The sequence below is a fragment of the Pollicipes pollicipes genome, unplaced genomic scaffold (assembly GCF_011947565.3).
Source record: "Pollicipes pollicipes isolate AB1234 unplaced genomic scaffold, Ppol_2.1 Scaffold_2555;HRSCAF=2994_pilon_pilon_pilon, whole genome shotgun sequence".
Lineage (NCBI taxonomy): Eukaryota > Metazoa > Arthropoda > Thecostraca > Pollicipedomorpha > Pollicipedidae > Pollicipes > Pollicipes pollicipes.
In genome coordinates, this window is record NW_023596136.1 from 10,606,214 (window position 1) to 10,669,107 (window position 62,894).

Consider the following 62,894-nt stretch of genomic DNA (forward strand, 5'->3'; position numbering starts at 1 on the left):
GTGTCACCATAAAGGGGGCTTTTGTCAATCCAGTGTTCCTCTTAGCAAGGCCCTGGTTACCCCCTGCCTTCACACAAAAGTAAATCAAGCCATCTACTCCCAATAACGGGCAATGAAATGTTTGTTGGGCCAATTCATACCTAAAGTAGGGAGCTTCCCGTTGGCATTTTTCTGGGGTGGTGTGTTGTAAGGGAAGATAATTCGGAAAAAGGTCCGCTGCCCAACACATGTTTTACATCCCAATTAGCAGCAATGCTGATCCAGAAATGTGCAACAAGCAACCATATCATTAGTTCGCGGTCAGTCATTCGGAGACAGCCGGGGCAGGACAGTGGCCACCGACGGCGGACGGGAGCGGGGCCCAAACAAGCAATATATGACAGAACGGCCTTCATTCTGTGGCTTGGTTTCAAAGGACAATCTTCAGTTCTACGGTTTTTGTCACCCGGTTTTTGGCAGTTTGAAGCTTGCGAATTTGTTTCCGCCTAAAATGCCGCGACAAGTCTTGTCTCTTGAAAAGCATCCAGGGAAATGAAGGCGCATGCAAAATCGTTGTACTGTGAGCCATCGATTCACTTTTAAAATTCTCACCAGCCTATGCTCAGGCCATATTTTGGCATCTACCCTGCGGAGACTAATGCGTCCTCGATGACCCAAAATGCCCACCCGCTCGTGGAATTTCGGCCCCTCGGGAAAGACAACGTTAAAATGGACGAATAATCTGTGGGAAGTGGTAGCATTAATTCCAGAATGACTAAGAGCCAGATAGGCAACAGTGTGCACTATTGAGAACAGCTCTAGATGCGTATCCATAATAGCAGTCATTACATCTAAATAAAGAGCGATAATCTCCATCTTTCATCAACCGCATCCCTGTAAACAAGTAATCTATATCCGGGGATCTCCGATCACCGGAATTGTTTTCCAGAAAAAGTTCCTGAAGTACGCCCTGAGCTTGCCCCCCCCCCCACACTTTTTGATACGTTCCTACGCCAGCGGTGATGATGATGATTTGGGTTTTGGGGCGCACAACTACGTTAGCCATATGACTCCCATAACCTGCTTTTTATCAAACAGTTGCCTGAAAAGCGGGGAGATAAGGTTTCGTTCGATATGGCATGGATTTGTATGTCTTCAAGATAACTAAAAATGTGACCGTCATTTACTGAGCTGGAGTCATCTCCCAACATACCACAGAGCGTTTGACGCACGGACCCAGATCCAAAATGGCGCATACATTCCGAGGCGAGGTGGGCACAATCTGTCAAGACATGTCGTTCGGTGTAACCATCCCCGCAGCGAGGACGCCGCGGTTGGTCTTCCCCGCATAACAGGCATCGGTGAGTTGCGTATGCGTGTCCTATTCTCAGGCGGCATAGCGTCACTCCTTCCCGCCTCACCCTACGACAGCTGGACGCCCATGGTCCCAGCCGGGGCTTTATCTCCCTCAGTTTATTGGCAGCATGCACATCCCAATTCGCTTGCCACTGCTTCAACATAAAGGCAGATACCACTGCATATAGGTCGTCAGCGGGGAATGTCATAGTAAGGATGCCAGATGTGGCACACCTTGCTGCGGCATCAGCTACTTCACTATCCGATGTGCCAGCGTGGCTTGAAATCCAGCAGAATACCACCTGTTTCCCGGATCGCGACGGTGAAGTAAGAAGAGTTAAAATGTTATGAACGATGGAATATGATGAATCCAAGTCTTGCAGTGCCATCAGGCTACTAAGAGAGTCCGATAAAACTAAGTGTTGGTCGTCGCTGTCAAACTTCTAGAGTGTTTTAAGAATGGCTATTAGCTCGGATGTGAAGACCGACGCGTGACCAGGCAAAGCAAAGACCGTGTAACAGGACCTTAAACAAAAGCAACATCCAACACCGGCATCCGCTTCGAACCGTCCGTGTAAGTCTTCTTGCGATCCGGTATGACGCGATCAACTCCAAAGACCTCAGACGGAACTCATCCGGAGACACATGCCTCTTCTCGAAATGGGAAAGTGAGACATCTACCGATGGTGGATAGAGCTTCCGAGGAGGGGTCTCAGGAACTTCCCAACGAATCACATACCGTGTACCAAATGCTACACTCCAGTAAAAGTATGAAAATCCTCACACAGAAAGGTGCGGATCTGATGTACTCTCCCAGCCAGAAACATGCGTATTGTGCGGCGAGAGAAGACCCACTTGTATGCTGGGTGATCGGGGAACTGCGCCAACTTACAGGCGTATCTCATGCCCAGTACCTTTCTCTTAGTGGACAAAGGCGCTCGTGGGCCGCAACAAGGAGGCTCGCTGTCGGAGAGGTCCTGAATGCACCTGTTGCGATGCGTAAGGCAGTATGATATATCGTGTTTAAGGAGCGCTTTATTGACTCACAAGCGCCGTCATAAACAAAAGAAGCATAGTCGAGCTTGGACCTGATAAGAGAGCGATAGAAGAGCAAGATCGTTTTCCTGTCCGCACCATATGACGTGTGTGCAATGCACTTCAGGACATTCAGGGTTTTAAAACACCTGGTTCGCGACGCCTTTAAATGGTCTTTGTAAGTAAGGCGACGATCAAATTGCACGCCTAATAAACGGACCACGCCGCGATACAGCCGCCGCGATCGCCGCGATACAGTCGCCGCGATCGCCGCGATAGAGTCGGATCGCTACATGCGAGCACGACGGCGACAAAAGTGCACACCCGCCGTTTTCAATGTGGAGAAACGAAAACCATTCAGCGTGGCCCACCTCTCCAGACGTGCTACAGCTAGTTGCAACTGACGCTCCATCGCTGAGGTCAGAGAAGCGCTGCACCAGACTGCAAGATCGTCGACGAACAGCGAGCGACCGATGGACTGAGGCAATGCATCTCCGACGTCATTGATCATGAACGCGAAAAGCTCGACACTTAAAACGCCACCCTGGCGCACACCGCTCCGTTGCAAGAAACGATCAGAAAACTGATAACCAACACAGACGCGAAAAAACGTTCTGCTAAGAAGTTCTGTAAAAAAAGCCCAGGTTACCACGAATACCGCGCTTAAAAGCTTTCATAAGCATACCATGTTGTCATGTGGTATTGTAACCGCCCTCTATGTCAAAGAACACAGCTCCCCCATGGCGACGCTGTTAAAAAGTAGCGCGGACAACAGTTTCCAATGTAAAAAGATGGTCCAGTGTGTAAAGGTGTTTCCTAAAACCACACTGAGAATCAGTCAAAATGGGATGTTTCTCTGAAAACCACAAAAGACGACCATTGACGAGTCTCTCCATCAGCTTGCACAGTGAAGGCGTAAGAGAGATGGGCCTGTTGTGAAGCGGACCGTTGCCGCTCTTACCTGTCTTTAAAAGGGGCACCACAACAGCCTCTCGCCAAATGTTTGAAATTCATCTCGTCCCCAAAGACGATTAAAAATGGCCAAAAGAACGTTTAGTACGCAGATGGATAGATGTCGAATCATGTCGTTATGTATCTCGTCAGGACCCTCTGATACGCCCCGAAGCCTGCTAACAGCTGCCCTCAGTTCCACCATTGTAAGTGGTTCGTTGTAGGCAGGGTGTACAGAGGTGGAAAAGTCCACTGGACTGGCCTCACAACGCGCATTATGACGCAGGAACTGGGGATCAACGTTACCTGTCTCCAAAATATTCCGCAAGCGCACGACCGATCTCGTTAGCGACGTCAGCAGGCTGCAAAATGTTCCGCCCACCAATCTCAAGAAACCGGTGGAGGACCTGCGGAAAACTGGCCAGAGATATGCTCAATCTGCGACCATACTTGCGACATAGGATTGACACGATTTAGGCGTCCCACATATTCTTGCCAGGATACGCGCTTTGCCTCCCGGATGGTGCGCCGGGCCAAAGCACTCGCTTTCCTAAATGCGATTAAATCATCGGTTGCGGCGTGGCGGTCGAAGGCCCGAAAGGCCCCGCCTACCTGCCCGGATCACAGCTCGGCACTCTTCGGCCCACCACGGCACCGGGGTGCGACGAGGAGCCCCAGATGTCTTTGGGATGCTTGCGCTCGCTGCACGTCAAAGCGCGGGCGTGAAGCGTTCGATCGAGTAGTTTGCATCATCCACGGCCTGTGCACCAAAGCCCATCTCTAGCTGAGACTCAAACTCACTCCAATCTGCTTTTTTGAGATTCCATCGTCGTGGTCGGGGACCGAGAACCGCTCCGTCGTAGTACTCCAACCACACTGGGAAGTGGTCGCCTCCCATAGGGTCGTCGGCTATAGTCCGCGTAAAAAGCTGCGCGAGCTGTGGACCTCACAAGGCTTAGGTCCAAAACCGACGTCTGACCTGACGGTAACGTAAAATGCGCCCTAGATCCCGTATTCAATGCACAGAGCGACTCCTCGTGAGTAAATTACTCTAAAGAACGTCACCGCGCGTTGCTGTCATCACAACCCCAAACGGTATGGTGTGCGCTAAAATCTCCCAAGATAACCAAAGGCGGGGGGAGCTCTGCCATCAACTGTCTGAGCCCCAAGATAACCAAAGGCGGAGGGAGCTCTGCCATCAATTGCCTGAGCCCCAAGATAACCAAAGGCGGAGGGAGCTCTGCCATCAACTGTCTCAGCTGCACCAATGAAAAACTGAGCCCCGGGGTAAATACACTGCGCATAGGGTTACAAGGCGATTAAAATGTACACGTGCAGCAACAGCTTGGAGCGAGGTTTGCAACATCAGCTGCTGCGCAGGCACACTGTGGTGCACTGCTGACAGCACACCACCGTGCGCCACAGTGTCTGGTAGCACATTTTTTCCAAATATTGAGCAACCTTTGATGGTGCAGTGAGAATCCGGCGACAGCTTCGTCTCCCGGAGGCAGACCACAACCGGACAACGGTGACTAAGCACAGCGTGTAAGTCCTGGGCACTGATTCGTAAGCCTGTACAGTTCCATTGCAGAATAGCCTGCATAAAACCTGGTTAAAAATGAAGCTGAAAACTACGAAGCTAAGAACAAGATGGGCTGCGTTAAAAGGTGACATAAAACTGTTACGGATTGTAAAAAGGACTAAGCTGACTAGAAGTGTTCCGTTGCACCAGACGAAGGGCCCGGTCCCGTATCCTCCAGTCCGCCCCGGGGGCCCGGGGCGGAAGGAGGATATGACCGCCTCGGAGAAAACGGCGAGGTCGCCGTGGGGGGGGGGGGGGGGAGGGACTGAGCAGGCGCAGCGGAAGGCGGAGGAGGCGGCGGGGTACCCATTCGGGACGGAACAAGCGGCGGCCCAACGTGCTTGCTAGGCGTGGAAGCGCTCCCTCCCAAGGAGGACGGCACCCCATCAGCCACCGCAGAGGATGGCGCACCGCCAGCCACCGCCGGCACCGACGCCCCGGCGGACTCCAAGGGAGAAGACTTCTCGCCGTCCCCCACCGGGGCCGAGGAATCGGTAGTCCCGGGGACCGCCTGGCCACCCTCGCCTGCTCGACCAGACGCGCTCGCCTGGCCCCGCGGGCCCTTCTCACCACGTTCACGCAAGGCCTCCATCACTGTCTCGCTAGGTGAAGTTCGGTTCACAGTTGGGGGAGGCGCCGTGGTCGGCACAGTGGTCGGCGCCTATTTCCCAGAACGTGTCTGATTTGCTCGGGAGGGGCGCCCCTCCCGACCCCGACCAACCAGAGTCCACCCCTCGCCCTCCAGTGTCTTGCCGCAGCTACCGGCGGTGCGGTGGGCGCCGCGGACGCAGACGAAGCATGCGAACCCGTTGCCGGTCTGCAAGTCAACCCAAATGACTGGAGAAGTGCGATAAACTGCGTCAAGTTCATACGGTCCGAGCTGGCCTCACGATGAACCACGTTTGAGTGGGAGCTAGTCGCTACACTCGCGTAAGCTACTTTGGGATGCGAGCTATGGTAAATCTCCCTCTCTCTTCTCTCGGACAGAGATGCGCCGGGCGCACTTGATGGAGATAATCTCTTTCTTTCGAGAGTACGCCGAACAAGCACGGTCAAATGTCGTGCGCAGGATCTGGTTTCTGTCGCAATTCACACATTTCTGTCGCACAGCGCTGTAGTTCTCGCTAGTATGGTCAGTTTCAGCACACTTCCCATAAGACGGTTTGTTCCTGCAGTACTCTTGTATGGACAAAACGAAGACATCAAAAACAACGCATGGGGTTGGGAATGTACAGACGAATTTTCACTTTCACGTAACCGACGACTTTTTTGAAGGAAGATCCACGCGGTTGAAAGTCGGGATAATAGTGTTTGTTGGGACCAGGTGCTCCGCTCTCCTGACCTGGATCCGATGAGCTTCCACGACACCGAAACCAGACAGACCATTCATGATATCCTCCTCGCTGACACCCTCCAGGTCAACACAGTCAATGATCCCGCGAGAACAGCTTTTCGTTTTGTGAGCCGTCACCATGATGGGTAAAGTGACGTCTCGCCTTCCACCTTTATCTCTGACCGTGTATGTGAATGGCGTTGCCTTCATCGTCTTTTTGGCTTCCGCTGCATTCAAAAACTCCACTTCGATCGTTTCATTTCTAAGCTTGTCACAGCGCGTCAACTTGCCAAGCCGATCACATCCGCTACGCCGCTGAAAGGGCGACAGACTAGACAGATCCTTTTCACTACTGGCAAGCACAAGAACCCGGGAGCAAGACCGAGCAGTCTGCCCGGTAGTCCCCGGTACTCCCACTCTCCCACCTCTAGTCCGCTCCAACGGGGTGGAGCGGGAATCAGTCCGTGGCAGCGGTCTTTCACCCGTGCCGGAAAGACCGCTTCGCCCCTCCGCCGAAGGGGAGGAACGGTCGTCCATCGTCGTCAGCCGAGCCGTCTGAGATAAGGTGTCATTCCCATTGGGGTTGGTTGAATGAAAATGCATGCGAGTTTTTTGAAGCATACGGCACCGGGGCTCCCCACCCACCACGGAGCCCAATTGGGGGACGGTCCAACACTACCTCGGGAGGAGGTCATCGCCAGGGCTACCCCGGTGCTATACGGGGCGAACGACACCTCCCACACGGCCAGGTGTACCCGGGGAGACCCCTCCCCGCTCTGACCGTGGTCCAGCGCCGCCGCCCCCTGACCCCTTAAGCCGCTGAGCGCGGTCAGGCGCCTCAAGCGGAGACCCGCGAGGAGTTCCCAACCGCAACGCGAGCGACAAACCGCTAGACCCGTGTGGGGCCCCACGGCCCCCCCACACCCCCGGATATCCTGGCTGAAGTGGAGTGTTGGGACGCGCCGCGACTGACCCTCACGACGCGTCCCTCAGCCACCAGGATCCGATCAACCCGGGGTCGCGGGTGAGGGGGCACGGCGACCCCGATAAACGAGGGTTAGGAGTGACGAGTGGGCCGGATGCTGGAAAGCGGGTAATGGGGGGGGGGGGGGGGGGGGGGGAAGCAGGCGGGACAAGGAGCGGGGGCTCACGTACCGGCAGGGTCGCTACGCCCTGGGAGGAACAGCCTACGCTGTCCTACCGGATTCAGCGCTACCGGAGCTGGGACCCGAGGGGGCGCTAGTCCCCTACACCGACCGAAACCGGTGCCCCCGCGGGGCCTAATCCTGTGGGAACAGGTATCTTGATAAATTGTCAGCCAGTGCTGCAGTGTGGTTTCGATGAGATGGAGGGCATGACGAGTGCGTTTTTCTCACGCACACTGTAAAAAGGGACGGAACATCAATAGATGATTGTTAAATGGTCGGAAACGGGATAAGGAAGAACTCGCGCAACGCGCAAGAAGCGCACTTATCAGCTACGAAGTTGTGACATATGGTAGCGTTCTCTGAATATTAATGATGTCATTATTGCAGAGCGCCCCGAATATGGCTTAAATTGACAGTTTCATGACACAAAACCCACTTAGATTACCTTTTCGGGGTTTTGTTTTTTCATGATACTCCGTGTCTTGTCATGCAAGTACTTTATGCTTGTTGAATGGATTCACGGTAGCATCGACTCATTTTAAGAGCTGCCAATTTTTGCACGCTTTCCTGGCGCCTGAATGGTTTTGCAGAGGCCAGCCATCAATAAGTGGTGCCAGTGAATTAGTTAGGTTGCCTGCGGTCTTTAATTGATGTTGTCAGCGATTGATCAGCGGCGGTGCGCCCTTGTACTGAAGGGATAGTGTATACCGAGGTGAGTGGCAGGGAGCAAGAAAACCTTAAGGAACAAGCCGCCGGAGGAACAGTGGTTCCAGCTTGGAAGGTGGGCTGATGTAATATAGTTTTTTCGGTAACTTAAGGGGATTCTGACTGTCTTGGTCCCGCAATGTCCAGGCTGTGGTCATTTCCAATCATCGCTTGTACAAGTTGATACTCCTCAGGAACACTTCAACATTCACAGACAGCATAGCTAATGTGTATGAGACATTTGACAACTTTGACAACATTGAAAGTTTTTCAGCTGATAAGTCGAGGTCACTTGGCCATGCAGGTAAAATATTAGGCTGTTATTGCCCCTCCTGTTTTGCTTTGCTACTCTAAGGTGGCAGGTGGATGACTGGTTGCCTGTCACCTGGCAGTGGTGTTGTGAAGGAGGTGGGTTGTGTGACCTATGCCAGCCACGTGTTGGGTCCTTGCCTCTTCATTCTCAACTGAACAGCTTTCTCAGTTGTAGTTCAGAAATGACCACTGATCCCAGCAGAATGGTGTAGGAAGTTATTTCTGTGCAATAGACCAAATTATGGTTAGGTTTTGCATAACAGTAGTCTATTCTGCTTTTTAAAGTGAAGTACAGCATCACACTATTTACATCTCCTTCCTATCAGATATCCCACACATCCAGCTCATGCTTGATTGTCTTGTGTTGCACTCATTGTGGCATGCCTTTGGATGTGGTTGTCATTAATGGAAATGCACCAGGATCATGTTAAATTCCCTCTTACAATGGTTAGATATTTTACAGCAAGTACTCTATGTGCTGAGGGTACAACCATCATTAAGTGTGGGCCAAACTGTACTCATGGTGTGTTTTTGTTTCAGAGTTGCAGGCACATGCTTGTGTCATGTCGGGACGCAATGGGATTGCTGTACCACTGCATATACAAAGGCTGGAAAGAGCCCTAGATCTTACTGGGTTAATTGACCAGATCAGGAAATCTTCAGATAACCTTGGAAGGTAAGGGTAATTTCAGGTGCACAGAAGACATGCTGGTAATGTAACTTGTACCATGCAAGTACCCAAACAAGTACTGAAAATGGTTGGTACAACATGCTTATCCGTCTTGTTCATGAGCCCAGAATGGGGATCAATTCCCCTCCCTATCAGTAACGTATATTATCTAATAGTAATACAACTATTTCCAATGTATGTTCTTGAGCATTTACCTGCATTAGCTTTAACCTGAAAGGAGGTTGCACCAGATAACCTGAAGTAGTCTGGGCATGGTTGGTTATTCCAGGCCCTAGACCCTCCACTAGTTTGTGTCATGGCCTCAGCTCGGTTTTGGGCCAACTGGCAAAGATGTATCAACCCTCTGGCCAATGATAGTTGGCTTCCATGTGGCAATGGTCATTGCCTGGCACAGTTGTCAGCCCAAATTGTGTTTTCTTGACATATGATATTACGCTTAATAGGTGTGTGTATGTAAAGGTCCCATCAGACACAATAAAGCATTTGCTTCATCTTTGCACTTCTGCATTCTGTGTCTGTTGGCTTGAAGTTTGAAGTTGGCACATCTGCAACATGACTGCAGAATCCAGTGGTGTGAACTGTCTTGCTGTGAATGCTGCTGTATTTGGCCATCTTGTTTGATGGAATATGATTGCCTTGGTGAGTGTTAGTTGTTACATTGTTACTAGTGTTGCGGCTGGCTGGCTGGCAGTGTGACAGAATGGGAGCGGCTGCCGGACGGCCTGTCGGCCAGCCTGGCTGAGCTGGCCGAGCCGTCGGATGTGGAGACAGCCGACAGCGAGCCCGACCTGCCACCGCTGCCAGACTACGGTCGGTGGGGGTGCTTCAGTGGGGGGAGAGATGGCCTACGGTCGGTGCCGCCGCAGCGCCATTCCAGCGGGGGAACGCTAGCAGCAGAATGGCTCAGTAGTCATAACACTAAGCACTCCTCATCATGGCTACTCGCATCATGTTGATGCTTCGTCTAAATTGTTCTATAAAATGTTGATGGGCTGCCTCTCCGACACGTCCGCATAGGCGTGAGGTCGGCCGTGTGAGGCGTTGGTGACTTTGAGCAGGGCATTTTTATGCTCTCCTCTCCCTGCAGCAAGCACTGATCTTTCACGTATTGTCGCACTTTACTATCAGCGCCGACTGTTTATTTGAGTTGCTTGCCGTCGTGTGGCCATGGAGACTGGCTAATCGGACTGCCATCGGCCTGAATGGGGAGCAGGCTGTGGTAGGTGCTGTTGGTGACTGTCGGCCGTCAGCCCGGGCGGGCCGCGGTCGGCTGACCCGTCAGTGGGCCCTGCAGGCGGCTCGTGGCAGGACGGGGCCGAGCTGAGCCGCGCGCGCCGCCTGCTGGCCGCCGACCTGCTCGGCTCGTCCGAGGATGAGTGGCCGGACGAGGCGGCCGAGCTGGAGCGGCCGCTCAGTCAGCTGGACCTGGCGCGCATGTTACAGCAGCACCGCATGAAGAACAAGCTCAGCCGACAGTACCAGCTCAACCCGGTGGTGGGTGGTGCCGCGCCCTCCGGTGACGGCCGGGCAGGGTGGTGCCGGATCGCTGCCTGCCTGGCGGCGTGCGGCTGGTCATCGGCAGGGTTGGTGTGATGCGAGGGACCGCCACGTACCGACACTTTTAAAACGGAGAATAACGGATAGAACTCCATGTGGTGAGGCGTTTCTCGGCAGGAAGTGTCCTGTGTTGTCCAACGGATGAGCGACTGAGGCCTGTTGTAATTAGACGGCGGCTCACGCCGCCCATCTGGTGCCCAGTATTCGCCCTCTGTTGCCACGACGCTGCGCGACGCTTTACGCCACTGACATTCCTCGTCTGCGGACCGGCAGCCGAGCGGGCACATGTACTACTCGGCCGGCCTGCTGAGCGAGCTGGACCGACACCCGTCGGCTGGCGCGGCGGCGCCCGGACCCGGCGCCGCCGCCCGGCCCGACGAGGACGCCGACAACGAGGAGGTACGGCACGCTGCGACGCCGCCCATCCGGCCTCGAGCCGAGCTGCAGCGCTGGCGTCGGCGCCTCGTCGGTCGCGGCGTGTTTCACTCTTATAAGAATTGTTGTATGCGAGCTGTGGGCACAAACACGTATAACGTTGAATTGCGGGTGCCTTGTATAATCTTGCGGCTTTGTTGTCTCTGCAGTTTTTTGCCGTTCGCTATTTGTCTGTTTTTTGTTTTTGTTTTTCGCAATGCTACGGTTTTTACAAGTCCGATATTGTACAACGCTGTGTTGGACGGCGGTTACCTGCGGCGTGCGCGTGTATGCAGAGTTTCCTGTCGGTGGACGCTGGGTTGGACATGGAGCTCGGAGAACCGGACACCGACAGAGGGCCCCGCTACGGCGCCGCCAAGAAAGCTCGCGGAACCGCCGAAAAGCGCACCAAGAAGGCCATCAAACAGGAGAAGGACACACTCAAGGTGCCGTGCTGTGTGCCGATTGCGGCTGTATTTTTGAATGTCGAGTATGCCGGGGAACTGCTAAGTGCATCAGCGCTGCTGTTCGTCATCCATGACATTATTGGCACAGTTCTAGCTCCCGCAAGTACGTTGTTTGCCGTCATATGCTCCCGCCTCCCACCACTGCACTTGGCATACTTAGCTCACATAAACGCCATGCTCATCTGCTGGCTGTGCTCATGGCCGTGCTGATAGCCATACTTTCGGCTGGGTTGCCTTTTTTACCCTCCACGAGTCGACTGTAGAAGGCATGCCGCTGCTGTCTGCCTGGCAGCGGCCTGGCCGGCGCTGATGACCATGTCTCTCCGTCCGGCGGCAGGCTCTGGCCACGCAGCGCCGCAAGCTGTGGCTTTACATCAGCAAGAAGGAGATCGGCAAAGTGCAGCGCTCACTGGTCAACGGCCGCAAGGACAAGATGGTCATCCTGAAGCGGCTGGCCACCGGCTGTATGCGCGCCGCTCGTCAGAAGGCCGTCCTGGTACGTCGGGGGAAGGGGGTGAAGGACGAGCTGATGTTAGCGAGTGGGTTCTGCCTCCGCCGTCCGTCAGAAGGCCGTCCTGGTATGTCCGGGTGTGGGCGGGGCACCAGCTGATGTCGGCGGGCAGGGTCTGCCTCCGCCGTCCGCTGGAAGGCCGCACTGGTACGTCCGGGTCGGGACGAGCTGATGTCGGCGGGCCGTGGTGTCAGATAACGTGGCGTGATGCTGACGTCGACGTCGGTGGGTTTGGCCGTCGGTGCGCTGTCCGTTATGCCGATGGACACCATGACTTTACCGCTGGTAATTTAGAATCTGTGGCCAGCACACTGCCACATTTTCGCACGGCCAACCTAGTCAGCCTTGTGGTTTTCGGAGAATAGGTTGGCAGCAAAGAGGTGTATCTGCAAACGCGGTGCTGTTTCGTCTGTGTGTGATGCTAATAAGACGCCAAGTGCTGCGGCGCTTATGACCTATTGGTGTATGACTACTGTTTGTGCTGGTTCCAGTCCCAGAAGGCGGAGCGTGACGTACTGGGCCGGATGAAGCGGCTCACCCGAGAGATGCAGACGTACTGGAAACACTACAACCGGGTGGAGAAGGAGACGCGAAAGCGACTGGAGAAGGAAGAGATCGAGCAGAAGAAGATCAGCACCGAAATACTCGAGGTACGGCTGATCCAGTTATCCGTCTTTACATCAGGCTTAAGCTGAAACCCCTAAACGCTTGAGCGCATAAACTCGAGTTTGACGTTATGAGAACCGAGCCGTATTTTGAGCAAGCAGGTGAACTGGCATGTGTACAAAACTAGCTTCCCAGACCAGTTGCAATGCTGCAGTAAGCTACCCGCGACCTGGTACTCTCTTGTGAAGCGTACTGATAGGTGGATACTGATGGAGAGGGGGTCAGAACGCATGTATTGCCGGGTAGTCAGGCCCAGACATGTTCAAGCACAAATTAAAACTGCTCCAGCAATGCCGCAGTAACTGGCTGTTCGCCCCGGAACGACAAAGTGCCGGTAGGCGGCGGCTCCATCCCTGGCCTCGCTCCCGGGCATGTGTTCGGCCGGCGCGGTCTGCAGACGCCACAGTCCGTACGCCGAGCCGGCGCGGTCTGCAGACGCCACAGTCCGTGTGCCGAGCCGGCGCGGTCTGCAGACGCCACAGTCTGTGTGCCGGCGCGGTCTGCAGACGCCACAGTCCGTATGCCGAGCCGGCGCGGTCTGCAGACGCCGCGGTCCGTGTGCTGAGCCGGCGCGGTCTGCAGACGCCACAGTCCGTGTGCCGGGCCGGCGCGGTCTGCAGACGCCGCAGTCTGTGTGCCGGCGCGGTCTGCAGACGCCACAGTCCGTGTGCCGGCGCGGTCTGCAGACGCCACAGTCCGTGTGCCGGCGCGGTCTGCAGACGCCACAGACCGTGTGCCGAGCCGGCGCGGTCTGCAGACGCCACAGACCGTGTGCCGAGCCGGCGCGGTCTGCAGACGCCGCAGTCTGTGTGCCAGCGCGGTCTGCAGACGCCACAGTCCGTGTGCCGGCGCGGTCTGCAGACGCCACAGTCCGTGTGCCGAGCCGGCGCGGTCTGCAGACGCCACAGTCCGTGCGCCGAGCCGGCGCGGTCTGCAGACGCCACAGACCGTGTGCCGAGCCGGCGCGGTCTCTAGACGCCACAGACCGTGTGCCGAGCCGGTGCGGTCTGCAGACGCCACAGTCCGTGTGCCGAGCCGGCGCGGTCTGCAGACGCCACAAACCGTGTGCCGAGCCGGCGCGGTCTGCAGACGCCACAGTCCGTGTGCCGGCGCGGTCTGCAGACGCCGCAGTCCGTGTGCCGAGCCGGCGCAGTCTCTAGACGCCACAGACCGTGTGCCGAGCCGGTGTGGTCTGCAGACGCCACAGTCCGTGTGCCGAGCCGGTGCGGTCTGCAGACGCCACAGTCCGTGTGCCGGTGCGGTCTGCATACGCCACAGTCCGTGTGCCGGCGCGGTCTGCAGACGCCAAAGTCCGTGTGCCGGCACGGTCTCCAGACGCCTCCGTGTGCCGGCGCGGTCTGCAGACGCCACAGTCCGTGTGCCGGCACGGTCTCCAGACGCCTCCGTGTGCCGGCGCGGTCTGCAGACGCCACAGTCCGTGTGCCGGTGCGGTCTGCAGACGCCACAGTCCGTGTGCCGGCGTGGTCTGCAGACGCCGCAGTCCGTGTGCCGGCGGGGCCTGCAGACGCCACAGTCCGTGTGCCGGCGTGGTCTGCAGACGCCACAGTCCGTGTGCCGGCGCGGTCTGCAGACGCCACAGTCCGTGTGCCGGCGTGGTCTGCAGACGCCGCAGTCCGTGTGCCGGCGCGGTCTGCAGACGCCACAGACCGTGTGCCGGCGTGGTCTGCGGACGCCACAGTCCTTGTGCCGGCCGGCCGGTCGTGCCTAGCCGGCGCCTGACATCTCCCCGCCTCCCCGGCAGGCCAAGCGGCAGCAGCGCAAGCTCAACTTCCTGATCACCCAGACGGAGCTGTACGCGCACTTCATGGGCCCGAAGGCGGCCGGCCGACGCGAGGAGGCCATTCTGGGACATCTGGACGAGGCGGCCGCCGACGCGCGCATCGCCAGCATTGACGACTACGACAGGTGGGGGGCGGGCGGCGCCCCCGGCCGGGCGGCGCAGGCCTGGGTGGTGGTGCATGGCGCCGGACGCACCCGCCGCACAACCGTCGGCATGTTTGAAGCGTGGGGAAGTGCTTCAGGAATTGGCGCGGGTGTTGTCAGGATGTGAAGTGATATTGGCCCTTCTCTCTTGCTGAGCCAATTAGCGGTGGTTCAGCGCATTATCTCAGCAAGCGTCAAACCACCTGGGGTGCCGCGTGTGATACGTGGCTTCGTGTGACGAGACCCCACCGCGTGGTGACCTCGTGGTCCTGCCCCGGCAGTGAGGCGGCCAAGACTCTGGCGCTGGAGAACGCGCGCGCTGCCGTGGAGCGCAGCCGGCAACACATGGGGCTGTTCGACCGGAGCTCGGGCCATGCCTCCGCCGCCGCCGCCGCCCCCGATGAGGCGGCCCTGCGGCTGGATCAGCCGGAGGCGGCCCGCGAGTACCCGCAGCCGGCCCTCTTCCAGGGCGTGCTCAAGACGTACCAGCTTAAGGGCATGAACTGGATCGCCAACCTGTTCGACTCGGTCAGTGCATGACCGCAGGTCCCGGTGCCGGGGGGCAGGTAGGACAGGCGCAACCAGTTCGTCCACTCGAGTGCTATATAAGCCAGACCACGTCAGTCGTGGGTGAACTTGAACTGAAAGTTCAGGATTCATCGGTACCATCTCAGTCCTTCAGTGGTAATGAAGTCGTTGAAGTATTTCAGGGTACCATAACGATTCATGCCCGGAGCAGAAAGATACTCCCTGCTCGGGGTCGGCTGCTAATTACACAGTACGTCTCCCGACACCAACCGTGCGCCGCGTCCCGACAGGGCATTAACGGCATCCTGGCGGACGAGATGGGCCTGGGCAAGACGGTGCAGACGATCGCCTTCCTGGCCCACCTGGCCGAGCACTACGGCATCTGGGGGCCGTTCCTGGTGGTGTCGCCCGCCTCCACGCTGCACAACTGGCAGCAGGAGCTGGCTCGCTTCCTGCCGGTCTTCAAGGTCGTGCCGTACTGGGGCACCACCCAGGTGGGTGGCCGGCGCTCGGTTCCGGGCGGCCGGGCTGTGCGTCGGCTGAGCCGCCTTATGTGGGCTGCACGGGGCTGCATTGCCCACCGGTGCCCGGGGCCCAGTGTGCTCCTGTAGTCAGCCGACTTGTAAGGCGTATCGATGGCGTTTACAGGGAGCTTGATGTTTCGGGACTTTGTTACGATACTTCTGTTCCAAAAGAAATAAGTATGCACTTGTTTCTCAGCTGTAAGTATGCACTTGTTTCTCAGTCGAATTGTATGCCACAGCACAAAATACTGAGTAAAACTAACCCAGATCTCAAGCCTTGTGCCGGCACAGCGTCGTGGCGTCGTGGCGCGTGTTTGCTGCGCTCTGAACGCCAGCTAGCAGCCCAGTGTGGCCGGGGCTGAAGGCTGACCCTCTGTCCGCCGCGTGCCAGGACCGTAAGGTGCTGCGGACCTTCTGGGAGCCGACCAACATGCACACGAAAGAGGCCAGCTTCCACGTGGTGGTGACGTCGTACCAGCTGGTAGTGACCGACATCAAGTACTTCAGCCGCATCGACTGGCAGTGCATGGTGCTGGACGAGGCGCAGGCCATCAAGAGCACCAGCAGGTCAGACTGAGGCGGCGGCCGCCTGCCGTGTGATGCAGCACGGCACACTCAGGCAGATGGGCCGGTCAGCCCACCTGCTGGGGACTCAGGCAGTGGGGGTTGTCGGCGCCCGTCAGGGCTTGCAGATAGCTGAAAGTGGATGCGTCTGTGTGCCAGCCGGTCAGATGTATGACGGGACACCAGTCAGGCAGGGTACTCCCACATTGGCTGGGCCGGCTGGCTCGCTGTTATGGTGAGCTGGGAAGCTGTCATTCGCGGGCTCGGGTCTTCGTTGCTGACCGGTCGCTTCGGGTCCACCGATCCCTCGTGACGTGTCGGCCGGTGTGTTCGGCGCGGCGTGACGCTGCTCCCCCACGCGCAGTCAGCGCTGGAAGATGCTGCTCGGCTTCAAGTGCCGCAACAGGATCCTGCTGACGGGCACGCCCATCCAGAACTCGATGGCCGAGCTGTGGGCGCTGCTGCACTTCATCATGCCGTCCCTGTTCGACTCGCACCGCGAGTTCAACGACTGGTTCAGCCGCGACATCGAGAGTCACGCCGAGAACCGCGCCACCATGGACCAGAGTGAGTGGCGCCGGGCCGGCCTGGTCTGCCCGCCGCGGCGGGCGGACGTCGGCCGGTCCGTGACGGGCTAGCCACCATGCTCTCATTCTGGCCTGCGACCGCTGCTGGTGCCGCCAGCTGGCCTCCGTGGCTTTGTTGTGTGACGACGACTGCTTCCGGCGCTGCTGCGGCTGATTTTTCTTCAGCTTGGCGTTTCTGACTGTGTTCTGTAGAATGTTCACAGATTGGTGAGCGTGCGTGCACAGAGGTCTTGTCCTCCAAAGTGGAGTGCCGTGACTACCACGTCATGTTGTGATCTGGCTCTCTGGCGCCCGCCGGACCCTCGGCACGGCCAGTGCGGACAGCGGACCGTCGTTGACGTGCGCTTCTCTGCCGTGCTCTGTCTCAGCTCACCTGGGCCGGCTGCACATGATCCTGAAGCCGTTCATGCTGCGCCGCGTGAAGCGCGACGTCGAGAACGAGCTGACGGACAAGATCGAGATCATGGTCTGTTGTCCGCTCACCATCCGACAGCGGCTCCTCTACCAGGTGAGGTCGGCCGCTCGGGGGCTGACGGACAAGATCGAGATCATGGTCTGTTGTCCGCTCACCACCCGACAGCGGCTCCTCTACTAGGTGAGGTCGGCCGCTCGGGGGCTGACGGACAAGATCGAGATCATGGTCTGTTGTCCGCTCACCACCCGACAGCGGCTCCTCTACCAGGTGAGGTCGGCCGCTCGGGGGCTGACGGACAAGATCGAGATCATGGTCTGTTGTCCGCTCACTATCCGACAGCGGCTCCTCTACCAGGTGAGGTCGGCCGCTCCGGGGCTGGCGGCTGGCAGGTGAGGTCCGCCGTTCCGGGGCTGACGGCTGGTAAGTGAGGTCCGCCGCTCGGGGACTGACAACTGGTGAACTTCCAGAGCCGGCACGAGGGCGTTCGGCCGTAGTCTTCCGCTGGTGATCGGCGTTGCGCTCCTGGGTGCGTCGCGACGATGTGGCTTAAAGGTGCATTCCTGCGAGTTGTGTGTTGTAGCCTGAATGTCGCACCTTAGGTGTGAGACCATGGACGGCACCAGACTGGCAATAAGCTCCCTTTCAGCCTGTGGTTTCCAGCCGTCTAGCCTGTCTCTTATTCTGGGGCGATGCCGGATCTGGAGTGGGACTGGCATCCGGCGACGGCCACTAACCCGTGCTCTGCGCTGTCGCTCTGCAGGGTCTGAAGAAGAAGATCAGCATTGACGAGCTGCTGCGGAGCACGCAGGGCGGCGGCCAGCACAGCCAGGTCACCACCAGCCTGCTCAACCTGGTCATGCAGTTCAGGAAGGTCCGTCCGTCCGCTGCCTCGACCCAGCCTCGACTGTGCCGTCTCGGTCATGGGAGATCATCGCTCATAGATGTCCAGGACTCGGGAGGCCGTGAGCACCGTTTTCCACAGGCAGTGCGTTGTTGTGGGTCTTGGTGTTGAGACGAATGACCAGCCATGGTGGGAAAATGTGAAGGGATAATGCCGCAATAACGTCTGTCCGGCAGGTGTGTAACCACCCGGAGCTGTTCGAACGGCGCAACGTGTACTCGCCGTTCTTCGTCCGCCTGCCGCCGTACCAGCTGCCGCGCCTGCTGTTCCGGGACGGCCTCCTGCACCGGTCAGTCGCTCGCCCCCGCCGGCTGGGAGCCGCCCCGTGCCGCCCGTGTGGTGGTCATTATATGAAACCTGACGACGAAAGGGCTCCTTAGTGATGCCTTAACGCTGCCTTTAATCATGGCCCGTACACGTAATGTTTCTGTTGTGCACTGAGTCATGTAAAAAGTAGGCTGTCTGGACCAATGGACGCTCCCGAAGATGTTACCAATAAGACCTGCCTACCGCACGCGCTTGTTAGTCGTGGGTGACGCAGGCGTTTCGATGCGTCCGCTGGAATGTGCTGCCGCTGTGCCGACTTATGTAGTGCACCTGGTCAGGCAGCCGTCGCCTGGTCACGTGTGCATTTGGCCGCGGTGCTGCTGGCCGCCACCCCCCGACGCGTCGCAGTCCCGGCCCTGGCTGTGACCAGGTGCTGTGCCACCCCTGCCCGCCCGGTACCTGCCCGTCACGCCCGTCTGACGGGCGGGTACCGGGCCTGAGACGGCTTGACCCGCACGCCGTTGTCATGTCACCGCCACCTGTTGTGGGTTTGCTTGAGCGTCTTCAGTCACGACCAGGTTCTGCGGCTGCGGCAGCTCTTGATCTCAGATGGCAACTGAGTCGCCTGAGCGTTTCTGTGGGAGGGCAGTCCCTCTGACCCGGGCACCCCCTTCCTGCAGGCACCTCCCGAGTCTCCTGGGTGTCTCCCTGTGATGGGCGGCGGGGAGTGGCGAGAAAGCAGGTGCCATGACGTGAGCATCTGCTGCCACAGGTCCCTGCCCAGCCGGCATCATCTGCTGTACAATCGGCTGAGCGTCTTCAGTCCGGAGCACGTGCACCGCAGTTTCGACACCGTCACACTGGCAGATGGTACATCACCGCTCAGTGTGCCGACGGCGGCAGGGAACGCTGGTCTGATGGCCACCAATGGTGCCTCCAGCTGGCTTCGCATGTGGGGCCGCATTCGTGTATCGTTTACATTAGCGCCTGACATAGCATACCAGGTGTACAAACCCGATGAATTTGCCCTCATTTGTGATGTCATTGCATGAAATAGCTCCGTTCCATGTTAATATTTCGTAATGTTCAGCGTGCATCACGTTAAGGTTCGTGCTGTGTTCATGTTTGCCTCGCATAACCCGTGCTGAGGACCTCTCAAAAGATGTCGTGGCATCTGAAGTAGCCGCTGTCGTCTGTGCGCTCGGCTTGGCTGACGGACCCGCCTGACGTCGCGTCGCCCGGCAGGCCAGCAGCGCTGCCGGGGCGGCTTCTCGTTCCTGCGGTTCGTCGATCATTCTGCGGCCGAGTTTTGCTCGCTGGCGCACAGCCTGCTGGCCCGCTGGCTGCTGCTGCTGGTGGCGGCGGCGGCTGCCGCGCGGCGGCGCCACCTCCGCCGCGCCGGGCAGGCCGGCGGCGGGGCGGCGGCCAGTCGCGGCCTGGCACGGCACGCACTCATCATCGACGGCCGGTGCTCGGCGCTGGAGCGGCCCTGTCCACTTCTCTTCACCTCCTACACGTCGCGGGTACGGTGGGGTGCCGCTCCGGGCCGGGGCTGCCGGGGGGGTGGGGCGGCCGTTCGGTCCTGCGAGTTGGGTTCAGGCGTCGTGTTCGCCTTGGGAGTGGTCCTGAGGTGACTCGGTGCCCTGGCGTGGTGTCCAGTGTACTTAGAGCGGAGGGAATTAACGCGACTAGCTCAGATATGCATGCATTGACGGTAACAGCCATGCGGTACTGCGTGTGTGGTTACATGGCTTCCTGGCATTGCCTTTGCGATTCAGGAATACGCTACACAATGTCTGGTACCCTATGCCATGTTGCAATTACTAGTGCTTCCGTGAGGTAGACATACGACCTGTGCTTTTGAAGTGCGAGGCAAATGTGCTTCTGCTCACAACCCCTTCGCGTTCCGCCACGCGTGAGGCGCAGTTCCTCAGTGACACCGGGACCAGCCGATTGCCGGTGCACCAGTGGCTGGCTCGTGCTTGCCCATGTGGCTGGCCGCTCCGCCGGCGTGAACCTCTTGCCTCTCACGCCGCTGACCGGCGCGCGTGTGTCGGCCAGTTTTACGCGCACGTCACGCACCGGATCGAGTCGCGCTGCGAGACTCTGGACCATCGCATGCTGCGTACGAGGAAGACGGCGGCGGCGGCCGGGCCCGAGGGGCAGCGCGAGCTCGTCACCAGCCTGGTGCCGGTCGAGACGCGACCCGTCGCCGGTGGCAAGCTGCACGTGAGCAGGAGGGGGGCACGCTGGGAGCGGGACGGGAACCGTCTGCCGTCGCCAGCGAGACGCTGCACGATGCGATGGAGCTGCGCCTCTCGCTGGGCCTGGATGTGTTAGCTTCAAAGTTGCCCGAGGGCTTTCGATGTCTGCCGATTTCCAGACGGCTGTAGTGTGGATTCTATATAATTTTCCTGTTTTGTTACGCCTGTGACTGGTGCGCCATGATTTGATCACGCGAAGGGTGACTGGGACCGGCGCCAGCAAGAGAGGGCGACGCCGTTCCCAGCTACCGCCCCTGTCTGGTGGGGAGCCGGTCCCAGCTGCTGGTGACGCTGCCGCACGCGTCTGGCAGACGGTGGAGCAACGGCTGCAGCTGCTGCCAGAGTTCCCGCACCGGCCGCTGCCGGCCCAGGTGCTGCCGCTGCAGCCCACTGAGCTGCCCGCCTTCCTGCAGCAGACGCCGCGCAAGGTAGGCCGCTCCAGCGGACGTGCGGCAGCCAGCCGAACACCGGATGGGGCCTTGTAAGTGGCGGCGGTGGTCGACCAGGGCCGGCCTGTTCGCTGGACCGGCACACTGCCGGCGGTATCGGGCAGACACTGTAGTGGCTATCACCCGCGTGTGTGTGCGCGTTTTGGCGTGTGGTGCATAAGTTGAATATTGTGCTGCGCTTCGATTTGTGTTGAAGGACGACATTTTGATTGAGATTCTGCCGGCGCCGCCGAAGGGCCGGCCTGAGCTCCTACTCTGACGCGCCCGGTGATGTGCTGGCAGGCGACGGCCAGCGCCGCCGAGCTGTACTGCTCGGACCGCAGCGCCGCCTGGGCCTGGGCCGACCATCAGCACTGCGGCTCCCTGCTCGCCCGACAGTGCGTTCTGCACGGCTCGCCGGAGGTCAGCAGCGCCGGCCGACCCAGCCGGACACGTGTCCCTGTGTACTGCAGTCGATAGGAGGGGCGACACCTGGAGTCGTCGGCTTGTTGTCATGGTGTGGGTTAGGCAAACACCGCTGGCTGCTACGGATCACGCTCGCTTTGCAATTCCGATCCGAATTCGTCCTCACTTTTTCACATGATTGACTCTGCTTTGAATGACAAATGCTCACATGATTAATGCGGGTATGCGGGATAAACGTTCACATGAATGATTCGGCTGTGCAGGCGAACTATCAGTCGGTTGATGCGGCTGCGCTGGCACCGTAGTCCAATTGCGAGTGTTTGAAGCCTGTTCGAGCAGAGTCCGCTGGCTTGTTCAGTGGCATGCCGTGTTATGCAGGTGGGGCGCCCGGTCGGCCGCTGGCGGGCCCGTCTGTCTGACCCTGTCCTCTCCCCCTCCCCCCTCGCTCTCCACCCGCGTGTGACGCAGAGTGCGGAGCGCGAGCGGCGGCGGCGCTGGTGTCTGGCCCCGCCCGAGCCGGGCGGCCTCAGCGCTGTGCGGCCCCTGCACGGATGGTCCCACCTCATCATACCAGGTCAGCCGCGAGGGACGCGCGCAAACACTGCCCTGGTGCCGAAGGCTCGAGTGCAGCAGCCGACCCAGCTTAAGCCGTCATGTGGGCCGCAGCCGCCCCGGAGGCTTCTGCTCGTCACAAAAGCGCTTTTAAGAACAAACTGGGAGTCCTGCACTGACGAGGCAGCCTAAGCATACGCAGTGCGGCTCATCACAGCCATGGGAAAGCCCATCACTCAGCGTAACATGTAACTGATCCCTGGCGAACGTCAGCGTTAGGTGGATCTGGCCGGTATGCTGTAACTCGGTCCGAGCGACGGCAGCGTGAGGTGGATCTGGCCGGTATGCTGTAACTCGGTCCGAGCGACGGCAGCGTGAGGTGGATCTGGCCGGTATGCTGTAACTCGGTCCGAGCGACGGCAGCGTGAGGTGGATCTGGCCGGTATGCTGTAACTCGGTCCGAGCGACGGCAGCGTGAGGTGGATCTGGCCGGTATGCTGTAACTCGGTCCGAGCGACGGCAGCGTGAGGTGGATCTGGCCGGTGTGCTGTAACTCGGTCCGAGCGACGGCAGCGTGAGGTGGATCTGGCCGGTATGCTGTAACTCGGTCCGAGCGACGGCAGCGTGAGGTGGATCTGGCCGGTATGCTGTAACTCGGTCCGAGCGACGGCAGCGTTAGGTGGATCTGGCCGGTGTGCTGTAACTCGGTCCGAGCGACGGCAGCGTGAGGTGGATCTGGCCGGTATGCTGTAACTCGGTCCGAGCGACGGCAGCGTGAGGTGGATCTGGCCGGTATGCTGTAACTCGGTCCGAGCGACGGCAGCGTGAGGTGGATCTGGCCGGTATGCTGTAACTCGGTCCGAGCGACGGCAGCGTGAGGTGGATCTGGCCGGTGTGCTGTAACTCGGTCCGAGCGACGGCAGCGTGAGGTGGATCTGGCCGGTATGCTGTAACTCGGTCCGAGCGACGGCAGCGTGAGGTGGATCTGGCCGGTATGCTGTAACTCGGTCCGAGCGACGGCAGCGTGAGGTGGGTCTGGCCGGTGTGCTGTAACTCGGTCCGAGCGACGGCAGCGTGAGGTGGATCTGGCCGGTGTGCTGTAACTCGGTCCGAGCGACGGCAGCGTGAGGTGGATCTGGCCGGTATGCTGTAACTCGGTCCGAGCGACGGCAGCGTGAGGTGGATCTGGCCGGTATGCTGTAACTCGGTCCGAGCGACGGCAGCGTGAGGTGGATCTGGCCGGTGTGCTGTAACTCGGTCCGAGCGACGGCAGCGTGAGGTGGGTCTGGCCGGTATGCTGTAACTCGGTCCGAGCGACGGCAGCGTGAGGTGGGTCTGGCCGGTGTGCTGTAACTCGGTCCGAGCGACGGCAGCGTGAGGTGGATCTGGCCGGTGTGCTGTAACTCGGTCCGAGCGACGGCAGCGTGAGGTGGATCTGGCCGGTATGCTGTAACTCGGTCCGAGCGACGGCAGCGTGAGGTGGATCTGGCCGGTATGCTGTAACTCGGTCCGAGCGACGGCAGCGTGAGGTGGATCTGGCCGGTGTGCTGTAACTCGGTCCGAGCGACGGCAGCGTGAGGTGGGTCTGGCCGGTATGCTGTACGGTGTGCTGTAACTCGGTCCGAGCGACGGCAGCGTGAGGTGGATCTGGCTGGTGTGCTGTAACCCGCTCAGAGCGACTGACTGACTGTGCGTCGGCCACCAGACAAGCGCACGCTCATCACGGACGCCGGAAAACTGTACGTGCTGGACTCGCTGCTGAAGAAGCTGAAGGACGGCGGCCATCGTGTGCTCATCTACTCGCAGATGACGCGCATGATCGACCTGCTCGAGGTCAGGTCGGGTGGCGGCGCCGTCTGATGACATACGGATCACGTGGGGTGGCCCAGGGCACAGGCTCGCTGGAGCGCTGCTGCCGCCGGGCGGATATACATGCTATCTTGACTTGAAGTATAGGGTTCTGGCAACGGTTGTCTGACATGTAGCATATTGTGAATGATGTCCATGATGGTGTCCACCTTCGGAAGAAAGCATTTCAGCTCTGCTAGCTCGCGGCTTACACTGGCGCACAGCTTGTTTGTTTATTGGCAACGTGCACTCGGTGTACTTGACACCGGATGCCTGTGACTAATCTAGATTCACCCTGGACGCTACTTGCACTGGTATGCTCTTCGGCAGGAGTACATGTTCTACCGGCAACACAAGTACACGCGGCTGGACGGCTCGTCCAAGATTCACGAGCGCCGGGACATGGTGGAAGACTTTCAGACCAGGTGCGCGTCTCTGGCTGCGACCTCCGTCGCCTCGGGCCGGGGCGCTGCCGTCGGCGCGCTTCCGTTCGCCACAGCAGGGTCCGGGCTGTCGGGGGGGGGGACCCAGCGACCCCGCCGTGCTCGGATGGCGCTGTGTTCGGCGCGGTGTAGACCCGTTGTGGCTGGCTTTTGGGCCGATGTCTGTGCTGGTTTCATTTTTGCGCTTTCTATGTCTCGGAGACTTGCTGGCCGCTCGAGTGTTTGGGCGGTCATGACGTACCCTCTGTTTGTGCCTTTGTGTTCGTGATCTGTTCGTCGGTGAAGCGCAGCTGCTGACGCTCCGGCTACGTCGGCCAGGTCGGACATATTCGTCTTTCTGCTGAGCACCCGGGCTGGCGGTCTGGGCATCAACCTGACGGCCGCCGACACGGTACGTCCGCCGCACACGCCGCGCCGGAAGGGCCTGGTCGGCCCGCTGTTCGGGCCGTTTGCCTTTGACTGCGACTCTGCTGTTTGCCGCCGCTCATTTGTGTTGCAACAATCGTTAGGAGAACGGGGCGAGGCGGTTTGCACCTGGGGGCGGGGGGGGGGGGGGGGGTGCAATTATGCAATTAAGGCTTGAAGTTATTTTATTTGATCATTTTATCCTTCGTAACACGTAACCCACGTGCAATATGCCATGCGTCGAGACATTCGATGATGAAATTTGTCGAGCCCATTGGGGTCTTCCCAGCCCTGATCGTATCCACAATTGTGTCAGCGAAGATTCTCTGAATTTGTACAGCCCCGTACCTCTTCCGCGTCCGGCCCTGTCAGTTCGTACGTCCCTGCCTGCCTGCCTGCCTGCCTGACCGTCCGTCCGTCCGTCCGTCCGTTCTTGTCTGCCTCCCTGACCGCCCTCCCTGACCGGCCGGCCGTCCTGGTCTGCCTCCCTGACCGGCCGCCCGTCCCCGTCTGCGTTCCTGACCGGCCGTCCGTTCCCGGTCTGCCTCCCGGACCGACCGTCCACCCCGGACCTCTCCCTGACCGACCGCCCGTCCCCGTCTGCCTCCCTGACCGACCGTCCATCCCCGTCTGCCTCTCTGACCGACCTCCGTCCCGGTCTGCCTCCCTGACCGACCGCCCGTCCCCGGTCTGCCTCCCTGACCGGCCGTCCCATCCCCGTCTGCCATCCCTGACTGGCCGTCCGTCCCCGTCTGTCTCCCTGACCGGCCGCCGCCGCCCGCCAGGTGATCTTCTACGACAGTGACTGGAACCCGACAGTGGACCAACAGGCCATGGACCGCGCCCACCGGCTCGGCCAAACCAAGCAGTGTCACCGTCTACCGCCTCATCTGTAAGGGCACCATCGAAGAGCGCATACTGCAGCGGGCCAGGGAGAAGAACGAGGTACGGACGGGTCAGGGGTCCGAGGACGGGGTCAGGTCAGGCCGAGGTAGCGAACGGGTGCCGTTTGGCGGCCACGCGGCTGTCTGAATAACCAACAAACAGGATGAGAGGCTTGGGAGGATCGGCCCCAAAGGAACATTAGGCAGGATCAGGAGCCGAAGAGTGAAATGCGGTCAGCCAAGAACAGGACATAGTACACGTACATTCGGGAAGCGGCATGAACAACAATATTATAAATGTTACCATGGAGCGTCCGTCTGGAGAGATATTTTGCATGGTTGCACCAGATGGAGCGACCCGTTACCTTTCTCTCGCCTTTCTCCCCGAGTTTGTTGTTTCCGCCGTGGTTACTTCAGTTACGAGCTGTGCGCCAGCGGAATTGAAGATCGTCTTCCATCGAGTGCCCGCATACAGCTCGACCATAAATTAGCTTATCGCACTGGCCACAGCAGGGATAAGAATAGGGCCGGTTGTACTTTTCGTGGTGCGCGTGGCTCTTGCGGCGATGATTTCATCAGTATTGCTGCTGCTACGGGCTGGATAATGAAGCGTGTTATCTAAGAAACTCAAGTTCAGCAGCATAGTCCTGCCAATTACAATCTCAGCAACTTCATATCCTAAATTTATTTATTTATTTTCACTGGTAGTCATCTTACCTAGCGCAATGTGTGTCAAGCACCTGCTACTGTTTTGTCCTAGTGTTGTTGCCTCTACCGGGCTCCGAGGCAGGAATCATTAGTATCTTGCGCCAGTCTCCGAACCCAGCGGGTTTGTGTTTCGCTCAGATGGTGCTTCTCGACACCGGCCAGTTCTCCTTGAACCCTACTCTCAGAAGGAGGTAGTATTCTGGTCAGCTATGTGTGCGATGAAAGACAGCTGTGGTGTCTGCTCTGAGTGCGGTTCATTTGTTCCCCGCAAGTTTACGTGCTATGACAACGATCATGCGTCCATTTGGCAAGAACCGGCTGTTGTGATTCCCATCTCGGTCGTTTGTGTGAGAATGATTGCGGGAAAACCCAAGTAACGATCACGCTCCGCGAATCGATCGATGCATCATGCACATACCGCTATCATCGTGTGAAAAACGGCGGTGCCTGCTGGGTACTGGAAGGCGTGTATGCAGCTCGGTGTATGTTCCCACATCATGGTGTTCGTCAGAGTATGGTGAAGCATTATTGGTGCAAATATCCAGTGGACTGGCAGCCGCCACCGGCATGCCAGAGTACGTCATCATACTTCAGACGCCAGAGTGGCGTCGGAGAACCAACTCACATGCCAGAGCATGTCATCATACTTCAGACGTCAGAGTGGCGTCGGAGAACCAACTCACATGCCAGAGCATGTCATCATACTTCAGACGTCAGAGTGGCGTCGGAGAGCAAACTCACATGCCAGAGCATGTCATCACACTTCAGACGTCGGAGTGGCGTCGGAGAACAAACTCACTAAACTTTTCAAATAACTTGATACCGCACAACGTGCAGGGCTCTTGCGGTAAATGCTGCTGGGCACTCCTTCGAATCTTGCCTGTGTATAATTTCTTTCTTGTGTCCAGTCGAGATCAACAAGAACAATGGGACGGCAGCGCGGCGGTGCTGTCCGCTCGTTAAAAAGCTGCACACGCCTCGCCGACAAGCTCCGGTCGTCTGGAGCCGGGCGGACACGGAGCGAGGTGGGCGGCCCTCTGTGGTGTGGTGTGGCCGCCCGGATGTGGTTTTGCCGCCCTCTCAGCTTCCAGCATTTACGGACCAATAACAGCGGCCTCTATGTCGCGAGAGCCCCGCGGTACCGAGGCGACTCTGTTCACTATGGGACGCTGCGACGCGTGAGTCTGTGTCCGGAGCGGGGACGGTTTGGTGACGAGTGTACCCGCTGAACCAGCGCGGCGCTGGGAGAACACCGCTGCGACTGCCGCACGCTCGCCGCCGGTGTAGGGCGTAGGGCGGGCAGTGTCCGACCTCCGCGGGCGAGTACACTGCCGGCGTGGGCGCTGCGGCAGAGCTACGGCCGCGGCGGGCTGCGGGCGTGTGCTCCTCATTGCGTCTGAACAGCCATACCTGGTGTTCAGACGGGATGCTGCTACGGCCGCGGCGGGCTGCGGGCGTGTGCTCTTCACTGCGTCTCGACAGCCATACCCGGTGTTCAGACTGGGTGTTGTTTGCCGTGGCCCCTGCTAACCAATGTACTGTGCGGTGCATGTCAGGCGATCCTTACTGGGGGAATGGGGGACGGGTCGGAGGCAGAATGGATGGTGTTTTGGCAGTGGCCTTGGCCCATGTACTAAAAGGAAAGCTAACGGTAAATGCGTGCCTGGGGGTTGGAGAAGACACACCTTGATAAGTGATTGGTCAAGTGTTCATGTGCCCGGCAGGAAAACGGGCATACTAACGTTCAAGGAACATACGTGTAATGTGCTGTTTGCCGCACTTCGTTCAGACATATGTGGGGCCATGTTTTTAGTGGCGGTCTGAACCTTGGCGGGCTCCTTCAGCTGTGAGGCGTCTGGGACGCGTGTTGGCTGGCGGATCGCTGGTCACGTGTGCCTCCGGACCAGTCAGTCACGTCTGGCTCGGGACCAGCCGGTCACGTCTGGTTCCGAACCAGCCGGTCACGGCTGGCTCCGGATCAGCCGGTCACGGCTGGCTCCGGATCAGCCGATCACGTCTGGCTCCGGATCAGCCGGTCACGTCTGGCTCCGGATCAGCCGGTCACGGCTGGCTCCGGATCAGCCGATCACGTCTGGCTCCGGATCAGCCGGTCACGTCTGGCTCCGGATCAGCCGGTCACGTCTGGCTCCGGATCAGCCGATCACGGCTGGCTCCGGACCAGCCGGTCACGTCTGGCTTCAGATCAGTGGGTCACGTCTGGCTCCGGACCAGCCGGAATGCTCGCGACCGTAGCGGCAGACCGCCGCCTACGCACGGGTGATGGTGCTCCCAAGGGACGCGCGTGCGTTTCCTGTACCATCTGCTTGTCCGTCGGCGAATCCTGGGTTCTGTCCGTTGCCTTCTGACTGCTTGTCCGTCGTTTGTCGGCCACCGGTTTGCCGTCTACTGGTTACTTGTCGCGGCTGCGGGCTTTCCGTGTGGCCAGCTAATTGTTACGATTTCCAGCCTACGCCACTGATATCTCGTCCACCTTGCACCATTTATTGTACCTATGGGGCATATGTAGTGCCCCACACATTGTTCCCCGGCGCCAGTCAGTTTGACACCAGGGTGAACTCACCGGATGTGTGAAGCGCGCCGGCAGTCTTACACGCGGGCAGACGTGGGATGATGTGCAGACAATCGGCGGACGCCGTCAGACAATCACGAACGGGCCGTGCCATTGCGTAACAGCGGGAGCATTAGACCAGTTCATGGGCACAAGCCGAACGGTCCATAAACTGCAAGCGTTATCATGGCCGTGTGCTATTCACTTTCTTTCCTTTGCATCTGAAATGAATCAGCCGCTGTGCCAGCAGCCTGGTGCTAACAACTGCGCCGGAGAAAGTGCCGCCGGCCGGCCTGACCTGCACACACCTGCCGCCGGGTCACGGGTCAACCGGCGCGCCGACGTGGGCCGCATGGCGCGTCGTTTCATCACGGGCTATCACAATAAAGCGCCGACGCTGTGCTCTTTGGGCCGCGGGATGAGCGGGGGCACATTGTGCCTGCATAATGCCTGGTTGTACGGGGCTCGGTCTGGCCGCTCGTGCGGTCCCCGCGCGGTCTGCTGGCTATCATGCGCCCACCGGTCAGTGAAGGTCGGAGGAGAATACCACTGGTACGGTACCCGCGCGGTGTGTTGGCTTTCGCGTGCCACCGGCACGTGGAGATCGGAGAATACCATTGGTACGGTACCTGCGCGGTCTGTTGGCTATCATGTACACACTGGTACGTGAAGGTCGGAGGAGAATACCACCTGGCACGGTACCTGCGCGGTCTGCTGGCTATCATGTACACGCTGGTACATGAAGGTCGGAGGAGAATACCACCTGGCACGGTACCCGCGCGGTCTGCTGGCTATCATGTACACGCTGGTACATGAAGGTCGGAGGAGAATACCACCTGGCACGGTACCCGCGCGGTCTGCTGGCTAGCATGTACACGCTGGTACGTGAAGGTGGGGAGATGAGGGGGGTCAGTGGGTATGAAGGTGGGGAGATGAGGGGGGCCAGTGGGTGCAGGGGAAGGGCGATGTCACAGGGCACGCGTGTCCCAGCTGCGGTGACCTGCTCCGGTCACCGACCTGTTCCCTTCTCGTCCCGACTTTTCCTGCAGCTTCGGCATTCTGAGGCCCTCCGGATCCTGAATGTTGAATACATGACGAATATAAGTTATGTTACTGTTTTTGGAGACATGTTAATACGAGTGGCGTCATGTTCAGTCTGTCAGTATAAGTTTTGCAGAGTCGTTTCTCACCTGTCAACCTTTTTCACCCGAAGGCCACGGGTTACTCGAGTTGCACTGCGCATCAGTTGGTTTTGATTTAAATTTAAGACGACGGAATGCATTCAACGTGATATCTTATATGATGACCAGCTGGCAACAGGCCGAATTGCATGTTGAAGTAGGGTGAGCGTGTCGTGGAACGTCATAGCACGCTGAGCTGCGGCAGCGCTGTCCGTTGGCCCGGGGTTACACGACTTCAGTGGTGGGGGCAGGGCCTTCGCGACAAGGCTAGCAAGCTCACCAATCGGCCTAGCAAGGAGAGTGGTTGCAAAACAATTCCAGCAAATCATTTGATCGGATTCGTTTTACAAGGTTGTTCCTGTATTCGACGGACGCGCCTTTCACGTACCTTTGATTTAAACGGAAGGCCACAGGCCTCATGAAGGTCGCAAACGTCTTCATTTCGTGTCATTCTCCCTCAGGGCATACGTTCATGTGAGGAGGGATTCTGATCGCGTCAGCCAATCATCTTCCCAACTGTAGCACTGCACCGTGCGCTCTGAGTTAAAATGTTATAGGGGTTGAACGTTGTTTTAATGGCACGCGCTAATATTTGCTTAGGGATCCAACATTGCAAAATAGGAGAGAGCAGCAGCAAATGATCCGTGGACTTGGGATGCGGGACTTCTCTTGTATGTAACGTCTTGCCTAGTGATGGATAGGCTATTTGCGTGAGCTCTAGGCGTGTTTAACGGAGTTTTAACGTGCTAAGGAGTCATGCCGTATGTTTAAATGACGGGTACGGCCAGTAATGAACTCTTACTGAGGTGATAGAATAAAGAATAAGTGCTACTCTGGACAGAGGAGTCATGGCTGTCGGCTCGCTAATTCTGGACGAATTGCTGTTGAACTATTTGGAGGTCCCCGCTTGCGGAGCACTTTTGATTTAATTATTTGTCGCTACTAAATATAGACCCGGGGTACCAGTATGAGGCCAAGATTGTGTTCAATGTGAACAAGCCCCGAAATGTGCTTAAATCACAGTAGCTTATCTTTTGAAACTCCGATTTGCCGTGTCTGATGTGCCGTGACACGATCAGGTCGGTCCTGGCATCACTTGATCTGATCCCATCAGAACGTGAGCGACCTGACCTGATCCCAATGGACCTGGCACCACCTGACTTCATCCCATCGGACCTGACTTCACCTGACCCCTCCCCCCCCCTGGCCCCATCTGACATCTGAAGCCACTCGATCTCCCAGCACCCGACCTGACCTTGTTCGCCCCGACTCCACCTAACCCGCCCGCCCTCACCCGTCCCACCTGACACCGGTCTGACCTCACGTGACCTGACCTGGCCCGCATACCCAGAGGATGGTCATCAGTGGCGGCAACTTCCTTGTTCGCCCCGACTCTACCTAACCCGCCCGCCCTCACCCGTCCCACCTGACACCGGTCTGACGTCACGTGACCTGACCTGACCCGCAGATCCAGAGGATGGTCATCAGCGGCGGCAACTTCCGGCCGGACCAGCTCAAGGCCAAGGAGGTCGTCTCGCTGCTGCTGGACGACGACGTCATCGAGAGGAAATGTAGGTCGCCGTTAGTGTCGACGGCACCGGCTCTGCCGTCTTCCTGTGAACGTCCCAGCGCCTGTCCCTTCTCGTTTCGACTTACACGTTGAGCGTTGGGATATGAGCAGTTGACACTGGCCTGTGCCGTCTGGATGTGAACAGTTGTCACTGGTCTGTGCTGTCTGAATGTGACCAGTTAACACTGGTCTGTGCTGTCTGGATATGAGCATTTAACACTGGTCTGTACTGTCTGGATGTGACCAGTTGACACTGGTCTGTGCCGTCTGGATGTGACCAGTTAACACTGGTCTGTGCTGTCTGGATGTGAGCGGTTGGCACTGGTCTGTACTGTCTGGATGTGACCAGTTGGCACTGGTCTGTGCCGTCTGGATGTGAGCAGTTGTCACTGGCCTGTATCGTCTGGATGTGACCAGTTGGCAATGGTCTGTGCCGTTGAGATAGCCTGTGCGGTGCCGACTGCAGCGGTGTTTGTCGGTCCGCCACCGGTGACGGCAGCGCTGACACCGCCTCCCTCCGCCGTAGACCGGGCCCGGCAGGCCGAAACCCAGGGCGAGCGAAGACGCCGCGCCGACCAGGTCAGTCGACCCGGAGCCCTGGCCAGGGGCCTGGCCCAGGCGACACGGCCTTCTGGCCCGTCCATCCCGGCTCCGGGGTCGGACGCAGGGCCGGGCAGAGCCGGATGGTCTCACGCCGAGCCCCATGGTCTGACACGGCCTGTGACCGAATGCGACGGCCTGGTGCAGTGTCTGAGCAAACCCGATGACCTGATGACGTGTCTGACGGAACGCCAAGGTCGGGTGCAGGTGTCCCACCGGACCTGGTGACCTGGCAGTGTCCGATCGAGGCTAGTGACCTGTGGAGGCGTCTGGCCGAGACTATTGACCTGTGGAGGCGTCTGACCGAGACTATTGACCTGTGGAGGCGTGTGACCGGGACTATTGACCTGTGGAGGCGTGTGACCGAGACTAGTGACCTGTGGAGGCGTGTGACCGAGACTAGTGGCCTGTGGAGGCGTGTGACCGAGACTAGTGACCTGTGGAGGCGTCTGACCGAGACTATTGACCTGTGGAGGCTTCTGACCGAGACTAGTGACCTGTGGAGGTGTCTGACCGAGACTAGTGACCTGTGGAGGCGTCTGACCGAGACTATTGACCTGTGGAAGCTTGTGACCGAGACTATTGACCTGTGGAGGCGTGTGACCGGGACTATCGACCTGTGGAGGCTTCTGACCGAGACTAGTGACCTGTGGAGGCTTCTGACCGAGACTAGTGACCTGTGGAGGCGTGTGACCGGGACTATCGACCTGTGGAGGCTTCTGACCGAGACTAGTGACCTGTGGAGGCGTCTGACCGAGACTAGTGACCTGTGGAGGCGTCTGACCGGGACTATTGACCTGTGGAGGCTTCTGACCGAGACCAGTGACCTGTGGAGGCGTGTGACTGGGACTAGTGGCCTGTGGAGGCGTGTGACCGAGACTAGTGGCCTGTGGAGACGTCTGGCCGAGCCTAGTGACCTGTGGAGGCGACAGGCCGAGACTGTTGATCTGTGGAGGCGACTGGCCGAGACTAGTGACCTGTGGAGGCGTCTGACCGAGACTAGTGACCTGTGGAGGCGTCTGACCGAGACTAGTGACCTGTGGAGGCGTGTGACCGGGACTATCGACCTGTGGAGGCTTCTGACCGAGACTAGTGACCTGTGGAGGCGTCTGACCGAGACTAGTGACCTGTGGAGGCGTCTGACCGGGACTATTGACCTGTGGAGGCTTCTGACCGAGACCAGTGACCTGTGGAGGCGTGTGACTGGGACTAGTGGCCTGTGGAGGCGTGTGACCGAGACTAGTGGCCTGTGGAGACGTCTGGCCGAGCCTAGTGACCTGTGGAGGCGACAGGCCGAGACTGTTGATCTGTGGAGGCGACTGGCCGAGACTAGTGACCTGTGGAGGCGACTGGCCGAGACCGATGACCTGTGGAGACGTCTGCCCGTCTCCTGATGTGACATGATGGACTCCCTGTCGCGTGATCTGACCGAGCGCCGTGTGGCGCAGGGTGGCGGCGGGGATGAGAAGCGGGCCCGGGCCGATGCGGACGACCTGTCCCAGCTGTCGTCTCCTCTCGGCTCGCGGCCGCCCAGCCGGGCCAGCGAGGTGGGTCTCGTGGCAGCCTGCTGGCCTGAGCGGGCCGCCCTGCCTGGAACCAGCGGCCCGCTGCCAGCCACTCTGTTAGCGTAGGTCATCAGCGTTAGTCAAACTTTTCCTCAGAGGCACCCGCACGGTCAGGACAACCACTAGGCACGCCATTGGCCTTAAGGCGCAATTGTTTGGTACTGGTGTTGTCGCTTGAGAACAATTTCTGGAAACGCTGTGATTATTTAATGTCGAATACCGAATTTTGATGAGGCCGACCTACTCATGTTACGACTGGCGCCGTTGGATTCGTGGTCATTCCTCATATGAATCTATCAAACCCGATCCAAATGAGAGATCCTTGAGGAGTGAGGAATGAGCGGGAGAGATCCATATATCATACACAGACGTACGTCTTGGAAGGGCGTACAATAATACATTTGTGATACACATGTAATGCATATGCATTACACACAGGCATTGCACGACTTGGAATAGCATAGAATACAACCATTGAAAGCGCTATGGTACTGCAATCCGCGTTTCGTATGCTGTAGAAGGCATCGGAATTAATTGCAGGCAAGACAAATCATCGGCAGATGACCAGGACCGATCAGATCACATAGTTAGGCAAGTCTAGCGCTGCATGCAGCATGAAGTAAAGCCGATGAAATGATAATGGAGAAACCTTCGAACCAAGCGAATGGATTATGAATTTTCCGGCGTGCCGAGCAGGCCATTAATCAGTGGGTCCGTCCTGAGGCGCCCTGCTCCGCGTACCAATGGGAATGCGTTTGTACAGGCCGCGTGGTCCTGTGATCGCAGCGTGAGTGGTGACCGCTTCTTGGTGAGCTGCTGGCAGCTGTCCGTCTCGTGAGCTGTCTCTGGGGAGGGTGGCGTGGTCATGTGACCGCGGCGCGAGTGGTGACTGCTTCCCGGTGAGCTGCCGGCAGTTGTCCGTCTCGCGAGCTGTCTCTGGGGAGCGTGGCGTGGTCACGTGACCACAGCGTGAGTGGTGACCGCTTCCCGGTGAGCTGCCGGCAGTTGTCCGTTTCGCGAGCTGTCTCTGGGGAGGGTGGCGTGGTCACGTGACCACAGCGTGAGTGGCGGCCGCTTCCCGGTGAGCTGCCGGCAGTGGTCCGTCTCGCGAGCTGTCTCTGGGGAGGGTGGCGTGGTCACGCGACCACAGCGCTAGTGGCGACCGCTTCCCGGTGAGCTGCCGGCAGTCGTCCGTCTCGCGAGCTGTCTCTGGGGAGCGTGGCGTGGTCACGTGACCGTGGCGTGAGTGGTGACCGCTTCCCGGTGAGCTGCCGGCAGTTGTCCGTCTCGCGAGCTGTCTCTGGGGAGCGTGGCGTGGTCACGTGACCGTGGCGTGAGTGGCGACCGCTTCCCGGTGAGCTGCCGGCAGTCGTCCGTCTCGCGAGCTGTCTCTGGGGAGCGTGGCGTGGTCACGTGACCGTGGCGTGAGTGGTGACCGCTTCCCGGTGAGCTGCCGGCAGTCGTCCGTCTCGCGAGCTGTCTCTGGGGAGCGTGGCGTGGTCACGTGACCGTGGCGTGAGTGGCGACCGCTTCCCGGTGAGCTGCCGGCAGTCGTCCGTCTCGCGAGCTGTCTCTGGGGAGCGTGGCGTGGTCACGTGACCGTGGCGTGAGTGGCGACCGCTTCCCGGTGAGCTGCCGGCAGTCGTCCGTCTCGTGAGCTGTCTCTGGGGAGCGTGGCGTGGTCACGTGACCGTGGCGTGAGTGGTGACCGCTTCCCGGTGAGCTGCCGGCAGTCGTCCGTCTCGCGAGCTGTCTCTGGGGAGCGTGGCGTGGTCACGTGACCGTGGCGTGAGTGGTGACCGCTTCCCGGTGAGCTGCCGGCAGTCGTCCGTCTCGCGAGCTGTCTCTGGGGAGCGTGGCGTGGTCACGTGACCGTGGCGTGAGTGGTGACCGCTTCCCGGTGAGCTGCCGGCAGTTGTCCGTCTCGCGAGCTGTCTCTGGGGAGCGTGGCGGGTCCGGCGGCCTGGAGCGCCCGGCAGGCTGACATTTGAACCCCAGCGCTGATTTGTAGGCTGTTAAACAAGCCGGGAGACGTGCTATGCAGTGCATGCGGTCTTACCAACCATTATGACGATAGGGATCGCCGTATTTCACCACCGTGGTTGAACCATTAATTTTCATCATGATAGTATTAAGAAATTAAAAAGATGTTATTATATTTCATTGCTCAGGTTCACGGGTAATCGGCGATTAACTTCTGTGTACAATGTAAATGTGTGTGTGTGCAATGTGACGGGTTCTGCGATTTGCGCTTTTCTGTGAGGTTATTGGCCGCTGCAATTAACTTTCCGGGTCGTGTAGGCGCGTTCTTCTGAATCTGTCTGAACCATACCCTTTGCAGCGAACCTGAGCGGGGTATATGGTCCTTCTCTGATTGTGGCCGCTCTTTTGACGGCGCTGGCTGGAGAGTGGCAGTGTGGCCATGCTGGAGGTGTGGCCAGCCTCTGATTGTGGCCGCACTTTTGGCAGCGCTCGCTGGAGAGTGGCAGTGTGGCCGTGCCGGAGGTGTGACCAGCCTCTGACTGTGGCCGCTCTATTGACAGCGCTCGCTGGAGAGTGGCAGTGTGGCCGTGCCGGAGGTGTGGCCAGCCTCTGACTGTGGCCGCTCTGTTGACGGCGCTCGTTGGAGAGTGGCAGTGTGGCCATCCTCTGACTGTGGCCGCTCTGTTGACAGCGCTTGCTGGAGAGTGGCAGTGCGGCCGCGCCGGGGGTGTGGCCATGCTGGAGGCGTGGCCAGCCTCTGACTGTGGCCGCACTGTTGACAGCGCTCGCTGGAGAGTGGCAGTGTGGCCGTGCCGGAGGTGTGGCCAGCCTCTGACTGTGGCCGCTCTGTTGACAGCGCTCGCTGGAGAGTGGCAGTGTGGCCGTGCCAGAGGTGTGGCCAGCCTCTGACTGTGGCCGCTCTGTTGACAGCGCTCGCTGGAGAGTGGCAGTGTGGCCGTGCCGGAGGTGTGGCCAGCCTCTGACTGTGGCCGCTCTGTTGACAGCGCTCGCTGGAGAGTGGCAGTGTGGCCGTGCCGGAGGACACCAGCCCGGAGAGCTCGCTCATGGTGGATATGGACATCACGCCACTGCCCTCCCCTGGAGGTAAGTCCCCCCCCCCCCGCGGACAGGTCACCCGGTGTGACTAAAGACGGTGTGACTGTGATTACTACCTCCCGCGGTAGCCGGCTATCCGGGCCTCCTGATAGGGCCCTCTCCACCTGACGTGGACGGAAGGCTCGGTGTGGCTGCGGCCATCATATGGGTCATGCGCCGGTGTCTTGGCTGATGTGCGTATGCCAATTACCCGCTAGCCTGACTTCGAGAGAGCCGACTGAGTCAGCGTGTCTGTCTTCCGCATCGCGGTATTCAACATTTTTGTGTGTGTTTGCGTGTTGTATGTGCCTTTGGATACGTCTGTGCAACAGTATCTGCCTGTTTGTCTCGCTATGTGGCGGGGCTGTTATGCTGTCCGTCAGGGACTCTGCTCCAGCTCGGTGCCGTGTTCGGTGTGCAGCGCTCGGTGGGCCGGCGTCTCTCTCCGTCTCTGCGGGCCGTGTGTTGCTATCCGCGGTGCCGGGTCGCCGTGGCAGTGCCGTGTTCGGTGGGTCGGCGCCTCTCTCCGTCTCTCTGGCGGCCGTGTGTCTCCGTCTCTAGAGTCGGGTCGCCGTGGCAGTGCCGTGTTCGGTGGGTCGGCGTTTCTCTCCGTCTCTCTGGCGGCCGTGTGTCTCCGTCTCTAGAGTCGGGTCGCCGTGGCAGTGCCGTGTTCGGTGGGTCGGCGTCTCTCTCCGTCTCTCTAGCGGCCGTGTGTCTCCGTCTCTAGAGTCGGGTCGCCGTGGCAGTGCCGTGTTCGGTGGGTCGGCGTCTCTCTCGTCTCTCTGGCGGCCGTGTGTCTCCGTCTCTAGAGTCGGGTCGCCGTGGCAGTGCCGTGTTCGGTGGGTCGGCGTCTCTCTCCGTCTCTAGAGTCGGGTCGCCGTGGCAGTGCCGTGTTCGGTGGGTCGGCGTCTCTCTCCGTCTCTCTGGCGGCCGTGTGTCTCCGTCTCCAGAGTCGGGTCGCCGTGACAGTGCCGTGTTCGGTGGGTCGGCGTCTCTCTCCGTCTCTCTGGCGGCCGTGTGTCTCCGTCTCTAGAGTCGGGTCGCCGTGGCAGTGCCGTGTTCGGTGGGTCGGCGTCTCTCTCCGTCTCTCTAGCGGCCGTGTGTCTCCGTCTCTAGAGTCGGGTCGCCGTGGCAGTGCCGTGTTCGGTGGGTCGGCGTCTCTCTCCGTCTCTCTAGCGGCCGTGTGTCTCCGTCTCTAGAGTCGGGTCGCCGTGGCAGTGCCGTGTTCGGTGGGTCGGCGTCTCTCTCCGTCTCTCTGGCGGCCGTGTGTCCGTCTCTAGAGTCGGGTCGCCGTGGCAGTGCCGTGTTCGGTGGGTCGGCGTCTCTCTCCGTCTCTCTGGCGGCCGTGTGTGTCCGTCTCTAGAGTCGGGTCGCCGTGGCAGTGCCGTGTTCGGTGGGTCGGCGTCTCTCTCCGTCTCTCTGCGGGCCGTGTGTCTCCGTCTCTAGAGTCGGGTCGCCGTGACAGTGCCGTGTTCGGTGTGTCGGCGTCTCTCTCCGTCTCTCTGGCGGCCGTGTCTCCGTCTCTAGAGTCGGGTCGCCGTGACGGTGCCGTGTTCGGTGGGTCGGCGTCTCTCTCCGTCTCTCTAGCGGCCGTGTGTCTCCGTCTCCAGAGTCGGGTCGCCGTGGCAGTGCCGTGTTCGGTGGGTCGGCGTTTCTCTCCGTCTCTCTGCGGGCCGTGTGTGTCCGTCTCTAGAGTCGGGTCGCCGTGGCAGTGCCGTGTTCGGTGTGTCGGCGTCTCTCTCCGTGTCTCTGGCGGCCGTGTGTGTCCGTCTCTAGAGTCGGTTGGCCGTGACAGTGTCGTGTTCGGTGGGTCGGCGTCTCTCTCCGTCTCTCTGGCGGCCGTGTGTGTCCGTCTCTAGAGTCGGTTGGCCGTGACAGTGCCGTGTTCGGTGGGTTGGCGCGTCTCTCTGCGGGCCGTGTGTGGCTATCCGCGGTGCCAGGTCGCAGCAGCTGACCACAAGTTCAAGGCCGCCGTGATCACGAGCCGGCCGGCTGGTATGCGGGCCGGCCGACCCAGACACGCCGTCTGTCGGCCGCCACCTCTGATCCACGGCCAGTGGCCAGAGCCTGCACCGAGCGGGCCGGCATTACCCACTGCCCTGTCCCACCCCCGCCCAGTGGACAGAGACCGGACTCGGGACAGAGTCGCCTGATGTACTGCCCACAGTACTGCTCTGGCTTGGTGTAAACAGAAGAGCAGTTGCGTGTCTCGCTGCCTTCCTCGTGGCCTAACTGGCGGAGTGCAGAGTTCCTGGTCATTATGGTGGGAAGCTATGTGAACACACGTCCCAGCATTAATGTTCGATTGTTAGCCATGTCATAGACGATCAATGGAGCATTCGGCCATGGAGGGTCAGGCTGACAAAGGACGGTCTTGTACGTCAAGACACTGCATGGGACGAACGGCGGATCGCCAGGCTCTCCGTTAGGATAAGCAAGAGCTCTGATCGCAAAGAGGGCTACAAAGCACCGAGTAGATTTTTTTAAAAACAAACGGCGCATTATTGTAACTTATGTATGGAGCGTGCGACCGTGCAAAACAAATTTAAAAACGCGTTTTTATAAGGTATATCGTTATGTCTTATGTCAAGAAGGCATCTGTCATGTCATTTCTGGCATCTTTGCAGTTTTTGTTCGAAAGCACATTTGCCGTTGTGCATATAAACCCACAAGTATGATTCTGTGTTGTGATGTATGGCACACCTACTTACGTATCATTGAGGCGACATTTGACGTGTGGCGTGTGACGCTAGACCAAAGCTTGGGCTTAAAATCAGCTGTCGTTGAAAATCTGAAGCGCTATTTTTATATAATAAAGATGATTCCTGTCCTAAAGCGTGATCCTCAACCCGACAGGCACTGTTAAGTGCGTGGAAATAGCCGGGACAAATATTGTTTTGCCACGTGATTTGAGAGGGTGCTGCGGCGTGACACTGTCTTTGGTGCCGGTCACGGGATACGTGTGGAAGTCTGCGGTCCAGTTGCCCCAAGGGCAGGCCGTTTTTGGCTCGTCATACGTGCTGATTTGTGACACAATTGACACCGGGACAGTTGATTAGGGACACAGTTGAAGTTATCTAAGATTGGTCGCGGGCCGTCTGCCGCGGTCAAAGTATTGGATACATGCCCTTGAATCGTACTTGTACTCTCTGCGGCCGTAGCAGCCATTTTGAAAATTGATAAGTGGAGAGCTCTTTCAGACTCCGCTGTGCCTCAAAGTCAAACGAAGCGATACGGGTAGTGGCGCGTTCAGAAGAGCACGCGTCACGGAAGGATACGAGACGGAGGGGTGTAGCTACTACGGATCAGTGAGCGTAAGCTCGCGGATGAGTGCGCCAGCCTCGAGGCAGCGGTCTCAGTGTGGTGGGCCCCTCCCGGGCCGGCCAGTGTGTGCCCGTCCACCGTCCAGGGACCGTCCGTAGCCGTCACCAGTCCGCCGCCCAGGAATCGTCCAGAGCCGTCGCCGGTCCGGACCCGTCACCAGTCCGGAGTCGTCGCCAGTCCGGAGCCGTCACCAGTCCAGAGCCGTCACCAGTCCAGAACCGTCACCAGTCCAGAGTCGTTACCAGTCCCGAGCTATCGCCAGTCCAGAGCCGTTACCAGTCCAGAGTCGTTACCAGGCCGGAGCCGTCACCAGTCAGCCGTCCCCAGTCCAGAGTCGTCACCAGTCCGGAGCCGTTACCAGTCCCGAGCTGTCACCAGTCCAGAGCCGTTACCAGTCAAGAGTCGTTACCAGGCCGGAGCCGTCACCAGTCCAGAGCCGTCCCCAGTCCAGAGTCGTCACCAGTCCGGAGCCGTCACCAGTCCAGAGCCGTCACCAGTCTCGAGCCGTCACCAGTCCCGAGCCGTCACCAGTCCAGAGTCGTTACCAGTCCCGAGCTGTCACCAGTCCAGAGCCGTTACCAGTCCAGAGTCGTTACCAGTCCCGAGCTGTCACCAGTCCAGAGCCGTTACCAGTCCAGAGTCGTTACCAGACCGGAGCCGTCACCAGTCAGCCGTCCCCAGTCCAGAGTCGTCGCCAGTCCGGAGCCGTTACCAGTCCCGAGCTGTCACCAGTCCAGAGCCGTTACCAGTCAAGAGTCGTTACCAGGCCGGAGCCGTCACCAGTCCAGAGCCGTCCCCAGTCCAGAGCCGTCACCAGTTCAGAGCCGTCACCAGCCTGGAGCCGTCGCCAGTGCGGCACCGCGCCGCACTCTCATCAGCGAGCCGCACCGCCCGCTGGCGCCGGATAACGAGCGGCCGCCGATGGCTATCGCCGGCTTTCCTCGCGTTGTGCGGGCGGCGCGGCCCGATTCGGGCGTCGATTGTCTGCGGGCCGCATAGTTTGCGGCGAGCGGCGGCGGCCGGAGCAGGACGGCACGAGGTGGGCGTGCTCCGCTGCTGCCGCCGAATCCGTCCTAGTCCGGAGACTGGGTCGTCGGGGCCTGCCCTGCCCACGCGGGGATTCTGCCGCGGCAGCTGGTGTCACTGTGACGTCCCATCGGCGCCGCTCAACGCCCGCAACGCCGCCCCCGGTCAATCTCACCGACTGGGTCTGTCCATGATGACGCTGGAATATCGCGAACGCGTGGGCATCGAATGTCATTTCGCTGGTTGTCACTGCCAGTAACTGCCGAGCAGTTGTGTCTTCCCAGCAGGGACGGTTGTCTTTATGTCCCGACTGTAGCATTGTCGAGTCAATCGCTTGGTGGTGGCGCCGTCCTGGCTGCCCTCAGCCGGCATCGTCGGGCATGCCTGGCTCGACCGTGACCGTTACCGCTCCCAGACGGGTACTTTGCGCCCACTCCTGCCATCGCAGGCTCTAAGCGCGGAGGCGGAGGAACTTAAGTGGCCATCGACAGCTCTGGCCATTATCACCTGGAGAACATGAAGTTGGCGTGCACGTGACTCACATCACAGGGCACGTAAAGTGCGTACAATAACCGTGTTTGTGTGACGGTCTCGGAGCCGTGTGCCACCAATGTGACGGAAAGTGTTCAAAGTTGGGTCGAAGCAAAGCCAGGTCAAGGTCAGGTAAGGCCATGTATGTTTTCCTTGGAGTCACGTGATATGCTGTGACCAATGAGGACCTGGCCAGTAGGCATTCTCTGATCGTCTTCGAAGATCGTCTTCGTACGTACTAGAAACATATCTCAATATTAACAATAACGTTCATGGTCGGATCAAAGTCAAGCCAGGTCAAACTCAGCTGCTGTCATATACGTGTTCTTTTGAGTCGTGTGATCTATTCTGACCGATGGAGACCTGGCCAATGGTTATTGGCTTGCAAAAAATGTGGCTGGTTTTGTGGCCGATTTCCGATTTGTGACCAGGAGGGCACTGTGCACAGCTTAGATAGCGCAAGACGATAACAGATGAGATTTGGCAGCACTCATCTCGACGATGACACCAACAAATAAACTAATGTTGTGATATACCTCCGGCAACCGGCATCAGTGGGTTGACCATTGCGTTGCCAAGTCGACCCTTCTTGATGATGTAATCGTTAGACACCCAATGGCATATGTGGAATGAGCCCGCTGGCCTACGGATAGCGTTGGTTCAGAACTGGCTGACTGCTCAGTCTTCGACATCGATCAGGGTGCATTGGCTGACAATTTGAGCAGTTGTGACCCTAGTGTTCAAAAATAACGAAAACAGGGCAGAGCGCCTGTGTTATCTGTGGGGCCCAACTTCTCCCCGTTTTGGCTCGAGCGCCCTGTGAGCGGGGCTGGCTCCTGAAGTTGTCGTCGACCGATTTATCGTTGATTATTGGCGCGCCTATGGGTCTGACCGTTCTGATGTTCGTCGGTGAGTGGTAGCCGATACGATGGCGTACCCTGTGCGATTGGTCTTGCGTCTTCATCTGCTCTGGCCGCCGAGCTCTGACATCAGTCCTGAAAAACTCCCCAAAACGGACATCATGCGCAAAACGGACTGGTTTGCGCACGATGGCGCATGGTTATGCGTTAAACGGACTGGTTTGCGCACAATGGCGCATGATCATGCGCTAAACAGAATTGTTTGCGCACGATGGTGCATGATCATTCGCAAAACGGTCAGGTTTGCGCATAATGGCCCATGATCATGCGCAAAACGGACTGGTTTGCGCACGATGGCGCATGGTTGTGCGTTAAACGGACTGGTTTGCGCACAATGGCGCATGATCATGCACAAAATCCACAGACACTTCCCCGTACAATTAACCTCTTTTCTGCGTCAGAATTTGCTAGCTTCGTGTGACTGCGACGTCATGCCGCCGAGATGTGGACCTGGTCTCGCCCCGCGTTCTTCGATTTTTTTGTGTATGGCCTGTCCACGGTAGTCAAAGGTGTGAATGAAATCGTGGCCATATTGCAGTGTTACATGGAAACTTCGCCTGATAGATACAGCTTCCATAGAATTGGCTTACGCTATAGGTAACAAACTTGTGCCGGGTTCCAATTGTTGAAAACTGTATGAACCCGTGATTATTGGTCGCGAAGGTATTAGCCTCTAGAAACTGTGACGGCTGTGCCGGGTCGCTCAAGTTGAAATGTTTCCCATGATTTAAGTCAGGCTCACTTGGCCTTCAGCAGCGCTCGTAAGAAGTGGCTGCGTCAAGTCAAGTCAAGTCAAGTAGGTTCAGCAGTTCCGAGTTGACTTGACATGATCTTCCCGGTATGTATGTCGATATTTTTGATTGGGCATGTCTCTGGGATCCGTCTCACGCTAAGCAGTGGTCGTCGCGTGATGACGGCTTCCACCATCCGGTCGTGAAATTCCGGGTCAGCGTCGGAGTTTTGCGGCGAAGGCTTATCGTGTTGCAATGCTCGGCACGGTCCGTCCCGCCTCTGACGTCAGCTGACCTTTAGGGCGGCCAGCACCACCTGCCGCCCCCGCGGGCATGCCCTGTATGCTGACTGGATGTTACCATCGTATACCTGAGTTTGACTGGAATGGCATCAGACTAGATGACGTATTGCATGAAAACAATATAGATAACACACGAAGGGAAACTTTTCATTTGCTTCTCTGAAGGCCCAGACAGCCGGGAACATTTTGGCTATGACCTGTTAGCATCATGACCTGACCTGGCACCAGTATGCTTGTTACTGAAGTGTGTCAGACTGATCACGTGATGGCCGCTGAAAATCTAGTGGGCCTACCTGGAGCTGTCCGGAAGCTAGGGAACATGGTCAGAGACGTGCTTCTCTGACTATGGTCTGGTCTGGTCTCTTGGCCGCCCGTTTTTGTGCCCCCCTCCCCCCCCCCCCCCCCGCCTTCTTACTCAAAGTGGGTCCCTTAGCACGAACAAGTTGCTAAACATCAATGAAAGACCAAAAGGACTTAATTTCTCGAGCAAACCGGGAAAATGAGGGCAAGTTATTTCCGTGTTGTGTCCTGCCATCTGATCTCTAGGCAGAGCGGTTCAATCCCTCTTCCCATCCGGTTTACTCCGCCTCCCCAGCCGGTCGCGGTTGGCGAAATGCCTCAGTCGGTGCTAAGCTTATACAGCCAAGCTATGCCTGGCGTGCGCACTGCTACGTGTATGAATGACTGGGCCGATGTCCGTGCTTTCCTCGACTGCAGCCGGCTCCCGGGATAGCCCGCGTCGGCTGTGAGCTGGCGTGGACCGTGTGTCGTCCTCGGCTGGTCCGTCCCCTCACCTGGGGTAGCCCGCGTCGGCTGTGAGCTGGCGTGGACCGTGTGTCGTCCTCGGCTGGTCCGTCCCCTCACCTGGGATAGTCCGTGTTGGATGTGAGCTGGCTTGGACCGTGTGTCGTCCCCGGCTGGTCCGTCCCCTCACCTGGGATAGCCCGTGTCGGCTGTGAGCTGGCGTGGGCCGTGTGTCGTCCTCGGCTGGTCCGTCCGCTCATTTGGGATGGCCCGTGTCGGCTGTAGCTGGAGTGGACGTGTGTCGTCCCCGGCTGGTCCGACCGCTCATCTGAGATGACCCGTGCCATGTCTGGAGTCGCCCCGGGGCGACACGCCGTGCCTGCGTGATGGCCCGGCGGGGCATCTCTTCAGTCTGTCTGTGGTCGGCAGGGCCGCCGTCGTCCTTCCTGGACCTGCACCAACCGCGGCGGAAGAGGGGCACCGGCCGCAAGCGAGGCCGGCCGCGCGGCAGTACGTCCCGCGGCCGCGGTCGGGGCGGCCACGCCCCCGACCCCGGCCAGGCCCGCGCGCCGGCCGACGACGTCGACCCCGCAGGTCAGGCCCCGCCCGCCAGCCGTCGAACGTCGCCCATTGGGTGTGCCGTCGGTGGATAACGCTGATTGGGTGTAGGGACTGGTGGTGAACGCTGATAGGGTGTGGAGGCTGGTAGTGAGTGCTGATAAGGCGTAAGGATCTCTTTGGGAGCTGTTGCGGCGGTGGACCTCACAGCGGCGAATCTTGACCAAAGCATCCGAGGTTTTAATTTTGTCCATAAATGTATTCGTCACCTTGCCCTCACCGGCAAGAGGTGGCAGTGTTATGGACGTCCTCTCTGAGGAGACCATGCAGGAGTTCTATAAGCTAGGGGTCATCCCGCTGCCGCTATGAGCGACCTAGTGCTGATGAGCAGCCGAGCCGGGCTGGAGGTCGGTGACCGCGCTGAGGTGCGGGCTCGAGCTGGTGCGTGCCGGCCGGCGGCCGTCCTCAGCAGCCGCTGACGGGGTCCCCTCTGTGTCGGCGCCGGTGTCGCCCTGCACGTGAGCCGGGCGCACCTGCACGCGGCGCACGCGATCGGCGCCGGCGGCGGAGCGTTTTTCCCAGCCCGTGGCCGGCCGCGTGCGGACGCCTTTCACCGCGGGCGGACGCGTGTTGTGTGGTGCGGGCCGCGGCGGAACGCTGGCCTGCCGGGGCCGCGGCGCCTCTGCACGGATGGCGCCGGGCAGAGGGGGATCGGCCGCGGATCAGCCGAGCGCGGCGTGGGAACAGGAACATGGCCCCGTCAGCGACACACGCGCCGCCAGTAGTCTGAGGCAACGCCATCAGCTTGGCAGCCTGCCCGTCTTGTGTCACCACATTCACTCCGGGCGTGTTGGTGTGCGATGACTCAGGTGTCCGGTGCTCTTCGGCTGTTCCCGTGTCTGGTCGGCGCCGGACCCTCCGACACCTGCTGTCTCCCCTCCGTTGTCCCGTGGTGCCTGTGGCCACTGACACCGCCTGTCCCATTGTGGCGGTGACCGTTGACCCACTGTGACCTCTGACCCCTCCGTGCCGACAGTGGCGCCGCCGCCGACCCGGCGCGGTCGCGGCCGACCCCGCCTGGTGCCCGGCTCCGGTCACCAGGGCACGCGGCCGGCCATCAAGCTGCCAGTACCGCTGGCATCCTCCAAGTACTTCCAGGTGGGTGGCCGGTCGATGGGGCGCACATGGCGCGCTCCTGAATGGGTTGCTGTGGCGCTTGGCTCGGAACGTCGTGTATCCTGAATGCGTGCAGGAATGTGTGCGCAGTGTCTGTGCTGGTGTGAGAAGGGCTGGTGTTGGAGTGCTGGGCGGTGGCGGTGCTCCTGAGTCGTGCGTCGGTGCCCGCTCGCAGGAGAAGCAGCAGCGCGAGAGCAGCAGCTCCAGCTCCCCCGGCTTCAGCTTCTACACGGCTCCGCGAGACAGCTGATGGCGGCCGGAGGCGTGCCGGCCCGTACCTGGCCGGCGGGCGGCCTCACCTGTGCTCGCTCGCCGCCTCACCCCTGCCGGCGGGGTCCGGTCTGCTACGGCCGCCAGCGGCGCGGCACGGACCCAGGCCCAAAGCCCGCAGCTGACCTGACCTGACCTCGTGGAGAGCAGGCTCTCTGGACGTCTCTCGCGGCCAGCCCGTCATGACACCGCCGCGCCCTCCAGCTCCGCGCGTGTTGCTGACCGGCCGCGCCGGTGCGCGGGGACCAGGGTCACCAGGGTCTGGCCCTGCTCGTCTTCCCACATACAGGTCGGGACCATGCCGGCCGCGTTTGGGCCGCCCTTAGCATCTGGGAAGCCCGGGCTGACCCCTGCACGCGGCGGCGAGGGGCGCTGCTGAGCCTCGAACTCAGCCCGATGCCGACCTCCCGTATTGGCCCGGCAGACTCCCAGCAGTGTCTGAGGGGACTGGGACTGCTCCTGTGCAGCATTGAGGACCGTGCGCGGCCGGCTCAGTCAACTCTGTTCTGTTCACAGGCCACGTCAGAATGGTGGCGAGAGGTTCCAGTCCCGTGACGTATCAGTGCCCCCCCCCCCCCCCCGCCCTCCCCTTGCGGTCTGGTCAGCCGTTGGTTGGGAGGCGCGCGTCGTCTCTTTGGTAGCCCAGTGAATTCGCGATGGCGCGTGTGTGGTTTGACGTGCGGGCACCTTCCCGCACTGCTGTGATTGTGTGCTGTGCCGGGCACAGTCGGTTATGAACTGACCTATGTCAATACATATTTGTGTGTGTGCGTCACAGCCGTCGAATACAGTAACAATGCGCCGTAGGCGTGCAATGACGATGTAAAATGCGTCGAAGTGGAATGTTCTGAATATCCCGTTAATGAAGTCTTAGTCAGGTATAACATTTCGGTCGCCAGTATACAGTGTAGCTTCAGCTCCGCTCCACGGCTAGGTGTACTGTAATTGAAGCAGATCAGCGAAGGAACGTTTTATCTCAGTGAAGGTTTATTTTGCTGTCTGGCGGCCCAGTCTGGAGCGTTCGCCGTGAGGCTCAACCTGCCCTCCGAGCTGTCCCGGTGTAGCCGAGCTGTGGGACTGAGAGCTTAGCCCGGACTGCGATGTCCCACGCTCCGAGCAAGCACGTGCCATCTGGTGCGGAGATGCGATGCTGATATATTTGTAAATGATGACTAAACATGCATTCTTTGCGGGACAGCTGATCCTTGGCATGCTTTGATAGTTCGTTGTAGGTCCCTCTTGTATGTCCGAGGAGAGCACAACAAAATCTGTGCACTGTGTGTTGCACAACATATTTATTTGAGGTTAAAGGATGAAAAAAAACTGTTCCTGTATCTTTCGGCGCCACAAAACCGAATTGGCTAGTACTTCCTCTGTCGTCTTGTGTTTCTGGAAGTCCACCTCCCTGTGCCGTGCGATGTAAGACCTCGGATGTTTCCGACTGGGAGGATAGATCACGCCCTGTTCGGGCCGCGAGGAAGAACGGCGCCGAGCGTAGCCGCCAAACGCACGAGGCATACGAGCGGTGCACGCGAGAGCGGCGCGGCCAGATGCCCGGCGGTCCACACGCATGGGAGAAGCACGCGACAGGGCCGCCACCCGGACGTGGTGCGTGCCCAGGACGCATGCGCGTTGTCATGACCCAGCCACGCTGTCGACTGTGGCCGTGACAACTCTACCAACCGACCGTCATAAACGAGCAGCCGGTCAATCCGCCACCGCTGCACTAGCGCAGTTTAGTGCAGAGATTTAGCACTAGTACAGGAGGCCGCGGTTAGCAGCATTGAAATGTCACGCTCCCATTGTCTGTGCTGCTGGGTGACATCCCCAGTCCTAGCAGGACCTTCGAGCTATTCTGGTGATTGCGTGACGCAGTCATCTGACGCCTTGAGCAGTCGGAGTTGCGGCACTGTTGCTAATACCTGTCGATTGCTATTACTGCCTGGGCTAGGAAGCCCGCAGCAGGCACTCTTCACGGCCAATGTAAGGCGTGTTAGGGCGCCCGACAATCGCAGTTGTACATCAAAGAAAACCGCCACACGTCAGGCATCTGGGTGAGGAATTTGGAGCGCTTTCGTGCTTAAGAAAAACTGATCTGAATGCGAAGCAGCATACTTAAATTCTTCATTTACATGGCATGCCTTCCAGAAGGCATCGAAGTACGCATGAAGCTCTGCCAGCACGGCAAGTCTGGAGCCACACGCTGGGAATCAATTCATCATTCCGCATTGTTACCAGAAGCTTGTACTCGCCGTCTGGTATGGTTGGGACGGAATGTTGCACCGCAGTACGGGACCCATGTGGCGGCTTCTCGCTGTCCGCTGTGGGTAGAGCAGGTTATTACGGTGTGGCATAGGACCCCATGCGACGGCTACTCACCATCCGAAGGGGCAGACTGCTGTAGCGCAGTGCAGGGCCCCATGTGACGGTTGACGCTTGGCAGCGCCGCCGTCTGCTGCTGCGCTGCGCTGCTGTAGGCTTTTGGAGAGGCTGACCGTGGCTGTGATCAGTCACCCCGGACGGCATGCTCGGTGTGGCGTTGTCGGCAGGACGATTGGGGCTATTGAGTAGGGTAGTAACAAGGGAGTCGGGGCTATTGAGTAGGTTGGTAACGAGAGAGGCGGAGCTATTGAGTAGGTTGGTAGCGAGGGGATCTGAGCTATTGGGTAAATTGGTAACGAGGGAGTCGAAGATATTGAGTGCTTTGGTAACGAGAGAGTCGGAGCTGTTGAGTAGGTTGGTAACAAGAGAGTCTGAACTACTTGGTAGCTTGGTACTTGGTACTACTTGGTACTTTGGTAGCGAGAGAGTCCGAGCTATTGAGTAGACTGGTAACGAGAGAGTCGGAACCATTGAGTACTCTGGCAACGAGAGAGTTGGACCTATTGAGTTCTTTGGTAACGAGAGAGTCGGAGCTGTTGAGTAGGTTGGTGACATGAGGGTCGGAGCTATTGAGTAGTTTGGTGACACTAGGGTCGGAGTGCAGAGTGCGGTAAAATGGTAACGAAAGAGCCTGAGCTTTTGAGTACGTTGGCGCTAAGCGAGTCGGGGCTATTGAATAGGTTTGTGATGAAAGGATCGGCGCTATTATGGGGTTGGTGACAAGAGAGTCGTAGCTATTGAGTAGGTCTTGAACACTTTCGTCTGGCTACTTGCTGTTTATAAGCTGTACGTTTTGTTTGATGTAGATAGCTCGATGCTGACCACCTGGTGCCAAAAACATGTCCTCAATATGCCCTTTTACCAATCTGCCTACACCATATTTTCCGCTCCATGTGCCCGACATCGTTTTTGAGCAAGGACGCTGGCTGTGTGGGTTTCGCTTGAACCACGGGAAAACTGTGAACTGCCTGCCTAGCCTGGCCATCACCAGCTCTAAAGGCTTTCATCTTTGTAAGCGTTTTATCGCAGGCGCGTGCAGGGCTCTGCAACAGGAAGCGTTATTCTGCAGACTCCGTGCTAAAAAAGTAAATTGATTGGAAGTCTCCTGCTCCATTCTGTAGGCCGAAATCCCAATTGCGAAAACTAAACGATAGATAGAAACTAGGAAAGAGCGGGGGTAGACGGCCAGGGTAGGAGAACAGGACACCTCGTCCACAAACTAAACTACAAGCGTTACCACTGCCAAATTAACAAACCACGGCTGCCCAGCACTCGTTACTGGCACGTGTCGCCGGGCAGAGCTAAGCGGCGGGATCTTGTTAAAAAAAAGCGATACAAGTGTTATTTGCCTCTGTTGTGAATATTTTCATTATTTCGGTTTGTCTAGGGCCCTACTTACCTATAGTACAGACTAGAAAAGCTGACTTTTAGCGCATGATACTTTGCAAAGTCAGTGATTATAATATATGGCTGGCAGGAGCCCTGGCAATGTGGCGCCCGAAAAATCTCCGTTTATTTTGTCGGTGGAGGGAGGGGGATAGGATGGGCAAAAACGTGTAATATGCCATTCTGCCCAATACAGCATTTTGCGATTGGCACAGAGTATCAAATGTTGATGAAACAGGCATAACATGCGGTGCAGGCAAAACCAAGCAAAGTCCTGACCCCAAAAAGGGGACAAGCAGATTAAAAGCGCAACCCCATCAAAGCGGGGGCAACTTATCACGGCAGTTATGTGCACGCCGGCGAGTGTAACCCCAGCAGAGCGGGGGCAACTGATCACGGCAGTTGTGTGCATGTCCGCCGATGGTAACTTTGTTCAACCGATTATGATTTTACCACGAGCCCGTGAGAACAAAAAGACCTGGAAGATGGCCCACCACCCAGGGCAGTGTGCTAATTCCATTTCTCAGGATGGACGCAAGGCGCCATATTTAAGAAATGATTCCACCATTTTCTAAAGCATGCCAAGCCCTCGGCAGATGATCCAGCATTGCTCGTCATGGGCGGCCATCTGAGCAATATCAGCAGCCTCGAAGTGATTGACCACGCAGAGACAACCGTGTGACCACCAGCATCACACCACCTCACCCAGTCTCCGTCTGCAACCACTTGACGTCACGTTCATTTGGTCTCTGATCATCTTTTATTCACGGACTGAATAAAGTTCTCAAACAGAGCCCTGGACGGGTCGTAGCGATCTTCCAAGTGGCTAGGTTCTTCAACGGGGCGTGCTTGAAGGTGGTCACGCTTACCATAGTCATCAACGGCTTCAAAAAGTGCGAGATTGTCCCTCTGGATCGGGACGTATTGGACGAGTCCATCCACGCGCATGCCGCGACGGCCAACCGTGGGCTCGATGATGTCGACACCGACAATGGATCCGAGGCGTCCTTGTCTGCGTGAGCCTCAGCAGCAGCTGGGACGTCCTCAGCATGCAAGACGCTCACGGTTTCGGAAACATCCTCGTCCTTGACTGCTGACGCGTCCATGGCTAGCAATGTCGAAACTTCCACAGCTACAGGACGGCAGAGGCATCATGGGACGCTGAGATGGTCACGGCGGTGGAGGAGTCCATAACAGCGGAGGCGTCCACAACTGGGATGATTAAGCCATCCTTGCCAGTGGCGGTCGCGTGGGGACTTCGGCACTTGCTTCGCCATCTCGGCCATCTGCCGAAGAGCCACCAGTAATGTCCAGCCCTGTTGACATATTGCTCGTGCCGAAAGCACATCAACAAAAGAAGCCACTGACGTGTCGTAAGCGAATAGGAACGGTAATTCTATGACGAATTCACGCTCCAAGACGCAGTTGCAGGACAGCATGCAGAAGAGGAAAAAGACCAGAGACAGAATCGAAAAAAGGAAGTTTTGCGGCAAGGGAAATGACAGAAGCAGCAAGCAAAAAAGGTCAGAGTTCAGGGGCCCCAAGGCACGAAGGGCGGGAAGCGGCAGAAAAGAAAACCGAGGCAAGAAGGCAATGAAGGTGAAAATGAAGAAGATGGAGAATCTGAGTGTTCGGTGCCTGCTCCGTAACTTGCCGTCTGGCGCGTCGTGTCGGTTGGGGGATGACCGCATCGTAATGGGTGTAAGAACTGGGCGCACGATGACAGCTGGTCTTCACGAGAACGATATGTACTCCACATGCGAGATGTGTGCGCAGAATTAAGACATCCTGAAACATCTGAGGCTTAGTTGGTTTTGGACACTGGCGATTCATTGAGTTCGTTTGCAGTAACGGTTGCTTTAACAGTTTCCATCTGTTTGTTTCGCTTACATACTTCGTTTAAGTTCTTGCCGTGCAAACTGAAACCTTACTTAGGATGGGTGCTAGGGTATTTAAGTTGGATCAGCGCAAATTGTGTTCCACATTGCGCTGTGTTCGAAGGGCAGAATAAAGTCTAAGAGCAAATTTTACACATATCCGAGGCGATGCCCTGCTTCATATCTGTTACAAGTGTAGTCAAAGCAGAATCCAAAACGTTGGCTTTGGGTCAAATTTACCCGAAAAGCATTGTCCTGATTAATAAAACTCTTCGGGTTTTTTTCAGTTGCCTCAAGGAGTGCTTTACAACCAAGTTTTCCTTGGAGACACTCCCTATATTTCCCTCGGAGGCCGGATCCGCGCCATTTCTGTCCGCTTTCGGCCACTGTTGGGAGATTACGGTCTGATGTCCCTCTCCCTGGGGTCCGCGAGCGAGTGCGCTGGCTGCCCGTTATGCCCCACTGGTAGACCGTCTTTCCCCCTAACAAATCCGTCCTACCCCAGCTGGTGGGGTAAGACGGGTTTTTACAAGCCATGGGAAAACTCTTTTGGTATGGCATGGGTAAGTTATCACCCAATTCTCTTTTTTGCATGAGCATGCATGAATATTGACTCTGTGCTGCAATACAACATCTAGCGGCTATCACTTATGCTGCGATGTATCGTTTAAAGTGCTAGGGTGTCCGTTATCTCCTTTACACTAGTTCCAGAAATCGAAGGCCCGGTGCTGCAGCGACACGAGACTAACAGATTCCGGCGGTGGAGACAACCAGCAAACTGACGACAGTTTGGTCCGCAATGCACAGGCGGTCACGTGGTGCCGTGCGCAAGCTTTGTCCCCTCCCATGTTGGGGACGTTTCAAGGATTGGTGCCAGATCCCCCAATCGGAGCACAGGAAGACGTGAAACTCACTGTCTGGTGCAGGCGAAGAAACCGGCCATAGCTCACTAACTAACGAGCTGGTGCAGGTCAACAAACCTGCCATAACTCACTAATTTACGGCCTGATGCAGACAAACAAGCCTGTCGTAGCTCACCAATTAACCGCCTGGTGCAGACAAACAAATCTGTCATAGCTCACTTATTGACGGCCTGATGCAGACAGGCAAGCCTGTCATAGCTCACCAATTAACCGCGTGGTGCAGACAAACAAACGTGTCATAGCTCACTAATCAACGGCCTGGTGCCGACAAGCAAACATGTTATAGCTCACTAATCAACGGTCTGATGCAGGCAAATAAACCGGCCATGGCTTGCTAAATGATCACTTAACTGTGCAAGCCACCTCGTACGCTAGCAGTCGACAGGATGGCCGGCCATGCCACCGCTTCTGAAACCGATCTGCAGCACAAGATATCGCAGACTAGACTGAGACAGTCTGGGCCGTGAGAGCTACGCAGACGTGCGACTTGTCTCTTACGGCCGATATCCGCGTAACATTTTCCACCCATTGGTGGCAATTGTCAAAATGCAATTTTTTAGTCTCATTATTAACTTGTCACGCCATTCATTAGTGGCCACTGCCAAATTCAAGTTCTTGGTTTCATTATTAACTTGTAAAGCGTTACAAATTTCACGCTTTTGCCGGTTTAGATTGCACTAATCTGAGCATTCATATCCACCTGTTTCTAAAGCAACGTTTGTGAATTCGCGCGATACCATGAACTTCCGCCCGGATACAGCTTAAGAAGCCCACATCAGTGCACTTCTACCTGTCGAGTTCCGTGAAAGGCAAACCCTAACGCGTTGATTGAGCCCCTGGACGTCGGTTACCGAAATTGACTGACTCCAAAAGTTGCATGATAAGAAATCACACCTTTGAACATATGCCACTTCATCGCTCGTCCGCGCCACACGAGACGTCCTACTGGTGTAATTCAAGTCGTATGGAAGCTTCTGACAGCTTCTATCTATGAAACACGTCGTTCAAATCACGGTGCAATGGCTGCAATGCATTGCGATGACTTGATGAGGGTATTTCAAGTACCCGGTCTTTGGACAGCTGCCGTCCAGCGCACGGATCGCACCCGCCTTAGCCAGCGCTGGCTGGTGTTTTGGCCGGCCCTTCTGTCCTTAAAAATCTAGTCAAAATGACCCACTTATTCTACTGTACTGAGAATTAAGTGCACTTTCTATGATTTCTATGATTTGTGCTCAGCAGTTTGTTACGGAAACGATTTGTTGCCCAGGATCGTCATTGCCTGGTATTGCTGTTTAATGCACATTTGTCCCCAATTTTGCTAATATTTTAGCGTTGAATGGACTTGCTGACCGCCTCCTTCTCCAGGCAGGCGTTCGTTGACTCTCATTACAGCGTCTGCAAAAGGGGAATTAAACTCGAGCCGTCCAGAGCCGTTCAAACCAGAGCTCGCCCAAGGTTGGCCTGGCCCGGTCGGCCCTCGTCTGGATCGTGGCCCTTCAGGGTCAGACCCTTGATGCTGGAAAATAAACGTGTTCCGAATGGTATCTAGATGATACTTGGGTAGAACGTTCCAGCTAAGACCAAATCCAAGTAATTCGATCCAGATCCAAGTATACTTTGCACGCGAACGCATGAATGGAACGTTTACTGCTTGAATTGGGGCGCTTAGGTGAAGTTCAGTTTCCTCCAGTTTATCTCATGGACTTTCAAATTCCGCGACCGAACCTGCAAGGCCGGTAAAACGCCCAAGGCATGAGTTTTCCATTCAAAGTTTCCTTGATGTGCTCGATAATGTTTTGAACAAGCCATAGTCTGTGATAAGCCTCTGTGTTAAGTAACTTGCATCCCATGCCTAGGTAAAAGTCAACTTCGTGGACATTGATATGAATCGTCCTTGCAGCCATACTGCGGTGTTCCTCTGCATGTCTTGGTATCAAGCAATATCGTCAGCCTCTGAAGTGTGAAGTCTTGCATCGAGAGGCCTTTCGTCCGGACGCTATGTGGGCTGCAGAGCTCATTCAGACGTGTAGAACTGTCCATCGTTTATGACCGGCAGCAGCCCGATATGACTGGGCGCGGAGCACCACGTTAAGCGCTTTAACGACTGATCCTCCTCATAATTAGTAAGCATAGCTGTACCAACCACCTGCGCCAACAGTGAGGCAATATATTTCTGAAAAACGGGTGTCTCTGGTAAGCGTCTGAGCCTCTTGCTGCGATATTTGCGGTTCGTCAAGCGGTGCAGAGCTCGCGGTCGTACTGATACCGCATGGCATATCTCCAGCTGTTTTAAACAACCTTGCCTTCAAGGTAAGACGACGAACGAGTAAGTTTCCCTGTCGCTGAGGAATGCGGCTGACTCGGCGCAAAAAGGAACTGGGCTTCGACGACTTCTATATCATTGCTGAATCGATTGAGGAAACCAAACCCTGTTTTGCTCGCACTGTAGCCAGTAGGTGATGTTTCGGACGGCAGCTTACACAAGCGGCCGTACAATAGACTCGTTGCGGACAGGCGAGGAGTTCGTAAAGTAACTGCTTATGACAGGCCATGTAGCTGGAAACACTGGCCACTTGTATATCTGATTCGTTTATAAGAAATAAACGTCATAATCGCGTAACTGGAACGCAATGCACGACGCACAATAAGTGAATACCTAATTCATGTGCCCTTAAATCATCAGTGTCTTGCGTGTGAACGGCGCAGTGAATCGCATGAATAGCCACTTCGCTTGTAGCTATGTCGTTTGAGGATGCTAACTTAGATCGTCTGGAGATGACCATGAATAACAATTATAGGTGCCGACAGACAAGTCGTAACGCGAACATAATGGCGTGAGCACGCGCTTCGCTGCTGTCTGCAGCGCTGGTCGAGACAGCCGAACAATGGTGCTCAGCAATGTCGGGGACGCGGCAGCAGAGCGTCGTGGGCTGGGCAGCGGCGGGTCCCGCGCTGCGCCGTCTGCGGTCACCGCCCGGCCTGCAGCGCTGCCGCCGCCGACGGCCACATTCCGATGGGTTTCAAGGCTCTCGTTCCGGTGCGCAATTAATTCCGGCAGAAAAATCGACGCCTCTGATACGACTGCAGCGTTGGCCATTGTGTGACATCTTATCGTCATTTCTATCGCCGTCATTTTCGTCCGGCGAGACCGGTGGATCAGGTATGCCGAGGCGACGCTGCCTGAGTGGAGCAGGCTACAGCTGAGGCGCGCCTGAGGGGAGGGAGTGGGGAGGGGAGACGTCGGTCAGGCGTGACCCCCTTATCAAGCGCTGGTGCACCGCAGGGACGCGATCACACCTCACCGCACAGTGAGAGAAATACACGATAAGTACGTACATACATTCATGGCCACTTCTACCAGTTGTGGAAGCAATGCGAAGCAAGATTCTCATGTCGCTGAAAAGCAGCGAAGCACGATAATCCGCGGACAGAGCATTTAACATGGTGCACAGCAAGGTTTGGCGAGACTTGGACTGGAGGGATCCAGATGCGCTGAGGCAAGTATGGCGGAAGCCAGCGCTCAAGACATGCGTGGCACGTGCAGCACGGCATCGTGCGTGTGTTGCAACTGTCAAGACATGCGTGTGTTGCAACTGTCAAGACATGCGTGTGTTGCAACTGTCAAGACATGTGTGCATCTGCTTGCGATTCGACAAGCACATGTGACTTGGCGCCGACTTTTGCATTTCCTAACCGGGGCACATTTTGATCCCTTCAGCCAATGTGCTAGCTTCGGCTCCACACATTTTGTTACAGGAGACCGAGGAAAATGTGCCAACTCATCGACCCATTATTTTTCACCAGGCCGACTGACAACAGAAAAGACACTAAGGATTATATTTCCAACTCCATTTACTGACAGGTGATGTCCTGGCAAATATACTGCTCGCCGATACGTGAATAGAACAGGTACCGGTGTCCGAGAAGTGAAGACCGCCAGCAGACAACGGAACTACGCTTGTCCTGCCATGTGTTTTTGCACCGTGCATAAACGAAGGTCATCTTACATATGAATCATCAATGAAAGGGTCTGCCAGCACCTTTGTTTTAGTCGGACCGTACTCGCAAGGGAAACCGTCGCCCACCACAGCTAAGTCATTATCCAGATTCATCCAGAGCCGCCCCTGGTACGCGGTATGCCATTACACGGTGTACGATATATGTGTGGTATCGAAATACCAGTATTTATCACTGTCGTCAGGTGAAGTATGTCAGACTCCAAACCTAAATCGGATGGCCGTGCGTGGGGCGTCGATCTGAGTGGCTGGGCCGAGCGGACACCGTCAGGGGCCGGTCAGGATGGCTGACCGAGCAAACACCGTCAGGGGCCGGTCAGGATGGCTGGGCCGAGCAGACACCGTCAGGGGCCGGTCAGGACGGCTGGCCGAGCGGACACCGTCAGGGGCCGGTCAGGATGGCTGACCGAGCAGACACCGTCAGGGGCCGGTCAGGATGGCTGGGCCGAGCAGACACCGTCAGGGGCCGGTCAGGATGGCTGGGCCGAGCAGACACCGTCAGGGGCCGGTCAGGATGGCTGGCCGAGCGGACACCGTCAGGGGCCGGTCAGGATGGCTGACCGAGCGGACACCGTCAGGGGCCGGTCAGGATGGCTGGCCGAGTGGACACTGTCAGGGACCGGTCAGAGAGGTTCCGCAGCAGCGGTGACCCTACTGACCTCCGGTATCAGCCGGCCGTGACCTGGTCACGAGAGGGACAGGAGCCTGGTCCGGGCGCCGCTCATCGCGTCTCACCTGCGGCAACGCCAACAGAGTGGAAGAGGCTCTGTTCTGACACGCGAAATGGTAGTGGTGTGTGTGAGATGACACCTGAGTTGTCGTTTGTGCCTACGGAAACGCGGGGGGATCGTTTTGATCATAATAGTCACATGATTATTTAGCGCTCGTCGTTTCAGACATGGGAGTCAGCCGGCATTGTACTGTCACGAGACTACAGAAGAAATGAGAGCACTCGCTCACGACCGATCTACTGATGAACGGACTAACAGCACCACACCACGGCCGCTCAGTGAAACTTGGCTGAGGGGTTGCCAGACGGCGCGCTCGTGCGGTGCCGGACCAGTTCACACGGCCGAGCCTGGGAGCGGCGAGACGGCCGGGGCCGGCGGCCGACCAGGCCCGCTCGGCTTCGGTGTTTGTGGCAGCCGGCCCGTGCCCCGTGCGCCGGGCCACGTTCTCAAAGGGAGCGTGTATTGTTCGCGTCGGCGCGGTCCGCTGGCCTAAAAAGACGCCGCTTTTAGCGGGCCGGCTGAATGGGGGCCAGGTGTGGCGACGGCCAGCAGCGCAACACTGGCCGAGCGCTGCCCGGCTGAGCTGTCTGGCCCGGTGTGCACACTGTCCGACCGAGCTGTCCGGTCCGGTGTGCATAGTGTCCGACCGAGCTGTCCGGCCCAGTGTGCACACTGTCCGACCGAACTGTCCGGCCCGGTGTGCGCACTGTCCGACCGAACTGTCCGGCCCGGTGTGCACAGTGTCCGACCGAGCTGTCCGGCCCAGTGTGCACACTGTCCGACCGAGCTGTCCTGCCCAGTGTGCACAGTGTCCGACCGAGCTGCCCCGCGCGGTGTGCACACTGTCCGAAGGAGCTGTCCGGCCCGGTGCGCACACTGTCCCACCGAGCTGCCCGGTCCAGTGTGCGGGCAGCCAGGCTGTGCGGGATACAGACCGTCCTGTCCACTGCATCTCCTTCTGTTCTTCAAATCGAGCCGACTGTAGTTGGCTACATACCGACTGTCCGGTCGGCCCCGGACATCAGCCAGATGTATGGAGCCCTAATGAGACACCTCTCAACCAGTCTTGCGTTGTTTTCTTCAGCTCTGGCATTTTGCTGACATATCGATTGTCGCAAATGCTGGATGAACAGTGGATACCACGACTTTAATTGGGCCGTGTCAGATTTAAACGTTCTCTTATAATGAACCGTCATAGGTGTATGGAATGTGTGACACTGATTTCTTAAGCTGGCATTGGAGGCTGTCAGGTTGAAGCATATACATCGAGAGAAATGAAGGAGAGCGCAATAACATTTATCGCTAACAACTAAAATCACGTAGGGCTTCAGTTCAACGGATGCCTCTTTGATGCTAGCGTCTGGTGAATCCCCAGGAGCACTTGGCTGTTCTGGCGAATCCCCGGGAGCACTTGGCTGTTCTGGTGAATCCCCAGGAGCACTTGGCTGTTCTGGCGAATCCCCGGGAGCACTTGGCTGTTCTGGTGAATCCCCGGGAGCACTTGGCCGTTCTGGCGAATCTCCGGGAGCACTTGGCTGTGTCCCTGTCTGTCGGTTATCCGAGCAGCGGTGGCGCCAAGTGTTCACGCCGGATTATTTTGGACGCCAACCGGCCCGGGGCCATCCCATCTCTGTTGGAACAAGCGGTATCGGATATGATCGCAATAAAACAGCCATGTTTGCCTAGTTTCCAAACACAGCGATCAAACCCACCATCTGCTGTTTTTGGAAACCCGTTCCCGTTTTCAAGACCGCCGGAACAAGATAAGGGTTTACGGGCACGGGCCGCCTCAGGCACGCAGCGTGGCAGCACGGTATGAATTGTCATGGTATGTACGGCACACTGACACACAGGTTGCGAGGGAGCCATCACAGGAGAGCGTACGGATATGGATGGGCGTGACTGTCACAGCCCTGCGTTGGCCGGGAGCGACTTTTCAGTCATCATCGGCTGGGATCAGGCCGGGTCTAAAGGCCACGGGCTGGAAGGCTATATGAGGAGGGTGCCGGAGAGGTGCACCAGGCGGGTGGCGGAGAGGTGGACCAGGCGGGTGGTGGAGGGGTGTACCGGGCGGGTGGCGGAGGGGTGCACCGGGTGGGTGGCGGAGGGGTGCACCAGGCGGGTGCCGGAGGGGTGTGCCAGGCGGGTGCCGGAGGGGTGTACCGGGCGGGTGCCGGGGAGGTGCACCAGGCGGTGCCGGAGGGGTGCAGCGGGCGGGTGTCGGAGGGGTGCACCAGGTGAGCGGCGGAGGGCTGCACCGGGCAGGTGCCGGAGAGGTGCGCCGGGTGCCAGGTGGGCGCGTGGCGACCTGTTGATCAGCCTCCCCCGACGCATCACGTGGATAAAAACCCGGCCCGTCAGCCGCGGTGTGGCGCACAGCTGCCGAGGGTCGGGCCGCGTAAACAGGAGCCGGCTGTACAGGCCCGGCGGCAGGCCACGCATGGCTAGCCGGCATCGAGAAAAACCTCCTGCTTTTTTCTGCACGAGCCATGCATTGTGTGTCGCAAGTATGGAGTTTGTCATGATCTGATTCGGCCTAATGGAATCGAGCTCCTTTGACAACTCTAGAAATGATCGTGACGGAGTTAATAGTACCTCTTACAATGAATGCACCATGACGTGAATAATCAGCAGATCATTTTGCTGCAATTTTCTGCAGGCTATCCGGAATGCCTTATCTCAGACAGGCGCACACAATGTCACATCAGCGGACCGTAAAAGGGCGTCACACCATTCAGAGCCGAGTTCGGCCGGGTCGAGCCGGACTCCGCGCTCTCCGCGGCGGTACCACCCAGACCCAGCCGGCGGCGCCGCTCTGGGGCCGGCCTAGCCCCACTCAGCCTCCTCGCTCAGCACACGCTGGGAAAAAGCGGATGCGCGGCCGGCGACACGGTGGCATCCGGCGGTGCCGGCGCCTCCGGCACGCGGTGCACGGCCAGTGGCTGACCGGCCGGCGGCGGGGCTGACAGCCTTGAACCGGCCTGGATGCCGCCGACGCACGGCCCCCACCGCCGCCGTCGCCGCTGCCGCCGGCCGCCGGTCAGAACGTGACGGTGCTGAGCTGCGCGGTCGTGTGGGCACTGTAGCCCACTCGGTACAGTAGCCCGCTCCGTACTGTAGCCCGCTCCTACTGTATCCCCGTTCGAGGGAGTAGACCTCACTAAACAGATTGGAATTAGATATGGCTGGCCAGCTCACAAATCCTTTTTTAAGCTTTGGAGTGAGTTGGCACCTATACTGTTTGGTTGGCCTGACAGAACAGATAAGGCCTATTTTTTCACGCCCCGAATCCTTCCCCACCCCTCGCGATGACTGAGTAAGAAACGGGTGATCCGGCGTTGTTCACGTAAAAGCCTTGGGAGTTCATTGGGTGCTTGCAAGGACGTTCGTTTGTAGTCCAGGCTGGGCTCCAGTCGTAAAGTCCGGTGTGCTCGAGACTCAGGTAATGCATGCAACGTTGCAAGCGACGCTTCCCACGCTGTCACAGCCTCGCTCTCCTTTGCAAGCCTCTCTGCTGCTAAAGTGATGGCTTTTCGCTTTCCCCACATCACACACTGTCGAGACAGCTATATGTGTGGAATATTGAAATATAACGGTATTTTAGACACCGTAAGATTCTGATCTTAGACAAACATCCGCAATTTGTGCAGTGTTGTTCCTGTCATAAAAGGGCGGAGGGGACAGGTTGGGATGGTCGGCACTGCTGCGCTCCATCCCCTCGTCGCCCGTGTCGTGACACACATCCCAGCTCGCAGACGCGAACAAGCTTGTAACGACAGCAAACCGATGTACGAGCGGTGTCGTATACGGGTAGTGTGTCACGCTGTACATTGAGGCTGAAGCACGACGAAGTTTCCTTGAGGAGAGGTGGCCGGTGACGGCCCGTGAGAACTCACCGGTCACGAGCAGCTCTGTCGGCGGTGAGAGCAGCCTGCCGCGCCAGCGGCGGACGAGACCAGCGAGCATCAGCGCCCACCCGCCGGCATCCGTGCTGCGCTCCGGCCGGGGCCAGAGGTCAGCCGACCCGACCTTCAGCTGACCCTGAGGCTGCAGCTCGGCGGCTGTTGGCCGCAGCCCGTCAGCCGTTCGGACCGCACTGTCCGGGGGCGCGCTGCGGGCGCACCCTGAGACGCTTCCGAGCGCCCTGTCTGGCGGCTGCCGGAGGGACCTGGCCTAGCTCAACACTACTGCACCGGCAGCCATATTCTGAGCATTGCAATGTTTCGCACAGGTGGTCAGAAACGCCGAGCAAACGGGGAGATCCTGTGGGAACCTCGGCGGCGCAGTGTGTCCGGGCCGCCATGGGGACCCGCAGAGGCGCGCCCGGGCCACCACGGGACCCGCAGAGGCGCGCGCCCGGGCCGCCATGGGGATCCGTAGAGGCGCGCCCGGGCCACCATGGGGAACCGCAGAGGCGCACCCGGGCCGCCGTGGACCCGCAGAGACCGCCTGGGCCGCCATGGGGACCCGCAGAGGCGCGCCCCGGGCCACCATGGGGAACCACAGAGGCGCGCCCGGGCCACCATGGGGAACCGTAGAGGCGCGCCCGGGTCGCCGTGGGGACCCGCAGAGACGCGCCCGGGCCGCCACACATACCGCCGGCCTGCGTTACCGGCCTGCGGCGGCATCGTGGCGGGCGACGCCGCGCTCAGCTCGTGGCGTGGGAACACCCGTCCGACAGGGGCAGGATGACGCGCATAGCGGCGCCGCCGGACCAGGGTGAACGCCACCCACCCGGGCTCAGAACCGTCGAGCTCACCGCCCAGAGCTGCCGGTCGGAGCTCACTGCGGGTTGGCAAGAGTTGTTGGTCTGAGCTCACCACGGCTGACGAGAGCTGCTGGTCTGAGCTCACCCGGCTGCTGAGAGATGCTGATCTGAGCTCACCACGGCTGGCCGAGAGTTGTTGCCTGAGCTCACCACGGCTGGCTGAGAGCTGCTGGTCTGAGCTCACTACGGCTGGCTGAGAGCTGCTGGTCTGAGCTCACCTCGGCTGGCTGAGAAATGCTGGTCTAAGCTCACCCCGGCTGGCCGAGAGTTG

At 58.3% G+C, this 62,894-nt stretch overlaps 1 protein-coding gene across 1 annotated transcript; it reads left to right on the forward strand.

Annotated features, from left to right (window-relative positions):
- Positions 1-8,042: 8,042 nt before the first annotated feature.
- LOC119108680 (chromatin-remodeling ATPase INO80-like) lies at positions 8,043-45,463 on the forward strand. Its single transcript, XM_037232308.1, is given in 34 exon segments — positions 8,043-8,165; positions 8,942-9,077; positions 9,784-9,902; positions 10,387-10,586; positions 10,923-11,048; positions 11,360-11,509; positions 11,868-12,026; positions 12,533-12,691; positions 14,470-14,633; positions 14,933-15,179; positions 15,470-15,673; positions 16,095-16,270; positions 16,632-16,834; positions 17,223-17,362; positions 18,030-18,140; positions 18,347-18,459; positions 19,210-19,307; positions 19,683-19,788; positions 19,867-19,960; positions 20,499-20,666; positions 21,013-21,129; positions 21,433-21,552; positions 22,024-22,129; positions 23,813-23,940; positions 24,286-24,380; positions 24,717-24,789; positions 25,589-25,671; positions 25,673-25,748; positions 31,614-31,716; positions 32,242-32,294; positions 33,764-33,862; positions 36,868-36,967; positions 44,966-45,058; positions 45,384-45,463. Coding segments are annotated over 33 exon segments (4,176 nt in total). The 5' UTR covers positions 8,043-8,165; positions 8,942-8,964.
- Positions 45,464-62,894: the final 17,431 nt, after the last annotated feature.